Raw genomic sequence first — 72,089 nt, forward strand, 5'->3', positions numbered from 1 at the left:
TGTTGCACCTTCTCAGTGTTCTGCCAATGAATCGCAGTCTTTGGTTTGCTCTATCTACAATATTATCTATGTGATATTTCCAGTTTATGTTATTTGTAATTGTAATCCCTAAGTATTTAGTTGAATTTACAGCCCTCAGATTTGTGTGACTTTTCGCGTAATCGAAATGTAGTTGATGTATTTTAGTACTCATGTGAATAACTTCACACTTTTCCTTATTCGGGGCCAATTGCCACTTTTCGCACCATACAGATATGTTATATAAATCATTTTGCAATTCGTTTTGATCATCTGATGACTTTACAAGACGTTAAATAACAGCATCATCTGCAAACAATCTATGACAGCTACTCAGATTGTCTCCTACGTCGTTAATATAGATCAGGAACAACAGAGGGCCTATAACACTTTTTTGGGGAACGCCGGATATTATATCTGTTTTAATCGATGACTTTCCGTCTGTTACTACGAACTGTGGCCTTTCTGACAGGAAATCACGAATGCAGTCGCACAACAGAGGCGATACTCCGTGACGCTTGTGAGGAACGGTGTCGAAAGCCTTCTGGAAATCTGAAAATATGGAATCAATTTGACATCCCCTGTCGATAGCACTTATTACTTCATGAGTATAAAGAGCTAGCTGTGTTTCACAAGATCAATATTTTCTGAATCCGTGCTGACTATATGTCAATAAATCGTTTTCTTCGTGGTACTTCGCAATGTTCGAATACAGTATGTGTTCTAAAACCCTACTGCAAATCGGCGTTAGTGATATAGGCCTGTAATTCAGCGGATTACTCCTACTTCTCTTTTTGGATATTGGTGTGACTCGAGAAATTTTCCAGTCTTTAGCCTCTAGTCAAAACGTATCCCAGTAATTAGTTTAACTGCATTAAATTTCCTACAAGAAGGTTCTGTTCATTTTTTCTGTAGAGCTAATAGTTTGGGCATAGCTGACGAGAGAATACGAAAATCTTGCGCATGACATTTGAAAGCGTTGGAGTACCATTATACCCAGCGGTAGAGGCAGCTGGATCACCCTGTACAGATATTGAAGAGGAATGAAAAAGAAACTTACGGTACGGTCTGAGCAGCAGAAAGTAGTAGTTGATGTGATGCATCTTGAGGCATCGAGGTAGAGTCAATTTGATAATGAAGGGAAGTGCAGGGCGTAAAAATTGTGGAGGGAAACGAAGGCTTGACGACAGCACGCTGGTTTATGTGGATGCAAGCTGCAGTAGTTATAAAGAAATGAAGAGGCTTACACAGTTAGACTAGCAAGGGCAGCTCCATCAAGACAGTTTTCTCGAACTGAGGATCACTACAACAGCATTTACAAATAAATTTGCGCGGTGTTTGAGGCGTACCGTGACACTTAGGTACACTCTGCTGACGTAAAAGAAAAAAAAACCCGCCGTAAAGCACTTCGTCAAAATAACGTTCTCCGGCCGCTGCTGCGAAATGCTCCAGCGAAGCAAGAAGCTACAATGTGAAGCACGGGAGAGCCTTTCGTAGCGCCGTCGTCCTCGAGACGTTCTTTTTGAGCGCGGCGCCGGGGGACTGTGTCGGCGCTGTCGACAAACAGCTGGGCCTGTGTCCGCGCGGCTAACAGGCGCTTTGCGGCGCCGCCCTTTGATACCCCCGCCGCCCACCGCCCGCCGCCCACCTCCCAGTCGACGCCTGCGAGAGACAATGAATCCGACGCGACGCCTCCCGCCGGGGAAACTTGTAGTTCCGCCTTCTTTGCGATGGGCCGGCTGCAAGACCGTGCCTAATTGCCGCTACATGCGTTTGCAGCAATTACGGGCGCGTCTTTATACTAATTGTTCTGTGGTGTTACCACTATCGTCCGTTATGTTTTTGCCTATTGGCTCTGCTAGGAGGTCTACCAAATCTCAGAACTGATGTTGGTTAACTGGAAGGCAATTATCCCAGCCAAATAATGAGTTATATGGAAAAATAATTTAGGTGACACATATTGCGTCGCGATGGCGCGCTAGATGCGTGGTCGATCATGTGGAGCGACTGACAAATGCGTTTTCTGTCAGGAGTTCGTCCTGTTACTGCCTTTTTAATTATTTTTTATTAAACACTGACCTAACGAATTTTCCCTGGATATGTCTTACAATTTAAAACCTGATTCCTAAATCTCTGTCTTACCATTATATAATCTATCTGAAACCTTCCAGTATCTCCAGGCCTCTTTCACGTACACAACCTTCTTTCATGATTCTTGAACCAAATGTTAGCTCTGATTAAGTTATGCTCTGTGCAAAATTCTACCAGGCGGCTTCCTCTTTCATTTCTTATCCCCATTCCTTATTCACCTACTACGTTTCCTTCTCTTCATTTTCCTACTATCGAATTCCAGTCATCCTTGACTATTAAATTTTCGCTTCCCTTACTATCTGAATAATTTCTTTTATCTCATGATACATTTCATCAATCTCTTCGTCACCTGCAGAACTAGTTGGCACATGAACTTGTACTACTGTGGAAGGCGTGGGCTTCGTTTCTATCTTGGCCACAATAATGAGTTCACTATGCTGTTTGTAGTAGCTTAACCGCAATCCTATTTTTTTATTCATTATTAAACCTACTCTAGCATTATCCCTATTTGATTTTGTATTTACGAGTATAACACTGTATTCACCTGACCAGAAGTCTTGTTCCTCCTGCCATAGAACTTCACTAATTCGCACTATATTTAACTTTAACCTGTCCATTTCCCTTTTTAAATTTTTTAACCTACCTGCTCGATTAAGGGATCTGACATTCCACGCTTCGATCCGTAGAACGCCAGTTTTCTTTCTCCTGATAACGACGTCCTCTTGAGTAGTCCCCGCCCGGAGATCCGAATGGGGGACTATTTTACCTCCGGAATATTTTACCCAAGAGGACGCCATCATCATTTAACCATACAGTAAAGCTGCATGTCCTCAGGAAAAATTACGGCTGTAGTTTCCCCTTGCTTTCAGCCGTTCGCAGTACCAGCACAGCAAAGCCGTTTTGGTTAGCGTTACAAGGCGAGATCAGTCAATCATCCAGACTGTTGCCCCTGCAACTACTGAAAAGGCTGCTGCCCCTCTTCAGGAACCACCCGTTTGTCTGGCCTCCCAGCACATACCCCTCCGTTGTGGTTGCACCTACGGTACGGCTATCTGTATCGCCGAGGAACGCAAGCCTCCCCATCAACGGCAAGGTCCATGGTTCATGGGGGTTGATCCTAACAATAATACAAATAAAAAAATATGAAATCAAAGAAATATGAAACTACCTTCAACTCTGTTAACTGGCTAAACTCATTTGAGTCACGAATCCCAACAGTGCAAACCCCATTCTTTTTCAGAAGTCACCTACCTCACAGAGAATCTTCATGTCACAGCAATTACAGTAGGTAGCAACTACAGCCAGCTAAATAAAAAGATTCTTACTACTGTAGACTTTTACTACTAGGAGGCATCCTGTAAGCGAAAGAAAGATTTTATTAAAGAGCAAACAATGTTTTTAGAAAATTTTACCTTATTCATGTGACATCCGGTTCCAGAAATTACATAGTTGTCAATAATTCCACTGCCCAAACATGATCAACCAAACATCCATCATCATACATTTCCTTGCGTATTTTCATATAAACACATCGTTTCATCTCACTTTACAATGCATGTCCTACTAGCACACAGTCTCCACTAAGAATATCGTGTCCACACACTTCCCTATCCACTCGTTAACTGCTAGTCGGTCCAAGAACAGAGTCTCTTGTCCAGGGCGCAGAGCACTGTCAGCTATATTAGCGCAGTCTATAGCGCCGCCAACATACAAACAGGCTACTTACAGTCCTTTTAAGGAAGTATTGATGTTTCTGGCTTCCGGTAAGCTAGTTTTCGAGAAAAGAGAATCTACACGGTGACGTCAGTCCGTGGGTGAATGTGTGTAGATGAGGACCTACGTACGTAGTGCGAGTGTGTGTTTTATTCTACATAGCGCAACAAAGTTAAAGGGTCGTTTTTTCGAAACCCTGTACTTGTCTCCCAATGCGGCGCGTAAGTTTGAAATTTGGCTCAAAGGTGCCTACAACTTTCCTATTTAACGATGCAAAAGTGTGGCACCCTGTGACGTCACCCTCGGTCTTGTCAACGCTTCAAGAAGCAAGGTGTCGATGCAGGCGAAGAACAATGCCGCAGCTCAAAAGTTCACGTGAACTGTAAGGTGTGTTAATGACGTCACACTGGCACCAAATTTCACCACCATTCTGGCCAACGCCACCGTGGACGTGTCACACGACGAGAAGGTCGTCGCAGCCCCTCATACCCACATTTCGCTCCTCCTTTTGACGTCCCTGCGATGAAAGTCAGAACCGCGACACCCACCGTTGAAATCACGCGCATTTCTTAAGGGTGGCCGAGGGAAACGTTTCAGACACCCCGACGCTCAGAATCAACATAAAAAGGGCGTCAATGACACCACGTCTCACCTTGCGGGTGTTGATTCTCACACATTTCACGATCGAAAACGACAGTTGGCAGTGCGATGAGTGACAGGAACATGTCCTTGACACCCTTTCATGCTACTAAACCCTCAAACGTTTTAACCCTTCTCTAAGCATATTGCGGGTTGCATCCCCATTGAATGCGATCGCACGCCTTTGAATTGCAGCGCGGAGGCAATTTTAGTTCTTGGGCACAGGTTGGAACCATGAGGGACCGGTCAAAACCAGTCGACGAATTTTGAACGTGATTCGAAGCGGTGAAGAGTACTCATCCTTTTTCAACTCTCCTGTTTTCCGACCACCGGTGGCGTGACCACACGGGATTGCAAAAACATGTTTGTGAAATAAAAGGCAAAGGTCCCTCAAAGACTCCCCATTGCGTCAATACACTCGGTGCCACCCAGGCACCTTTGCTGAGCGCATTAGAAAGGTACCTGTCGGTAATTTCGAAACAAGTCAGCCTGACGGCTGCGCCAACGCCTGATGATTAGGCATCCCTTGCAACCCCCTTGGATGCGGGTTGCCTCTCTTCAAGCGCTAGAGCAGCTACCAGGCTGTTTTGATGTCGAAATCTCTGACAGGTGCCTACAATATGTGATCAAAAGTATCCGGACATCTAGCTGAAAATCATTTACAAGTTAGTGGCGCCCTCCAACAGTAATTCTGGAATTCAGTATGGTGTTGGCCCACCCTTAGCCTTGATGACAGCTTCCACTCTTGCAGGCATACATTCAATCAGGTGCTGGAAGGTTTCTTGGGGAATGGCAGCCCATTCTTCACGGAAGGCTGCACTGAGGAGAAATGTCGATGTCGGTCGGTGAGGCCTAGCACGAAGTCGGCGTTCCAAAACATCCCAAAGGTGTTCTATAGGATTCAGGTCAGGACTCTCTGCAGGCCAGTCCATTACAGGGATGTTATTGTCGTGTAAACACTCCGCCACAGGTCTTATATTATGAACAGGTCATCGATCGCCATCCCTGAATTGCTATTCAATTAGAAGGTGCTTAAAACATCAATGTAGGCTTGTGCTGTAACAGTGTCACGCAAAACAAGGGGGCCAAGCCCACTCCATGAGGAACACGACCACACCATAACACCACCGCCTCCGAATTCTGCTGCTGGCACTACACACGCTGGCAGATGACGTTCACCGAATATTCGCCATAGCCATACACAGCCATCGGATCGCCACAAAACGTTTTTCACTGTTCAATCGTCCAATGTTTACGTTCCTTACACCAAGCGAGGCGTCGTTTGGCACTTACCGGCATGATGTGTGGTTTATGAGCAGCCGCTCGACCATGAAATCCAAGTCTTCTCACCTCTCGCTTAACTGTCATAGTACTTGCAGTGGATCTTGATGCAGTTTGGAATTCCTGTGTGATGGTATGAATAGATGTCTGCCTAATACACATTAGGCAGACATCTGCCAATGTCGTCGGTCTTTGTCAGTTAACAGACGAGCTAGCCTGTACGATTTTGTGCCGTACGTGTCCTTTCACGTTTCCACTTCACTATCACATCAGAAACAGTGGACCTATTGATGTTTAGGAGTGTGTAAATCTCCCTACAGACGGATGACACAAGTGACGTGCAATTACCTGTCCACTTTCGAAGTGAGTGAGTTCCAAGGAGCGCCCCATTCTGCTCTCTCACGATGTCTGACTACTGAGGTCGCTGGAGTACCTGTCAGTAGGTGGCAGCACAATGCATCTAATATGAAAAACGTATGTTTTTTGGGAGTCCGGATACTTTTGATCGCATAGTGATGTAACGTGCTCGACAAAGGCAAGACGTAGCGGATCTAGGAGCCCTGTTAAGGGGCAGGTTTGAACGGATGGAAAGTAACTAAATCTCCGTACAACCCAGAATATTCACCTGCAACTGAGAGAAACGGTTCTGAAAGCCTTTATTGCTTGACTTACGTAGAGTGTCCCGGATCTTTGTTCTATCCAAAACTCTCAGCTATGTAAATTTCTAACATGAAGCACTTCTACTTTTTAACGTCCGCTGAAGTAAATTTCGAAAGCATCTGTACATATAAGCCCCTGCAATATCATGTAACTGTCCTTTCTGCTTGCCAATAACAGGGGTGATGGTTAAAGCCTGGAACCTACTCGCACTCTTCCAGTTTAGGGAAAAAGAGAGTAATAAAAACGCGATCGCTTGGTCAGTTTCAGTGTATATATGATCTAGAGTAGATAGCAGTCCAAAATTTTTATTGTAGTTTTATAGTGGGGAGACATTATTTGTAAAAGTCAAGGTAGTGGTGTCTTGTCACGCTCCGCTCGGCTCCCCCCCCCCCTCCCCCTCGGGCATGTGTGTGTGTGTGTGTGTGTGTGTGTGTGTGTGTGTGTGTGTGTGTGTGTGTGTGTGTGTGTGTGGTTCTTAGTGTAAGTTAAATTAAATAGTGTGTAAACTCAGAGACCTGTGAGTTGGGCAGTTTGGTCCCATAAGACCTTACCACAAATTTCCAAATTTTTTGAAGTTAGTGCCTAAGTTAACGAAATAACATCTCAGAAGAAGCTACTTTTATACCTTATATGAAAATAAAAAAGAAAAAACGTGATTACAGGTGGCTGCATAGGTTTTTCAGCCTCTGCGTGACTTGAAACTGCACACATTATTCTAGAGTAGTTGACATTCGTTGCGAAATTTTTGGTATGTACGAACCCATCGTGATAACCGAAGGTGTTTTGCATCACTAGTTTCACTTTTTTAAGAGCTGAGGGAAACAATCTTTTATGATGAGGACATTAGTGGTTGCCTGTCTGTGATCAGGAACCAACTGGTGCATAAAATTGACCAATAAATCCGAACATTTCAACTGCCAGACAGCATTTCACAAATATCTGAATGTTTTTCATGGTACAATGACTAAAAGATTAAGCTATTGCATTTTCTATTTCTTTGCTCGTTGGGTTCCAGAAAGATATCTCTGGGAACAAACTGAAGTCATGACTGTCTCTGGACCTCCCTTTTCGTTACGATATTGAAGGAGAAGGCCGCCTGTACAAAGTCGTGACCGGCTATGAGACGTGGCTTCTCTATGCTAATGCGGAGACAACCCAGCAGCCAACGGCGTTCGCTCACTCCTTCTCGCCAAATTTTTTTTTTTAAAAAGCATGTCAAACTCTGTCGGCCAGAAGATTATGGATAGCGTTTATTTTTACACTAAATGACTTTTGCTCGAGAATTAACGGAACATGGAACACAATAAAGTCTGAAGCACAAAAAAAGTTCAAATTGTGTGAAATATTATGAGACTTAACTGCTAAGATAATCAGTCCCTAAGCTTACATACTACTTAACCTAAATTATCCTAAGGACAAAGACACACATCCATGCCCGAGGGAGGACACTAACCTCCGCCGGGACCAGCTGCACAGTCCATGACTACAGGGCCTAGACCGGTAGGCTAATCCCGCGCGGCTCTGAAGCACACTGTGAGACATTGAGGATACTGTATAGCCACCCAAAACAACGTTAGCGTTCCCTAGACGTCCAGTGTGCTCGTTTTTGCATAGAATTTGGAAAAAGAATGTTTGGAAATTCAATGATACACACAGCCATTTACATTGTAGCTGTTCGGTTGGAATACATGGTTTATTCTGCAGTACTGGTCAGTTTGAAACATCAGTAGTTGAAAAGTGCACTTATAACATAAAGGAGAAACCAAGATAGAACAGAAGTCAAAAGCATAAACTCTAGAACGTATGACAGGACTAAGAGGTAGTTAAATGAGTACTGACAGTGGATGACGACACACAAGCACGCAGCAAAAATAACTTGTTAATGGAAAGTGAAACATAGAATATTTATCTACGGGTTTATTCCTTTATTGTAATTTCATTCCCCCATCTCGACAAGCGAGGATTCGCTGACAGCAATACATTTATCGCTATTCAGCGTACATTTTTAAAAATTTCTGAGACAGTTAAAAATTTTTAAGTTACGTAATATTTACATTTCCATAAAAACATTAAAATGTGGTTGTAAATTTCTGATGTTGAAATTATTATTGTCTTATAAAAATTGTTGACGGAAGCCTTTATAATGAGAACAAGCTGTTAACTGCACTATACTAAATGTGCTAAAACCTGCCGTTGGTAGAGTATTTTGGGAGTAGAATGGTTAAATGTTGGCGAGAGGCGTAGGGTGATAATGTAGTTAGTGGGTAGGTATGTGGTAATGTGTAGTCAGACAGCATTGGAATACATAGTATTTTGGACACGTCTAAGTAGGAGTGAGAAGGAGTCATAGTAACAGAGATGCAATAAAAGAACAGGTTGGGAAAGTATGAGGGAACATTGACGTGACAAATGCTAGGGGCGAGTGAGTTAGATCTAATAGGAGGAATAAATGTCAAGTCAGATTTCACTATTTGGGAGGGAAAGGCCGTTGTAGTTACGTTGGGAAGTGGTATGGAGTGTGTGTAAGTATAAGCTGAGTGGGATATTTTTGCGTGGGCTCAGCATCATATAAGAACTGGTAACGAAAACGGAGACGATAGAACTGTTGAAATCGAGATGTACAGAAACGCTCAGTGAGGTTGGGAGAGCAGGAAATTTGATGAATTTGAAAAGACTTGGAGTACAGGGGGGTAAGCGGACGTGCTAAACGAATCAGTGTGCAAGGGACTCAATGACGTGGAGGGGACGACAGAAACTGGTCGCCAGCGACATTGGCAGAGTAGTGTACGGGTTGTATCACGGTTTTGTACGTCGGTCATTCCATAAGTCATGGTCACTATGGTATATCTTGCGATAATGCGATAACATGGGAATTCCACGATGTGAGTTGGCCCAGCAAGGCAGTGTGTATCTGAATGCCAACATAAAATAAGTCACGGCAAAGTTTGAAATGAAACACACGTATTGGAACCCTATGTAAATTTATTGTGCACGAGTACAAATGAAAGAAAACGGAATCAAAATCAACTACTGTCCTTCAAAATAGTTTCCCAGCGCATCCACACAACGATGCAAGCGATGGGAAAGGCGCTGAATTACAGTGGCATTGTCTTCAATGTGCGACACTTATCGCGGAAGTGCAGTGAGGATCCGCCCTATTTGCAAAGTGCCCCCCGCGCAATGGTTTCTTGAATTGTATAAGGAGGCTGAAATCGAATTGACAGTGGTCTGGTGGTTGGGGTAGCTGGGGGAGGATTTTCCACTCTCACCGATGTACACAGTTACTGATGACGCCTGCAGTGTGCAATGTAGCGTTATCATGGAGTATCATCATCATTTTCTTAGGGCCTTTGTCCCGCTTCAACGCGGGGTCGACCTTGTTACTATGGATTTGGCAATGTTAGTCTCAGGGAATGGCCGGATGCCCTTCCTGCCTCCACCCCGCACCCCCCCCCCCTCCCCCGCCCCCCCCCCCCCCCAGGACGGAAATCAGTGTACCCCAGGTCTCTGTGACTAGTGTAAGCCATGAAATAGTGCGATCGTTTTCAATCGTTTTCAAATGTCTGCGAGTCGTGTAACTGAGGCGGGACGTGGGGACCGGTATTCACCTAGTGGGATGTGGAAAACCGCCTAAAAACGACATCCAGGCTGGCAGGCACACCGGCCGTCGTCGTTAATCCTCCGGGCGGATTCGATCTGGGGACGGCGCACCTACCCGAGTCCAGGAAGCAGCGCATTGGCACTCTCGGCTAACCTGGCGGGTTAGCGTTATCATCGAGTATGATTGCATTATTAGCGAACGTTTCTCCCATGTGTACTTCGCAGATGGTACAGAAAGTTGCGTTAGTATTGGGTATTGACAGTGTGCCCGATCGTAACGGGGCGACACTCCAGAACATCGTAGCGCCCATATGCCTGAATGAGCATGACACTGAGTAACATTTCTGCAAGCGAGGAAGGCAGTTTTCACGTATGCTCGCTGTTCCACTCTGCTTACACCCATCGCGGCCAAGGTCACAGTGAATGCTTCATGCGTTGGTACTCAGCCATCCTCGCATGCGGTCGCTGTCTGTCGGCTGATTTCGGTACTATTTGCAGCGGGTTTTCGAATGTATTTACTGTGATTACGCTGATGCTACATGTTCGCACTATGTTCCATAGTTGCCATGACTTATGGAATGACCCTCGTATAGAGGATGTTCATTTTAACTGAAGACATTGAAATATTTCGGTAGCTACACATTGGATCAAAAAAGGTTATAATTCCAAATCACGTCACCCCATAGCGCGCGTAGATGGCGTAGGGCAACGCTCAGATCAATAGCAACCCCAATTTTTTCTGCAGCTTACGATTCTACGGCAAAATCTACATACGTTTTATCCGAAGCATTTTCTTCGTTTCGTCACAGATGGGGCTGTGGTCGGAGGAACGGAAATGGGTACACAATCGTAATTTACAACATGGCTCTTGAATAGCCAATGGTACGTGGGACCCCACCTTCATGGTTCAAATGGCTCTGAGCGCTATGGGACTTAACATCTGAGGTCATCAGTCCCCTAGAACTTAGAAGTACTTAAAACCCTAGAACTTAGAAGTACTTAAACCTAAATAACCTAAGGACGTCACACACATCCATGCCCGAGGCAGGATTCGAACACTGAGCGAGGTGGCGCAGTGGTTAGACACTGGACTGGCATTCGGGAGGACGACGGTTCAATCCCGGGTCCGGCCATCCTGATTTAGGTTTTGCGTGATTTCCCTAAATCACTCCAGGCAAATGCCGGGATGGTTCCTCTGAAAGTGCACGGCCGACTTCCTTCCCCATTCTTCCCTAATCCGATGAGACCGATGACCACGCTGTCTGGTCTCCTTCCCCAAAACAACCAACCGGGATTCGAACCTGCAACCGTAGCGTTCGCGCGGTCCCAGACTGAAGCGCCTAGAACCGCTCGGCCACAACGGCCGGCCTACATTCATACTGCGAGGCTAGGACAGGCCAGTATTTCATAACTTCTAATAGGAAACCCCATTCCAACGTTGTGTTCCTCCGATATATCGAACAGGGGACTGACTACTCGACGCGCTAGTGTGGCCGTGGATCGAGACGAAAGCTACTCTGCTTTTCCAGTTAGAGAAAGTGTTAAAATGTAAAACGGCCAACATTAATACACTTAGTGATTTGCTTTTCAAATGACCGTACACAGGGTAGAAGCATATCTGCGGGGATGTCAGTACAGGCGTTCTTGACGCTGTCGATCAGGTCTACACGGCCTGCTGGAACTTCCCGGTACACCTTATCTTTCACAGAAAGAAATCCGGCCACCCAGTGGAAGAGTTAACAGGGCCACCTCTGCCGATCCACTGACCAGTGTAAATACGGTCTAATATCTCCCCTGCTTCAGCTGCATAATGCGCTGCGCAGCCGTCATGCTGAAACTGTTGTGGTTCGCAGGAGAACCAACACCGTGTTACTAGAGGAGGCCGAAATGCACGCGTTTTAGCTTACGCAGGCTGGCGTGAGGTCTGGAACAGGACCAGGAAATTAGAATTTAGAAAAACGGACGTAGCTGGTGGAATACTTAACTTTAATCCATTAATGATGAACGTCGCTCTTGACGGTACATGATTCACAATATCAATAGTAACTGAATATGGTGCCTTGCTAGGTCGTAGCAAATGACGTAGCTGAAGGCTATGTAAACTATCGTCTCGGCAAATGAGAGCGTAATTTGTCAGTGAACCATCGCTAGCAAAGTCGGTTGTACAACTGGGGCGAGTGCTAGAACGTCTTTCTAGACCTGCCGTGTGGTGGCGCTCGGTCTGCAATCACTTATAGTGGCGACACGCGGGTCCGACGTATACTACCGGACCGCGGCCGATTTAAAGGCTACCACCTAGCAAGTGTGGTGTCTGGCGGTGACACCACAGAAACCACATACGTTGTCGAAAGTTCAGGGCGACGTCCTGCTGTAGTACTGGTAGTTCCTGTTCCAAAAACGTTCGATATTTGCGCCTATTCAACGAGCCGTCGATAAAACATGGACCAATGACTTTGTTCCCCATGATGCCGCACCTCTGTTAACGGAGACCAAGGACGTTGATGGTCAGCTTGACATAACCAGTGGGCACTGTCTACACTCCATTAATGCATGTTATGCCGGTTAACGCTACCATGATTCGAGAATATATACTCGTCGGAAAAGAGGACCTCGGTGAAGAACGTGGGGGTCGTTTGCATTTCCTGACGTGCCCATTCACAAAACACTACCCGGTTATGGAAATCGGCGCCATGAAGTTCTTTATACAGTGACACGTGATATGGATGACACTTATAAAGATGCCGTATTGTGACAGTACTACCTACGGACATACCGGAATCGCGGTGTAGTTGCCGGGCGCTTTTCCGTTGGCTCTGGTGCACTACCGCTAATACAGCTACTTCATTAGCTTCTCCTCTAACACTTTTGGCTCATTTCCTTTTGCTGCTCTGTACGCTGTCATTAAGGTGTTCACAACATTGTAAAAGAATGAACGAGAGCGAGCTTTCTCTGGAAAACAGCAGCTTATAAACTTCTCGTACTTTCTCTGTAAATCAAGATCACTTCAGTTTTTTCTTCTGTGGTTGCAACATTCATCGTCCACTTGCACGTCTGTTCTCCAAATGTTAGGTAGGTGTGCAGGCAATAAACACTGCGTAAGTACAGCAGTGTTTAGAGCCTCTGTCTGTTCTACGTCTGCACGATACGTGGGACCTGGTCGGAGTGTACTGCCCGTTATGATACGTCGTAGTTCGCTACATGGCCACGGTGGCACGTCGAGTAACCCCGTTTCCGATACATCGCAGGAATACAACGCTGCGAATGGGGGTTTCCAATTAGAAGTTATGAAATAAAAAAACGGGAGTTCCTATGGAAGATTCCAAAGTTACCTCCGGTCACCCATGCACGGAATGCTATGGCGGGTCGAGTGTGGTATCGTTAGGTGCCTCCTCCGAGACAAATAATTTGAAATTATAACGTTTTCTGATCCGATGTGTGATATATTTCAATGTGTTCTATTAAACTGATCACCCTGTACGTGGAGAACGCTGCAGCAATATAATCCCTGTCTTCTGACAATATTAGTATTAGTCTATTGTGGGCTTTCTGTTAAACGGTTAGTGAAGGGATGTTTTCACATTATTCTACAGTCTAGGATTATTCCAAGGTATTTTAGGGTAAGTATTTTAGGGCATTAGTTCAACGGCTAGCATAATCATAAATGGTTAGGTAGAATTCATGGGAATGGAAGCTGGGCGTGATTCTTCGTGCAGTTATTGTATGCGTTTTTAATGGGTTTATACTGCGGAGCAAATGGTTGGACCAGGAGGTAATGTGGATAAGACTATATTAGAGGGACCATTGTAATTATAGGCTATCGGGTAGTGTTGTCGACATGCTGGAGGAGATGAAGAAGAGGAGGTAGTTTAAAGATACTGACGGTATAGAATGTACACAGGGGAAGGGAGAGGCTAAGGTGTAGGAGCACTCATACTTGGAAGCAATCTAGAATTTGGTAAACGCAAAATACAGGGTGATTCAAAAAAGATACGCAAATATTTTAACATGTTATTCTAAAAGTAAAACTAAAGAAGAAAGTTCAAATAAACGTAGGTCCGCAAATGTTTAGATACGGAGTTAAACTAACAAAAGATTTTGCCTGAAATTTAGCTTCTTCGCTAATATGAAGCCATCCCAAAACTGTACGAGGTTAAAGTAAAGCACGATTTCCATTTACTTTGTTGTTATTGGTCTGGTGAATCTAATAAAACCTGTGCCAGACGTGTTTCTGCAGTAGTTTTCCAGAACATACAGAGAAGCAAAGTAGTATTTTCGTAAAATTTTTAATTTATTAACTACTTGGGCCAATTTGTTTTTTTAAATTCCAGAAAATTGCACAAAGTTTCCAACAGAAGTAGTAAAGAATTTCATTTTGGAAAGTTATAGTAATAAAAATTTGAGAGGCATCCCTTTTTCATAAAAACTCTCCAAACTGCAGCAGTTCCTACGTGGTTTGACTTAAATACACTGCTGTTATTATGTTCTTTCACTGAACAATACAGAAAACTAGCTCGTTTCAAGGTTAGGAAATGACAGAAACAACTCACTAACGGTTGTGATCAATGACATAAACGTTTCTTCATTCTTAATGGAAAGTAAACGAATTTACTTGTATAATAATCTTTGCTTCTCTGGATTTCCTGAAAAACTACTTCAGACACACGTCTGGGACATGTTTTATTTGATTCACCAGACCAACAACAACAAAATAAATGGAAATCGTGCTCTACTTTAACCTTCATATTAGCGAAGTTGCTAAATTTCAGGCAAAATCTTTTATTAGCCGTAGCTCCTTAACTAAACATTTGCGGACCTACGTTTACATGAACTTTCTTCTTCAGTTTTACTTGTAGAATAACATATTAAAATATTTGCGTATCTTTTTTGAATCACCCTGTATATAGTAAGTATGCGAACAACAAATTACGGCAGCTTAAAAATATTCTCCATTCGCCCAACACTTGAAAACTTCTTGACATCGCCCACCATCTATAAATGTTCTTGACATTTTGCATGTTGTACAAAAAAGGCAAAAAGATGAGCATCCTGGAAGACTTTGAAATTTCGAAAATAGTCTATTTTAAGAGCTTAGGCCTGCTCAACGAAAACTGACCTGTAATAACCAGGGTTACTTCGAGGCTGTGATGCTATTTTTTAAATAAATGTGTATGCACACGTTGCTTTGGTTTATACAGTGATGATGTTTAGTTGTGCTTCCTTGTTTTCATCTTATATAATGGATCTAAGTCTACCATTACTCTGTAAACGCATTTCCTGTTTTCCTGTCTGGCGGCGTACGGTGTCGGTCACTTTGATTCATAGCTCTGTAGTAGGAGCCGTAAACGTGTGCCATAAGGACACTTTATTCACCTTGCCTATGTTGTAGACAAGTCCTGCTTTGTGTTAAGAACGAGTACGAGTAAACAAAGGAAACGCGTGACTTTTGTACGATTTTTTTTTTTATCACTCACATACTCTGTGAACCGAGGTATCTTAGACCTCAGTATTTGTTCCTTATCTCCAACGTCATTTACGTTGTTTCTTATGTTTGTTCCGCTTGCCGCTGATCTCCGTGAAACAAACTCTTATTTATTTCCATAGGTGGATATGTCCTGAAAATTTTATTGGATGACGTGCCGTTTTTGGTGATTTGGGGACGTTCTACATTCTTGCCAGTGCTCCTTGAGTGGTTTTACCCAACTATTGCCTTGGTTACACTGTTTTCACAACTTGGGTCGTGGTTTCCACTTGTTTTATTAACTGACAATGTAGCTTTATAGCTGATTCCTGGCTCGTAAATCTGTACTCAGGAAAATGTTTTCCTTCAGATGTCGGATGAGAGTGAAAAACGTTACAAATAAAATAAATAAAAACCATTTTGCAACCGAGACTGCCTATTCTTTCTTGAACAACAAGTGAATGTAGCGCAGGATCTGCACATAAATATAAATGACTAGACGGAAACCTCTAACATGATGATGGTCATGACCATAACAACTACACGCAGAATAGTGAACATCAACTGTACTTACCAAGCATTTGTGAGTTATTAATCACTGTCAGCACTCAGTTCCCTAACTTCATCGTTCCACCCACACTTACAGCTTGCAGGGAAAATTAAAACAATTAAATGAAGGAGGCAATATAAAGGGAATAAAAGCTTTCGATGTATGCAGACTGATACAGAAATCGGCTGCGTCATTATCAAATGAACTATTCCAAATTCATCTCAAGCTACGAACTTTCACGTCCTCTTTTCCCAGGCAAGCGCTTTACCGTTTCTTTCCCGCGCTTTTCCACATTTTTCGCCTAACTATGTAGATACTTAAATTTAATCTTAAAGAAATAATGAAATAAATATCAAAGCTATCCCTACTTGGCACCGCCACCTTTACCCTTCCACAAGAAAATGAGCTTTCCCTCTTCAGACTTTGCTCCTAACTGTTCCTAAATACAGGGCTATTACAAATGATTGAAGCGATTTCATAAATTCACTGTAGCTCCATTCATTGACATATGGTCACGACACATTACAGATACGTAGAAAAGCTCATAAAGTTTTGTTCGGCTGAAGCTGCACTTCAGGTTTCTGCCGCCAGAGCACTCGAGAGCGCAGTGAGACAAAATGGCGACAGGAGCCGAGAAAGCGTATGTCGTGCTTCAAATGCACTCACATCAGTCAGTCATAACAGTGCAACGACACTTCAGGACGAAGTTCAACAAAGATCCACCAACTGCTAACTCCATTCGGCGATGGTATGCGCAGTTTAAAGCTTCTGGATGCCTCTGTAAGGGGAAATCAACGGCTCGGCCTGCAGTGAGCGAAGAAACGGTTAAACACGTGCGGCCAAGTTTCATGCGTAGCCCGCAGAAGTCGACGAATAAAGCAAGCAGGGAGCTAAACGTACCACAGGATGGTGCTCCACCGCACTTCCATCATGATGTTCGGAATTTCTTAAACAGGGGATTGGAAAACCGATGGATCGATCGTGGTGGAGATCATGATCAGCAATTCATGTCATGGACTCCACGCTCTCCCGACTTAACCCCATGCGATTTCTGTCTGTGGGGTTATGTGAAAGAGTCAGTGTTTAAACCTCCTCTACCAAGAAACGTGCCAGAACTGCGAGCTCGCATCAACGATGCTTTCGAACTCATTGACGGGGACATGCTGCGCTGTGTGTGGGAGGAACTTGATTATCGGCTTGATGTCTGCCGAATCACTAAAGGGGCACATATCGAACATTTGTGAATGCCTAAAAAAACTTTTTGAGTTTTTGTATGTATGTGCAAAGCATTGTGAAAATATCTCAAATAATAAAGTTATTGTAGAGCTGTGAAATCGCTTCAATCATTTGTAATAACCCTGTATTTCCCCAAGGCGATAGGATCTCGAGTGCTGCAGTTTCTAATGATTACATGATTACGGTCAATAAATGTGTAGAAATAAATATACTCTAAAACATAATATTAAAAAAAGTTATTCAAAGGATAAACAAAAATAGGGTTAGTATATTACTTGTGCTACTCCAAGCAAAAGAATCTTTTTTCAAGAAATGATGCCGTATAAAAATTACTATAACAGGCTCATTCTGCATTGCTAATGTCTCAGTGAATGCAGGTTTCCCGAGTCAGACAATCTCTTTCCTTCCTCGCTGTTCACATTTCAGGACATTCTGTCTTCAATGTGATGCTGCACGAAACGTCAAACTGAACCTCGTACTGCGCAACTATGGTGGGGCTTAGTGAAAACAGTGCGTAAATAATTTGCTGTAGGTGTACAGTTCCCCAGCGTGCGTTCGAGGGCGCCGTGAGCGTTTCGCAGTTACCACCAGCCTCCACTTTCCCCCATTTTGCCGAAGACGTATTTGATGGTCACTCCCTTGAATCATGTAAGAGCTTGATATTTTGTGGGCAAGAACAAGGTATGACGTGGAGGTAACAAGCTAATATCTTTCGTGTCATTGGCAAACGCCGGACGCCGACACGCACGTGAAGCGATATTCATCGCTGTCCAGGAGGCGACAGTCAGGGGAAAGGGGGGAGCCCGTTAATCCGACAGCGCGGAGCCTGTGGGTACCTTGTCGCATATTTTTTACTGTTGCCTTGATACTACGTCGTGCGCACCGCGGTGGGCAAAGTGGTGGCGTTTCGTTTCCCACACTCGTGGCCAGTGGAGAATTAGGTACTTGGTTTCTGCCACATTTCGTGGCACAGCCCACAGACGACGGCATTAAAATTGTTTGCCTTCGGCGAGTGCGTTGCGGACAGATCCGAATTCACATAGCTGTATTCGAGAATGAATGTTGATATACAGCCAGCCGGTGTGGCCGAGCGGTTCTAGGCGCTTGAGTCTGGAACCGCGTGACCGCTGCGGTCGCAGGTTCGAGTCCTGCCTCGGGCATGGATGTGTGTGATGTCCTTAGGTTAGTTAGGTTTAAGTAGTTCTACGTTCTAGGGGACTGATGACCACAGATGTTAAGTCCCATAGTGCTCAGAGCCATTTGAACCATTTTTTTGTCGATATACATGAGAGCTGTGTATCGACGTGCGCCACCGACATCGTCGGGATGTGATTTACCGGGATCAGAATCTCCAATAGACAACTTTGAGGGAGGTTTGTTGACTGGTCCATCATTTTCAAATATTGCTCATATAGATGGTTCAAATGACTCTGAGCACTATGGGACTTAACATCTGAGGTCATCAGACCCCTAGACTTAGAAGTACTCAAACGTAACTAATCTAAGGAATCACACACATCCATTCCCGAGGCAGGATTCGAACCTGCGACCGTAGCAGCACCGCGGTTCTGGGATGAAGCACCTAGAACCGCTCGGCCACAGCGGCCGGCGCTCATATAGAGGGCAGCTGGGCGTGCCCGGACGTTAAGTAGTCCCAACCCTCCATCTAGCACGCGGAGGGTGAGAGTGTCATAACGTACATTAAATACCTGTCCCGCGGGTAGGAAATAACCGAAGACAGCCTGAAGTCTATGACCTGTCGCCGCCGTTAGAGGGAGCACCTTTGCAATGTGATTGAGTTTCGACGCCACGTGGAGGTTCACGTATTCACGTATTTCACACGTTATGGGTGGTTATAGTCTGTCGACTGAGCTACCCGAGCACGACTCACCATCCGCCCTCACAGCTTTACCATCAGGACCTCATCTCATACCCTCCAAACTTCACAGAAGTCGTCCCGCGAAATAGCGCTAGCACTCCTGGAAGAAAGGGTATTGGCATGGCTTTGCCACAGCCTGGGAGATGTTTCCAGAATGAAACTTTCACTCTGCAGCGGAGTGTGCGCTTATATGAAACGGGGTTAAAACTGTGTGCCGGACGGGAACTCAAACTCACACAGTTTTCATCTGTCAGGAAGTTTCGTATCAGCGCACACTCCGCTGCAAAGTGAAAGTTTCTTTCTCTAAATCTAGGCTGTCGGACGGTATGTCAACCACAATTCTCCCATCAGTAAATTAATCGCTGAGACACCCTTTTAGGTCTTTGTTAGAAGACATTCAAGTCACTGTTTCCGGCTGGTTGCGTAAAGAGGTGGCAGAACTTTACGAGACGGAATTTTGCGCCTACTTAAGTCCGCAGCTCGTGGTCTAGTGGCGAGCGTTACTGCTTGTGGATCACAGGGTCCTGCGTTCGATTCCCGGCCGGGCTGGGGATTTTCTGTGCCCGGGGACTGGGTGTTTGTGTTGTCATCGTCATCATTCGTGACAGTGGCTAGATTGGAAAGGGTAAAAAAATTGGACTGTGTAAAAATTGGGACTTTCTACGGGCGCTGATGACATCGCAATTGAGCCCCCTCCCCCCCCCCCCACCCCCCACAAACCAAACATCATCATCATCATCTTTTTAAGACTGGTGGTTGAGTCTGAATGGTGATTATGTAGAAAAATACAAAGATGTAGATGTAAGATTTTTACAGTACATTTTCCATAAACTATTTCGGTATTTTTTTATATTCTCTAGAAGTCTCATTTCTGAATCGCTTGTCGTAGAATACATTCTTTCATATCACTGCTGAGCGAAGTGGTTCGTATATTGTAATAAGCATTGATCGTGAAGTTGCAGCCGATTGATGGGGAGTAGTAGACTTGATTTACGAGTGCTTAGTCAGTTATTTATTGGAGAAATTGTCCGTATGGGAGCATATTTTTAGAGAGATTAATCAAATGAAAACAAACACTTAAATGTGGACGCGATGGGCCTTCAGTCAATCATCTAGAGTCAATATTCAGCGACAGAAATTTTGGCTCATTGCACCACGGCAAACGCAGAACAGTCTGCAAGCAGCACAGTATCCTCTGCCGTTGCTGAGTTGGGAATGAATGGAGACTGGCTAATCCTCCGGCTAATTTCAGCGGTGCTACTGTTCTGTTGCGGGGGGTGACGCGATCTGGGTCACCGACGCTTCGGTTGATCGCAGAACCCCGGGAACCTACCACACTAAATGAGTTTCAGTTCACTTAGGGGATGTGTGCCGCCCGCTAGCCGTTCTCTTCATGCCTCCGCTGAAACTCAAAACAACATTGTCTTTCCCGGTAGCTGTTGACAGTTGAAGATCACGATCACTAAACATGAAAGCCGTCGTATCACTGTTACACGAACATGTTTATGTTACAGTCTTCAGTCCTAAGACTGGTTTCATGCAGCTCTTCATGCTAGTATATCCTGTGAAAGCATACTGCAAGTTACTTCCTTCTGAATCTGCTCACAGTATTCATCTCTAGTTTTTCCTGTATCATTTTTACCCCCACAATCCGTTCCAATATTAAACTGACCCCTTGATGTCACAGAATACGTCCTATCAACCGATTCTTTCTTGTAGTCAGGTTGTCAAAAATTCTTGTCTCTCCACTCTGTTCCCTAGCTCCTAATTAGTTACGTTATCTACCCATCTAATCATCATCATTTCTCTGTAGCACCACATTTCAAAAGGTTCTACTCTTGTCTAAACTCTTTATCGTCCACATTTCACTTCCGTACATGGCTACACTTCATACAAATGCTTTCGGAAAGGAGTTCCTAAAAATCTATATTCGATGTTAGCAAATTTCTCTTCTTCATAAACGCTTTTCTTGTGATCGACAGTCTAAATTTGACATCCTCTCGGCCATCATCAGCTACTTCGCAGATCAAATAGCAAAACTCATCTATACATTAAATGTCTCGTCTCCTACTCTAATTCCCTCAGTATCACCGGGTTTCATTTGACTACATTCCATTATCGTTGTTTTGGTTTTGTTGATGTTCATTATATATCCACCTTCCAACACACCGTCCATTCCATTCAGCTGGTCTTCTAAGTCTTTTGCTGTCACTGACAGAATTACAATGTCATAGGAAAACGTCAGAATTTTTATCTCTTTACCTGAACATTAATTCCTACTCTAATTTTTTCGTTGGAGACCTTTACTGCTTGCTCAGTTTAGAGATGGAATTACATCGAGGATAGGCTACAGGTTTGTCTCATTCCCTTCTCAACCACTGCTTCCTTTTCATAGCCGGCCGAAGTGGCCGTGCGGTTAAAGGCGCTGCAGTCTGGAACCGCAAGACCGCTACGGTCGCAGGTTCGAATCCTGCCTCGGGCGTGGATGTTTGTGATGTCCTTAGGTTAGTTAGGTTTAACTAGTTCTAAGTTCTAGGGGACTAATGACCTCAGCAGTTGAGTCCCATAGTGATCAGAGCCAGCCTTTTCATACCTCTCGACTTTTATAACTGCCGTCTGGTTTCTGTACAAATTGTAAATAGCTTCATCGTCCCTGTAATTTACCCCTGCTGCATACAGAATTTGAAGGAGAGCATTCCAGCCAATGTTGTAGAAAGCTTTTTCTAAGTCTATAAATGCTGTAAACGTAGGTTTGCCTTTCCTTAACTTCGTGTCTAAGAGAAGTCTTAGGATTAGTATTGTCTGGCATGTTCCTGCAATTCTTCGGTATCCAAACTGATCTTCTCCGAGGTCGGATTCTACCAGTTTTTCCATTCTTCCGTAAAGAATTCGTGTTAGCATTTTGCAAACGTCTTCTAAGGTAGGTTGATCAAGACACAAAGGAATTAAAGACATTAATTGTCAATGGGCATTGGTTTATATAATTGGGGCAGGTTGGAAATTTGAACAGAACTGGGATTTGAACCTAGGCTCCCTGCTTACTAGGCAGATGAGCTGAGCACTACGCCATCGGACACAACGGTCATAACAACTATATGGACTACAAAGTTTTAAACATGGCTGCTTGATTCAGTGACCGTTTATAAATTAAAGTTGAAACAAATGAGCCCTCGGTCACAATTTTTAGCCTTATTAACCAGGTTTCAATACTTCTTAGAGTGTCTTCGTCAGAATTTAAATGTTTAAAGTGGCCTATAACATAACTACAAATTTATGGGAAAAGAAAATTTTTTATATTAAATTGTAAGTACTGACTAACGATACAAGACAGAGACGGTAATTACCTGTCACGTATAAAATAAATAACAGACCAGAAGGGGTTTAGTCCCAAAATTTTTATAAAGAATGTATGAAGGCGAGCCAGTATGGGCTGCTCATATCTGTGAAACCTTTGCTACCTGTGGCTCCGAAAGCCCATATCGATTATGTTTCAATGAATGGTTCGCACGCTGACACTTCTTAATGGTCCAGCACTGAAATCTGCAGAAATTTACGGAAGGGTTGCACTTCTGTCAGGTTGAACGATTCTCTTCAGTCGTCGTTGGTTCCGTTCTTTCAGGATCTATTTCCATCTATCATGTGGTTTATTATCACAACCAGTATTATATTTATAACTGTCGACAAGTAAACGACCAAACGCATGAAGTTTTTTGGAAGATGTATGCCTGTCACAATTTCCGAAATCCCTTATACCTACAATTGAAGAACTGCTTTGCACCTGGACGCTTCCATATGCGTACACAGGTTTTAAGGACGAGGAACAGGCTTGGGATGCCCAAGTCAAATATCGATAAATAAAGATGTAAATAACTTTAGACAATTGTGGAATGAGTTAAAATATGCCAAAATATGAGGGTAACGTACGATTAATTGTCGGAGGTGCTTTCGCCGTTACAAGTTGGAGGATCATATTTTTCATATATAACGGAAAACATGAATTAAAACGGCATCTATTACATCGAATAAATGGATTTTTCCCCTCATGCAGGAGGACTCTTCAGAGTTTCTGAGGGAAAACATAGCTAGTTGACATTTTGAAAAACTTCTCATTCTTTCCACAAATTAGATGCACGCTATGCGTAACGCAACATTTTTGGAAACATCGGTGCCTGAAAATGGCGATTTACGACTGAATGTATTTTAAAAGCATCTTCATGAGAAGCAATTTCTCGTTCGTTGTCAAATTTGAACAGGTTTGAAGTCACTTGACAAAGTCTTAACTTGCCTGTAGAAATAAAAGTCGCATAATATTTGTTGCAATAATAAAAGTTAGTAAACAGCGACATAATCTTGGAATTAAATAAGAATTTGTGCAAATGCACGCGTCTTTTCATCATAATAGCTTTAAAAGGTAATATGTGCGAAATAATATGAGTAGTGTAAAAAAATATATAAATTAAAAAGAAATGAGTGGGACACGGTCCATGGATCCATTGATTACCGAGCCTGAACGCTAATCGCACGACCAGCGCCAGCTCGTTAGGGGTTGCAACGCACCAGTACATCACGGACGCTTTAAACTTTTTTGTGATTTTCTCGAAATTGCCTAAGTAGTACACCTTACTAAATGCACACTATGTTATCCTGAAGGACTAATAAAAATGTTCAACGTCTGAAATAAACCCATGATCCGAACGTCGCGGCCGCCCATTATGAGTGCATTTTCTTTGTCTCACATCACTTGTAATAGTTTTGTCAAGCCTGGCTCGCCTAAGGATCTCAACAATTCTGAAGGAATGTCTACCCCGGAGCCCTTTTTTCGACTTAGATCTTAAACGTTATTCTCACAGTATCATATCTCCCATCCCATCTTCATTCACCTCTAATTTCGATTTCAGGCTGCCTTTCTGTGCTTAGTATTGGATTGCGTGGGACAGATCTAAATATTCATATAAATGTTCCTCTTTTTTCAAAGGTCTCTTTAACCTTTCTATAGGCCTCATGTATCTTTCCCATAGTGATGCGTTTCGTCCCTGTCCTTGTGTCACTGTTCCTTATCTATCGAAAACGCCGACGATTGAACGGGTGAACTCTTCAATATAGTTATTGAGGACCACCTGCTCTGCTAAAGAAAACATAGAATTGTACATGTTGAGTCCCAAGTCTCCTAGAGTCGCCTAATTGGAGAACTACTTTTTTCGCAGATTTACTACATTACTAGAAAACCCTGTATTGAGTATAGCCGCTTATGACTATTCCTCGCTTAACTGTGGGAATGAAATGAACAGAAAACCTAATGATAAAGCCCGTCTAACGTTTTTTCAATTAACGACCTTCTTTTCATTTTAAGTTTGTAGGGCAGCCACAATTTACAACCATATTTTCACCTTGCAGTGTAATCAGCGAAAAACTTTGAACTGCAAATTGCACAGCTTCTGAAGATGCTCTTGTTAAACTGAGATAAAAAGAGCAATAACAAATATTGATTACAACTTGTGGCTGTCTCACAAGCTTGATTTCAACAATAGCTGTTATCCCTGCAGATACTGCCTGTTCTCGCTAAACCATTAATTTGATGTCAACATGTATCTGTAGGAGATTATAGCACTTTTTAAAACCTGAATTTCGTTAAATAACCCTATGTTGAATGTACTCATAATTACTGTAGAAAATACGCAGATTTTCATAAAAATTTACACGCATTGGCCAGAACATTACGGCCACCTACCTAATAGACGGTATGTCCACCCTTGACATGGATAACAGGGGTGAAGCAGTGCGGCCTTGGTAGGTTATTGGAGGGAGTTGGCATCACACTTGCACACTCAAGTCACCCATTTTCCGTAAATACTGGCGGGGAAGCGGTGATCTCTGACGCCACGTCCAATGACGGCCCAGATGTGTACCATCGGGTTCAGATTTGTCGAGTACATCGATTAGAACTCGCCGCTGTGTTCCTCGAACCACTCCATCACACTCCTGTCTTGTGACGTGGCGCATTATCTTGTTGAAAAATACCACTGCCATCGGGGAAGACAATTATCATGAAGGGGTGTACGTGGTCTGCAACCACTGCACGACACCCCTTGGCCGTCATGGTGCCTTGCACGAGCTCCACTGGACCCATGGGTGCCCACATGAGTGTTCCCCAGAGCTTAATGGAGCCGCCGCCAGCTTGTCTCCGTCCCGCAGTACAGGTGTCAAGGAACTGCTCCCGCGGAAGACAACGGATTCACACTCTCTCATCGGCATGATGAAGAAGGTATCGGGATTCATTAGACCGTGCAACACTCTGCCACTGCGCTAACATCCACTGTCGATGATTACGTGCCCATTTCAGTCGTAGTTGCCGATGTCGTGGTGTTAAAATTGGGTCGTCAGCTGCGACTGCGGAGGCCCATCTTTGGGTGTGTTCGGTGCATTACGTGTTCAGACACGCTTGCTCTCCGTCCAGCATTAAAGTCAGATGTTAGTTCCGCCACAGTTCGCTGCCTGTCCTGCTTTACTAGTCTGCCCAGCCTACGACGGCTGACATCTGTACTGGGCGGTGACCACCCAACCGCACAATGCCTGGGCGTGGTTTCATTTTGGTTTCGCCACGTGTTGAAGACATTCACCACAGCACTCCTCGAACACCCGACAAGTCGTGCAGTATCCGAAATGACCTTGCCGAGACTCCGGACCACCACAATGAGCCCTCGGTCGAACGCAGATACCTCGCGCGCCCTACCCATTCTACACAGGGACAGTATGTTCGCTGACAGTACGTGCACAGTGCGGATGTGCGTTCACTCCTCGTCAGATGACCTGCTGTCGGGTCGAGGGGTTTATATCGATAGCAGGTCGAGGGTCATAATGCTCTCGCTGATAAGTGTGTTACCTACCTGTATTCTGTTGCGTATTTCATTGGAACGATGTATTTTAGAAAAAAATAAAATATCCATTCAATCTGAGGTGTACTTTACAGTTTCTAGTGACGTCTTTGATACCCTGTATGCTCGTATACAAGTCTAAATATCGTGAGAGAGATGCTTCATTGAGATGGTACATTACAAATTTAAAAAAAAAATCTCAATTGATTCTATTGTAACTCTGTACATGTTCTATCATCACGTAACGAATATCAGTTTAAAAAAAAGCTACCGTCACAGAATCGAATTCGTGCGGCGTTGATGTCTCAATGGAGGCCCTTCGATAGCCAGCTGAAGCCAGTATACTTTTACAAGACTAATGGCTGAATGTAAACATGTAAAGTGTTGTTCTCGTAGTAGTAGTAGTAGTAGTAGTAATAGTAGTTGTTGCTGTTTTAAGTTCGAAGACTGGTTTGTTACAACTCTCCACGCTAGCCTACCCTGTTATAAGAGGTCCGAGCAGATGTAATACAGATGTAATTTTATGTAAGAGGTCCGAGCAGATGTAATTTCGATGTATTGCTCATGCGCTGCCTGCGATATGCAAGGTATAAGAGAATCGCTGACCAGAGAGCAGTGTTGACTGTACGAACTGTGTAGCAGCAGCAGTAAGTTGTTCCCAGTGCGTGTGTCTGGTCTGGAGTCTGCTCTGGTCTGGTCTGGTGTATCATGTTGGCTGGGCAGGTCGCGGTGCAGCGATGCGGAGCCTGAGTATTATTGTATAAGGTAAAAAAAGCAGCCTCGCGCATATCTAGTAATATTATGTAAACTCCCATCCATATCTTTTAAAAATGTCCTAATAATAACAAACATTCATTTCAATTTAAAGAATTTAATATTTTTTTCAATGCATGATCATTCCGATTTTGCAAAAGAAAAATCATTTGCTTCCTTTCATAAATAACAAATGTATAGGCCAGCATTGCACAGAGCTGCGCCCGAAAAGAGCTACTGTAAGAGCAGATAGTTGCCGACTTTATCGAGGTGAGAATTTTTGCTTTTTATTCAGAATGATCTTACAGGGCCATGACGCGGCACTGCTGTCGTCCAAATTTTACCAGGTTACTGAATTTATTTTTATTACGAGGTTTAGGAATTTTTCTGTTTCGAGGTTATATTAAATGGCAAACAAATTTTGTGTGGAGGTTAAATGTGAATGAATTTCTGTAGGGAGGTTACAAATGTGAAAGGAATGAACTTTGTGGGGACGTTACACTAAAATTGGAATCATTAACCAAATAATATTTAATTATACATATTTTTTGTGGAGAGGTTACACTTGGCGACATCCGGCCAGGATCGTATTTCTTTGCGAAGTAGTCATATATCTGCTCTTATTTACTTAAATGTAGTTTGCATCTGGCGCAACGCATTTACTAATTTGTCACTCTTTCTTTCACAGATCATCGGCAATTTATTGCTCTTTGTTGTAATTGTGTTTGTTCCACTTTTGCTTTGTCTTTGTTTCATTTTTGTGCTTAATTTTGATTTGTGAACAATGCCGTGAAAAACTGTTAACAGTACATCGCGATGTGCAATGAGTGAAACATCCGATTCGAATAATTTGACCGATAATACTAGCGACACTCAGTGTCTTAATGATAATCCTCCATTTACAGACAATCAGTGCGTACCAACCACTAGTAATGATCATAATGCTAATGAGGAGCAAACAAATCCAATTGTGTCCTCTGTTAATTTAACGACAATTGATGATGTGGCACGTTCTGTTACAATGAACGCTGCCCAGTTTAACACACCTAATTTGCAAAATTTACACAGTGAACAGATAATTATTTCTAACGAAGGTGAACAATGTACTCAAAATATGTCAGTTTTGTTTGATTCCGATTTAGTGACCAATAGTGCACATCTGATTAGCAAACCTTTTCAAGAATCAGAGAATGATCAAATGGTTACACAAAACGTGACACATACAGATACATCATCACACAGCACAGAGAATACAGCAACTAATTTTGGCATGGATCGAGTTATAGCATTAATGCTACAAATTAATGAAAATGTCAAGCAACAAATTAATGAAAGTCTTAAACAGTCGAATGATAAACAAGACAACAATCACAAACAACTTAGTGAAAATCTCAAACAACAAATTAATGAAATTAATGAAAAACTAGACAATTCCAAACAACTTAATGAACAGAACAAACAACTTAGTGAACAGATTACAGCCGTTGCCGCGCAATGTCATGATACTAAAGAACAATTACCGAGGAAATTAAGGCTTGTGCTAGGAGTAGTAGTGAAGAAATTAGATCTGTGGCACAAGAATTAAATAATACACACACAGCCACAACTAAATTACTTAGAGATGAAATTAGTGCAGTCGCTAAACAATGCTCTGAAAACGCAACACAGTTACGCGACGAGTTTAAATTAATGTCAGCAGAACTTTCGCGCACACTGAATGCAAAAGTAGACGCGAAATTTGACCAACAAAACAGCCAAATTTACGAACGTTTTAATCACCACTTACAAAACAGTGAAACGTGTTACCGTAAACTTATACAGGAACAGAATAAAGTAAAGCAACAAGTCATGGAAACAATTACTGCACAGAGACAGGATGATAAGCGTAAATTGTTTACGAAAGCAAAAACATACGTAGACAACAATATTGCTACAGTATCAGGCGAAATTAATACTATCAAACAGTTGTACACCGAATTACATGATGAAATCTCTGACCTTAAAAGAAAAACATACACACACACAGTAGGCTTTCAGACAGTGACCGACAGACTTGAACAATTAGAACTAATACAGGATCCCGATGCCATCAAAGCAGACGTTAAAAAGTTGAACAAAACTACACGTAAAATACAAGAACAAATTAATGCTTGCGATACTAAAAACGATGATCACGTGAAAGCACTGACTGAAAAATATGATGAATTGGCCAGTCGTGTTGACGTTATCGAAAGTAATAATGACACCAAATCAGACGATACGTCACCTGTTTCGTTTACGCAAACACCCGAATTCCAAAATTTACAGCAGACGATCAGTGAGATAGGTTCGTCCAGTAATACATTACGTAGAAAATTGTCATCTTTACAGCACAAAGTGACGGAGATGAAAAATATTTCAGCCTTTAACACATCACAGCATACGCCACTTTGCGAACCTTTGTCAGACTTAACACAGCCAGTATAATTTAGGTAATTTACAAAGAGTACGTGAGTTAGATTCCGAACAGTCACAGACAAATAGATTCTCATACAATCCTGAACCTGTTCAGACATACAGAGACGATAATTTTGATTATAAGCAATTTTTATCTGTAAAAAAATCTGAGGTATTTAATAATGACAGAACACAGATTCACGCTTTGGACTGGATACGACAATTTGCTTTTGTATTTTCATTAGTTTGGCCTGTAATGCAGAAGCTAAAATTTATTTGCAGCGCGTAATTGACCTCAGGGGATTCATTACGCTTCGATGAATATGTGCCGTAGCGTGCACAGGGCCCCGAGGCATAGTAGTGCTATTTCATCTTTAGTTTTCTGCACTGCTGCCTTCTCTTTTACTATCCTTTATATCTATCAAAACAGCTCTTCAACTATCGATCTATCTAGGATTAAGAATGAATAATGAAAACCTGATATGACAAGTTTTACCGAAAGTGATAGTTTCATTAGACACTCCCGAAATGACAAGAACTACCAGCGTAATTTTAATAACAGGCAAAATTTTAATCATCAGTATGTACAAAATTCTCAGCAATCTCAGACATATTTTGGTAACAATAGACGTTTTTCCCAACAACAGCAACAAAACCAGCCGGTTAGCATACCTAACCAACAATGTAATGTACAAGGTCAACCAAGCTTTAATGTTTCGCCGCCTACACGTATAGCGTCGGCTCCACCAAATAGTACCGCACAGTAACAAAGAAATAACTACGTACAGAAAACACACCATTTCAACTCGTATCGCAATGCACCGTATAGAAATGACTATCATGACAGACGTAAAAGTAACGAGCACAATTTTCAGCGTACGTTTAATAACAGTCGGTCTTATCAGCAGCAAAATCATCCGCAACAACATATTATCATGAATGAACCAGACAGTAGATATCATCCCGAACGTAATACGTCAGGAAGAAATAACAGAACAGTACAAATAGTGGAAATGCCACAGCATCCTCCCGCAAATGATAGCACGTCAGATAGAATTTGACTAGATACAGTACAGGTTGCATCTTCCAGCAACGAAAGCAATACTTTTGACACAGAGAATCTTGTTCACGAAAATGTTATTACTTTTGGCGACATCCGAGACACTCTTTTGCAGGAAAGACCAGTTATTCAAAAAACCATTTCCCACCCTGTCATTGAGGTAAAGATTGGATCATCCAAATTTTCAGCAGTAATCGATTCTGGATCACCTATGTCTGTTATAAATGAGGAAACTTTCAACGAATGTAACAAAGAGAATACCTATCCTACATTACCATTAGGCAAAACTAAAGTAAAAGGAGCAGTATCTGGTAAATGAGTAGATGTAAAATTACAGACACATTTATCATTTTGTATTGCAGGTCATACATTTCACTCAAATTTTTGGATTGTTCCCTTATTGACAACAGACGTTATTTTAGGTACGAATTTTCTGGTACAACACGACGCAATTATTGACTTTCAAAACTCCTATTTAATGTTAAAGGATGAAAATGTACAACGGGCATTAGAATTTCAGCACTCTTAATCTGCATAAGAACAAACAATTAATCGTACAGAGGTCATTTCCGCATCACGTAACATAGACTGTCATTCCACATTGTTCACAGATACGTACGTGCACAACTATAACAGTCCAGACGAAGCCGACTATGACGTTATGCAAATGATTTCTGATAAAGTTAAACAGAGCAGTGCAAATACAGACGACGAACGCACGCAACTACGCAAAATTCGTTTACCTTGTACCTGTTAAATTGAGACACATGGTCGCTGTAGACATTGTTGGTCCGATTACCAGAACTAATAGAGGTTTTTGCTACATCTTTGTCGCTGTTGAACTCACTTCAAAATTTGTTACCTTCACTGTGTTACGCAAAGCTACTGCTAAATCCGTTTCGAAAGCATTTGTAAAACATTTTTTATTTCATGTAGGGCATATATTGAAAGTAATTTCCGACAGTGGACCACAATTGCGATCTGCTATATGGACACGTATGTTACGAACAAGAAATATTTCTCCGATCTATATATCCAAGTATCATGCCTCTTCGAACCCTTGTGGGCCGGCCGGAGTGGCCGTGCGGTTCTGGGCGCTACAGTTTGGAACCGAGCGACCGCTACGGTCGCAGGTTCGAATCCTGCCTCGGGCATGGATGTGTGTGATGTCCTTAGGTTAGTTAGGTTTAATTAGTTCTAAGTTCTAGGCGACTGATGACCTCAGACGTTAAGTCGCGTAGTGCTCAGAGCCATTTGAGCCCTTGTGAACGATTAATGAAAGAAATTGGTAAACTGCCATAAAAGACATATTGATTGGGACACACAAATACTCTCATTCCAGGATGTAATTAATTCCATACCAAACGAATCTACTATGCTCTCTCCGACTGTTATACTGAAAAATGTTGAACCACCTAACAAAATTAAAGAATTAGTAAACTTCCCTAAATGTCGTCGCCTACGTCACCATGAAATAATTAACATTGCGCTGAACAACATCAAACGTGCCGCAGAGCGCCGGAGAAGACAGCAAAAACAGGTTTGTACACGCCGTGACTTTCACATTGGACAGAAGATATTACTACGTACACACCATTTATCTAACAGAGGAAAGAATAGATGTAGTAAATTTGAGCTTCTATATGCAGGTCCATACAGAATTCGCAGCATTCGTCACCCCAATGTAGTACACGTCGAAACTCTGAGAACCAGAAAAAGTAAAGGCAATCACCATGTCTCCAATATTAAACCTTTTATTGAATGAACATACTTTATGATTTGTCACACTGTAATGCCTTTTCTTGATTTTTATATGACCAATGATGCAATTATTTATGTGAACACTTACTGATGATTATTATATTTTTTCTTGGCAAGTGCCCGGCAAGGTAAGGTTAGAGGTCGCTTTTCTTGTCGTTACACATCAGACCGTGCACATTTTTCCAGATAAACTTACATATTTTATGAACAATTATGCAATTCTATCTAGTGACATATTAATTTATCAAATTCTTTCTCCATTAAAGTCTTCAACTTTCGCCTCTATCAACTACACAACATAAAAGCTGAACACAAAGAAAGTCATTTCTTGTCGTTATATATCAGACCGTGCACATTTTCCATTTTTCATGTATGTATGATTGTTTTCCTGTTTGTTTGTATGCACTAGAAACCTTTAAGATATAACAAACACCAGTTGACTTTGACATTTTTGCCTTATGATATCTCAACATCATCACTACTTTACACTTTTTTTGCTACTACATTATGATACTCTGGGTACATTTTTGCACCTACACACTGTCTATGTTTTTGACATATTACGTTTTCTGTCATGCTATGCTGTATGCTTAATTATATCACTAGAAACCAGGTTTTATTTAATGGGTATATGATTTAAATGCAAGACATTAATCATTGTTCATCATTTTCAGAAAGCAATAACGTGTAAATGAAATAAATGAAACAAACCACAATGGATTACCATGAAATGGGAATTTCATCTTCGGAATGAACGAAAGAAGATGCAATACCTCGTCACGAAGAGTAAATGGATCAGAATTAACAAACATTAACATGAATATACTATACACATCGTATGATAGCAGTCTTAACTAATTATTTTTCTTTCAGAATACGAGGCGATTGATGCAGGCTGTCAGACAGAACTACACATCTTAGTTTTAGTGATGAAATATGCTAGAAATAAGGAACTCTATACTATGAATAGCTGTATGAAGTAAATGGTAATATGAATAATGAATAATGAAGTGTCTTTTTGCAGATGATAATGAGTGATGATGAATAGTGATGAAGAATATGGTAATATGAATAATGAAGTTTTTCTTTGCAGGTGATGGTAATAATGAAGTTATGGTGATATGAATAATGAAGTTTTTGTTTACAGGTGATGATAGTGATAAATTTTATATGGCCACTAAACGCATCACTTTAAGTTTTTCTTTCCAGATGAGGATAATGATGAAGTGTATATATTTACTGTTAGTTAAGAAATGCTATGTAGTTATTTAAGTATTTGTTGCAGTTCGTTTTGACAGTATGTCTTACGTCGCATGGTATAATGACTGAAGGTTTTGGAAATGACAGCTAGAGTACATATATATTGAATACACATTTCATTACCTGTTAATTCGAAGTTCACTACTTTTCAGCATAATATGCGTTTCTTCTTTCAGCTCAATAATCCATTTTGTATTTTTTCTAGGAGAAGCTATTCACGAAATTAATATGCTATAAGCATTTAGTCATTAAACCTGTTCTAGTACTTGCATTTTTTTTACCCATTTGTGTGTGTCATTCATGAATGTGATCACATATACTCTACTTGTTTCATAACCTTGCTACAGCTGAATCATGACGAATGACGTTACCTATCCTCAGTTGCAGCAATAAGTCAAAAGCAAATACTTTCATGCTCCAGCAATTAATTATCGATCCCAACGCAATGCATTTCTAGCACAAAAAATAAAAAAATGTAGACCTTGAGCAATAGTTACAGTGTGTTACATTTTCAATATTTCCTATGTCACTTGAATGATGAGTTCTAAGTAATATTGAATGATGTTTTGTAATAATGCATAAATACTATGCCAATAATTTCTGTAAATAATATTTTTGTTATACTCTATAAATGCTATGCCAATAATTAACTCTCATTTTGAATGATAACTTCTGAACAATACTGAATAAGGTTTTATAAAAATATAAGAATACTTTGTAACTGGCCAATGAGTGCCAATAATTATTTTAAATATGTTGTATGTCACTTGAATGACGAAAAATGTTTTGTACTATTCAATACTTGCTATATGTTTAGTAACTGGCCAATGAATGCCACTGTTTCTTATTTTAATTTTGTATTATGTCACCTATATGCTATTATATATGAATACTAGTAGCTTGATGCTACACTCATTAGCTCCTGTATTGAAGGATGACTTCTGATGGTTTGTAACTGGCCAAAGAGTGCCAATGATTACTATAACTAGATGAATTATGTACATGGTATGCCATTAATTAACTCTTGCTTTGAATGATCACTTTTAAATAATGTATAAAAATGGTTTGTAACTGGCCAATGAGTGCCAATATTTACTGTCATCAGATGACTTATGAATAATATTCTGTAATACTCCATACATAGTACAGAAATATTTAGTAACTAGGCAATGAGTGCCACCAATTACTCAAATCGGTTGATAGACTAGTGTAATTCTCAATGATGACTGGCATAAGACTTAATGTCCTTCATCTTCTGACCTAATTACCAGAAATTACTGCAATATACGTTGGTCCTATCTATCCTTATGATCATGGAGCACTGCACTAATTGTACGTTGCTGAAAGAGTGTGGTGTTGACACATCATGGTGTCCACTACCTTGAACAATGGAGATATTATGGTTCCACTGTTTGGTCGTACCTAATGTACTACCAAAATGATAACATTGAATATTCATACGACATTTCAGTGTCTTGGCTACACTGATTAATGCTTCAGGGAAGAGAACTTCAGATTGTCTCACTTGGTGTTGTGCTTCTGTAGAAAGATATGGACTTTCAGTGCAGCTACGTGCAACCTACTGTGCTACAACCATGATGCAATCCTTCCCTTTCCTATCCTAGTTCTTGTAAAATGGTAAAAAAGTACTACAGTGCGTATGCACTTTATGTCATTTGTTAATATGTTTTGTACTCATTGTGTATACATTTTGTCATTGCTAGATATGTTCTGTACTACAGTGCGTATGCACTTTATGTCATTTGTTAATATGTTTTGTACTCATTGCGTACACATTTTGTGATTTCTTGATAAGTTCTGTACTCAGTGCATGTGCACTCTATTTCATTTCATGTTCTGCACTTATATGTATATACTCTGTGACTGTAAACTTAGTTAGTTAAGAAAAATTTGTTGCTCATGGCAAGTCCAATTGACTCACCATCGCTGCCAAATTTTTGCCTCCCCCCGCCCCCCCCCCCCCCCCAGTGGAGGGTTATGTAAGGGGTCTGAGCAGATGTAATTTTATGTAAGAGGTCCGAGCAGATGTAATTTCGATGTATTGCTCATGCGCTGCCTGCGATATGCAAGGTATAAGAGAATCGCTGACCAGAGAGCAGTGTTGACTGTACGAACTGTGTAGCAGCAGCAGTAAGTTGTTCCCAGTGCGTGTGTCTGGTCTGGAGTCTGCTCTAGTCTGGTGTATCATGTTGGCTGGGCAGGTCGCGGTGCAGCGATGCGGAGCCTGAGTATTATTGTATAAGGTAAAAAAAGCAGCCTCGCGCATATCTAGTAATATTATGTAAACTCCCATCCATATCTTTTAAAAATGTCCTAATAATAACAAACATTCATTTCAATTTAAAGAATTTAATATTTTTTTCAATGCATGATCATTCCGATTGTTGCAAAAGAAAAATCATTTGCTTCCTTTCATAAATAACAAATGTATAGGCCAGCATTGCACAGAGCTGTGCCCGAAAAGAGCAATTGTAAGAGCAGACAGTTGCCGACTTTATCGAGGTGAGAATTTTTGCTTTTTATTCAGAATGATCTTACAGGGCCATGACGCAGCACTGCTGTCGTCCAAATTTTACCAGGTTACTGAATTTATTTTTATTACGAGGTTTAGGAATTTTTCTGTTTCGAGCTTATATTAAATGAGAAAAGAATTTTGTGGGTACATTAAATGGGAACCAGTTTTGTTCTGAGGTTACACTAAAATTAGAATCATAATCTTATTATTATATATATACAATTTTTTGTGGGGTGGTTACACTGTGTAGGCCTGTTCATTTCTGCGTTGATAGTGCAGCCTACGTCCATTTGGAACTGCTTGCTGTAGTCAAGGCTTTGTCTCCCAGTACAATATTCACTTCCGACACTCACCTTCAGGACTAAACCGATGATTCTTTGATAACTCAGGACACGTCACATGCACCGAATCATTTTTTGAGAACGATTTACTACCTCCTCGTTAGTAATCCAATCTACCAGTATTCGTCTGTAGCGCCATGTTTCAAACGCATTATATTCTCTTCTTGTCTGAAATTTTTGTCGTCTACATTCCACCTCCATGCAAGGCGACTCTCTACAAATACCTTCAGAAAAGACATCCTAACGTTTAAATTTATATTTCGTGTTTAAAAATTTCTGTTTTTCAGAAACCCAATGCATTTTTTGCTGTTGACAGTTAAACTTCATATCCTCGTTGCTTCAGCGTTCATCAATTAATTTATAGCGCAAGTAGTACAATTCACTTACTACTTTTAGTGTCTCACTTCTTAATCAAGTTCCTTCAGCATCGCCTGTTTTAATTCGACGGCATTCCATTGTTCTTGCTTTACTTTTGTTGGGTTTCATCTTACAGCCTCTTTTCAAAGTACTGTCCATTCCGTTCAATTGATCTTCCAAGTCCTTCGCCGTCTTCTGTAATGTCAGCAACAAACGGCAAATTTCAGTTCCCTTACCAAATTTCTCCTTGGCTTACTTTACCGATCCTTACATGCACAGACTAAATAACACCTGAGAGAGTCTACAGCGTTGTTTCTCTCCTTTCTCAACTGCTGCTTTCATTTATGTTCTCCGACCCTTGTAACGGCAGTTTGGTTTCTGTACAAGTTAAAGTTCACCTTTCACGTCTTGCATTTTAAGAACTTTAAAGCGAGTATTCCATTGGAACAAAGCGTTACGTTTGTGTTATCGATAAAGCGACAGAAAAGAGACAATGAAGCCATTGCTGTCACATACACTCTTCCTGTTGAACAGCACCAGTCTACTGAATGATCACCAACAACAGCGTCATTTACTGCGTGTTTAAGAGGCACTCGGAGATGATTCGCTAGCTTCGAAAAAGAAGAGTACAGATTCTAACTCTGATATGGCAGTATTAATGCTCTTAATGCCTCTGCTTCCTGCAGGTGCAGTAGGAATTGCACGAACTGAATTAACAACGATGGATCGGAGAGCATTATCCTTGTGGGTCCTCTTCTATAGCTATGGTTGCTCTGTTTAGCAAGTTACCTAACGCGTTAGCGGGATTGTTGCGTGGTAGTATATTGTTAATAGATTGTACTGAGGAAGGACAGTTCCCACTTTTTTTCTTTTTTTTTAATTTCAGAACCAGTACTGGACATTTGTGTCAGTTGTTGGGCCCCAGTGTAGGCGGGCGGTGGGGGCAAGCTTTGTCTGAGGCCACGCAGCAGGAACTGTCTTTTTATGAATTCCGGGAGCTAATTAGTCGAAACTGTCTGAGCGCCAGCGCTCGATAAGATCTACTTGGTGAGTTTGCCTAACCTTACCCTTAGAAACATATATTAACAGAATCAAAGGTAGCGCTGGAAGTTACCATTATAGCTAGGTTTGCTTGAGGAAGATGTGATACTCGTCTTCCAAACACGTTTCACTTTTTATTTCAAAGAACACCTACTAAAATAAAAACAATCTTCAAAACTATCATTAAATTAATTTAAGGCCACACACACTATGTGATCAAAAGTATCCGGCCACCTGGCTGAAAATGACTTACAAGTTCGTGATGCCCTCCATCAGTAATGCTGGAATTCAATATGGCGTTGGTCCACCCTTAGCCTTGATGACAGCTTCTACTCTCGCAGGCATATGTTCAGTCAGGTGCTGGAAGGTTTCTTGGGGAACGGCAGCCCATTCTTCACGGAGTGCTGCACTGAGGAGAGGTATCGATGTCGGTCGGTGAGGCCTGGCACGAAGTCGGCGTTCCAAAACATCCGAAAGGTGTTCTGTAGGATTCAGGTCAGGACTCTGTACAGGCCAGTCCATTACAGGGATGTTATTGTCGAGTAATCACTCCGCCATTGGCCGTGCTTCAGCTCTTTAACAGGGGGAAGCAAGAAGGTGTTTTAAACATCAGTGTAGGCCTGTGCTGTGATAGTGCCATGCAAAACAACAAGAAGTGCAAGCCCCCTCTATGAAAAACACGACCACACCATAACACCACTGCCTCGGCATTTTACTGTTGGCACTACACACGCTGACAGATGACGTTCACCGGGCATTTGCCATACCCATACCCTGCCAACGGATCGCCACATTGTGTACCGTGATTCGTCACTCCACACAATGTTTTTCCACTGTTCAGTTGTCCAATGTTTAGCTCCTTACACCAAGCGAGGCGACGTTTGGCATTTCCCGGCGTTATGTGTGTCTTATTAGCAGCCGTTCGACCATGAAATCCAAGTTTTCTCCCCTCCTACCTAACTGTCACAGTACTTGCAATGGGTCCTGATGCAGTCTGAAATTCCTGTGAGATGGTCTGCATAGATGTTTGCCTATTACACATTACGACCCTCTTCAACTGTCGGCTGTCTCTGTCAGTCAACAGACGAGGCCGGCCTGTACGCTTTTGTGCTGTGCGTGTCCCTTCACGTTTCCACTTCACTATCACATCGGAAACAGTGGACTTACGGATGTTTAGGAATGTGGAGATCTCGCGTACAGACGTGTGACGCAAGTAGTACCCAATCGCCTTACCACGTTCGAAATCTGTGAGTTCCGCGGAGCGTCCCATTCTGCTCTCTCAAGATGTACCTGGCAGTAGGTGGCAGCACAATGCACCTAATATGAAAAACGATAAAATTTATATACCTCCTGTACTCCCTCAGCAATTATATAACGCAATTACAAAAATTTAAGAGAAGCCACAGTCATGAAACAAATTTCATAAAACAAATTTATAAATCCCGCATTATCCACGCATGTAAAATACTGCTGTGACGTGAACAGCGTTAAGCGTCGAAGTAAAAAAATTCTTTTTACGTAGACAACGACCGTCGTCATTTATCAAAACAGTTAATAAAACTTATATCTTGCTCCATCACTGAGCTCTGATTAAATACAGCAAACCAATAAAACTGGAACCATCGCTCTCATAAACATAAGACAGCTAACTTGCTTAGGCCAGCCACTCCAACAATTTTCTGAAGCATGACCAGAGACTTTCGGGGTAAAAAATAAGGTCACACAGTACTTCTACACATGCGCTGACGTAAACCAGGGTTCACGACCCCGAACAGATGACCATCGGCACGTTGCATCTCTCGATGGCAGACGGCGCCGTTCACGATACAGAGCTAGAAAAAACAAAAAAGTCCAGAGGGCTCCATCGGAGAGGACTCCGTCGACGGTCAACACAGGTTCAAAACTGGTGGGGAAAGACAGCTATTGTCGTCACGCCAAAACAGACGGCAGGCAGCTTCGTTTACGAGGCGCCACAGTCACACTGCCCTCGGCACGCCAGTTCGAATGCATCGCAGCAGTAGAGACTTTTGAGTCAATACATAAACGATAATATATTTATATTATTTTGTCCCACGTATTGTAATAGTAAAATTGTAATTGTTACCTCGAAAAAATAAAGCTGCGACAGAGAGCCTCGGTGACATTTTCACAGCTCAGTATAGCATTTTTTTTTCCTCCCAAAGATGTGTAATTTACCATCCCTAAGATCACCTCGTCGTGGTTTTGGAAATGAATGGCATTAAAATGTGAAAGACGAAGCAGTCACTGCGTCTCAAGTCCGGAGAATACGGGAGTTAAAATCGAATAACCCAAAGAAGCTGTATTCATGACTATTTCCTACATAGAAAGAAGTGGAGGATTATCGTGGTAAACACTATCGACCTGGACAGTTTCCTTCGAGCTTCGACATCCTCCAGTTACCTGGTCAAGAGATTTCGGTTGTATGGTGCTCTGACGGTTTGCCCATTACGAGACTAATGTGTTAGCACCACGCCATGGCAATCTCCAAAAGCGCTCGGTACCATCTTGCCCTATTATTGTAGGGTCTTCGTATTTTTCAGCAATTGTGAACAATTTTCTTCTGTCAGACTTCTTTGACCAGCCGGGTGCGTCTGGAGCCCCAAGCAATGCATCACGTGATGGTGTGTTGCTGCTCCTACGCTACCTTCAACTCAGCGTGGATTGTAGCAGCGTTTTTCCGCTTCAAGTGCAGAAAGCGGGTTACTGCATCGTACCCTACACTGAGGTGACATAAGTCATGGGGTAGCGAATGCACACACACACACACACACACACACACACACACACACACACACATATATATATATATATATAGAGCTAGACGCATGGAACATTCCGTTTCTGAAAGCGTTAGGGAATCCAATATTCCGATATCCACAACATGAAGAACGTGACAAGGATACCAAGTTTCAGGCATTACCCTTCACTACGGACAAAGCAGTGGCGTACGGCCTTAACGACCGAGAGCAGCGGCGTTTACGTAGAGTTGTCAGTGCCAACAGACAAGCAACACTACGTGAAATAACCTTAGAAATCGATGTGGGACGTACGAAAAACGTTTCTGCTACGACAGTGCTGCGAAATTTGGCGTTTATGGGGTGTGGCAGCAAACGACGGACGCGAGTGCCTTAGCTAACAGCACGACACCGCCTGCAGCACCTCTCCTGGGCTCGTGATCATATCGGCTGGACCCTAGACGACTGGGTAACCGCCATCTGGTCAGATGATTCCGTCTATGGTAGGTGAGTATGTGGCGGTGACCCTATGAAGCCATGGACCCAAGTTCTCGACAAGGCACTGTGCAAGATAGTGGTGGCTGCGTAATGGAGTGGACTGTGTTTACATGAAGTGGACTGCATTCTCCGATCCAACTGAAGCGACTGTTGACTGGAAATTGTTGAAGACTATTGGTAGCCATTAACGGACTTCATCACCCCAAACAACGACGGAATTTTTGTGATTGACAATAAGGCGTATCATCGAGCCACAGCTGTTCGCGATTCGTTTGGTAGACAATTCTAGCGTCTGATTTGATCACACACCGAACATTTAAGGAACATAATCGAGAGGTCAGTCCGTGCACAAAATCCTGCACCGGCAACACTTTCGCAATTGTTGTGGCGTAACAAGACAGCTACGCCACACTGAAGTAGCCGAAAGGCACGCGTAATCTCACGTAGGCTAGATAGAGGTCTGAAACAGGATTCGTAATGAATGTGATAATGAAAAGAACGTAGCTACTAGAACACTTAACTTTTATATCGTCCTTTGGTATACAGCATTCTTGATGATACAAGTGAGACTCTATCTTGAGGTACATGCAATGTTACAAATGGCGCCTTGCTAGGTCGTAGCCATGGACTTAGCCGAAGGCTATTCTAACTGTCTCTCGGCAAATGAGAGAAAGGCTTCGTCAGTGTAGTCGCTAGCAAAGTCGTCGTACAACTGGGGCGAGTGCTAGTCCGTATCTCGAGACCTGCCTTGTGGTGGCGCTCGGTCTGCGATCCTGACAGTGGCGACACGCGGGTCCGACATGTACTAATGGACGGCGGCCGATTTAAGCTACCACCTAGCAAGTGTGGTGTCTGGCGGTGACACCACAGCAATTAACCCTTTGTGCGTCACATTTAGAAAAAAATTGGGGAAAATTTTTTTTGTGATGAATATTTACTGTATATGTTGTACGTATGCCATACCCATTGCAAAAGTTCTTTTGAAGCTATTGCTTAATAAATAAAATAATGATTCCAAATGGCATCATTAGAAATTACGTAATAATTACTCAAACAATGCGTACATAACTGTATTGTAAACATGCCGTATTTCTTTCCTTTGTCCTTGAGGAACTACGTAAAGTTGGTTCCATAACCAAGAATTTCAGTATACACAGAACAAAACTAAACACAGCAGTTATTGTTCACTCAAAATTGCAGTAGCGCAACTCACGACACTTCTCTGTTCTGCACTTCAAACGGCGGGTCATGAAAGCAAACGCCACTGTGATCTGTTGGCCAAACTTGGAACTACGTGAAGCAATGCCAAACAGTATCATCGATGCATTGGGAAGCTCAAAAAAGCCAGGAATACTTAATGATGTCATTTGGAATCGCAGACGCAGAAAGGGTTAAGAACAGATATAGATGAAGCATGGCTCCATATTTCTGCAAGAGACTTCCAACGACTTTTTGAATGTATGCTACGTCGCGTTTATCATGTTCCCTTGCTCGTCCTCGTGGTGTCTAGTAAACCCGCTTACTGGGTTCGCCAGACAAACATTCCAACAAATCGTATTAATGAGTTCTATTACAAAAATTAAGTGATAATAGTTAACTTTGACAATTACACAGAAGTGTCGCAAGCCAAGGGCGACATACAAAATAAGCAATCTTCTTCAGTATAAAAAATTCCAAGTCTGTGCTACATAGAGATTGCAACCATAGTAACCAGTGTCGATGTTGCTAAAGAACTCGCGAATCTTGAAGTTACTATTCAAGTGGGGCGTCGCCAGTCGGTCGCGGCGCTTATGTCCTCTCCACATAGCGGCCGTTGCTGTCGCGTTCTCGTCCTGGAGGGAGGTCCGTTCAGTGTGCAATTGGCTGACCTCTCCTCACAGTCATCTCTTATCTATCGTTCCCGACTGGCGTGCTGGCGCTTGGCTTCACGCCGTAGCAGAGTTGCTGCACTACACGGGGCAAAAGGAGGCCCAACACAGTATTAGGAGGTATCCTATGACTTTTGTCGCCTTAGTGTACAACAGGCAGTCTGATTCACATACTTCCTTACGCTCGGAGACCGCCTCGTCACTTGACGCGACAGCAACGCTCCTAGTGCTTAAAAGCGAAACGTTGTCATGGACACACTGCCACGAATGGTACCATTTTCCTGACACGCCACGCTAGAAAATTATGCCTCAACAAACTTTCTATTTCGAGAGTAAGTTCAATTTACGTTCACCCCATCTATTGATGTTTATGCTTATTAACATGTCGTTTCTTCACTTGCGACAATTTACGACAGCTGTCTTAAAAACTTCCGTTGCAAAATTTTGCAACGCCATTAATAAAGAAACTTCGTTCACGACATTTAAATAAATGTAAACATCTGATGACGGAATGTGTAGCGCATCATTATGACACAATCACTACGACACATCTTCCGGAAGACGAAAACCGAATTTCGGAAACCGCTCTTGGCTGTCACGTTTACATGTGATGGCCTGAAGCTGATTTGCTAGTGCAGTTAAATATGGCGCCTGGAAAACAGGTGTTACAGTTTGTGATTTAGTGAGCACAATCGCTATTTAGCTTCAATTAGAATAGGAGTAAACAGCTTCCGTCTAATATTTCTGCTTATCCTTCACTGTACACCGGCCGTTGTGGCCGAGCGGTTCTAGGCGCTTCATTCTGGAACCGCGCGACCGCTACGGTCGCAGGTTCGAATCCTGCCTCGGGGATGGATGTGTGTGGTGTCCTTGGGTTAGTTAGGTTTAAGTAGTTCTAAGTTCTACGGGAACTGATGACTTCAGATATTAAGTCCCATAGCGCTCAGAGCCAGCCTTCACCGTACAAAAAGACACTCTGTCCATATTCGCCGAAAATTTGTAAAAACAACACGAAACCTGAAAGCTCAAGCACGTTTCAAAACTGGTTGCGTTTACGTGGGAGCGAAAATCGATTGCGGAATTGGGAAACCGGCAACCAGAAGCGGATTTTCAGAATAGATTTCGAAGTAAATCATAATTAATTGAAACTCACAGCTGCCGACAGATGTTGTTGATATACTTCGATGGGGACAGCTGAAAATGTGTGCCCCGACCGGGACTCGAACCTGGGATCTCCTGCTTACATGGCAGACGCTCTATCAATCTGAGCCACCGAAGTGTATCAACACCACTTGTCGGCAGCTGTTCAGAGAAACTGCACGGTCATCAATAGTATCTGTTCTTTCGAGAACAGTTACTATCTTCATATATAGATTTTGAAGTGTCTACATGACCACCCAGAAGCGGTATTGGGAAATCGGTTTACGAAATCCGGTTGTGGGGGCCCCATGTAAACCGGGTGCTTGTCAAGTATTTAATAGCTGTCGAAGTTTTACATCTAATGCGCATTCTACTATCGATCAGAATTTCGTTTCTCTCTTGTCTTAAAAAGACTATTGTCTTTCTCTTCCTCTAGCTTCCACATGCAAGGTCCTCATATTTTGCTAGCGTAATTTTATGAATAATAATAACGAAGTGCTTAAAACGCATTGTTTTATTTAGTAGAGTTGGATGTAAAACCGCATTCAACTAATATAAACTCTTATGTATTTTTCAGCCTGTTACATTGGTTGGAATACGGTTGGTCTGGCGAAGCAACGATGGCGCGCTATCACCACGCCATTGTGTTGAAATTGCTACATACGTCACTGAAGCTTGCATTCTACATTTTTTAATGAAGTTCAGTTGTCTTTGCTATTTTCATGCAAAGCTGACTTTTTGCATTAACGATAACAATTAGACGGTCAGATGTCACCAAGTTGACTGTTTCCCAAACACGATATTTGGCTATAAAACTCTCAATATTGCGACGAGGAAAGATGTTTTATGGCACTAAAGACAATCTTGCACCATACTATTGAATTTATCGTTCTTTTCTTGATGGATATACAACATGAAATATAGCATTACAGATGGCCGGCATCTTGCAGTGTCATCTTGGAAACGTGTGCTTCTATAAAAGCAACTAGTCGCAGCTAATTCATTATAAATTACCTCCAGTTTCAACAGTTGCAGTGTTCTAATACTATGACAACGAATAAGAACTATCTATTAATGTTAATACGAGAAGTGATAGAAAAACAAAAGATGGAAATGAGGTAGGCCATTCCAGTCAACAATGAATTGGGGGTAATATGAACTGAATTTTTCGTCATTGCTTGACAGAACATGTTAATAATGTTGAAAAGGAAAACACTTCCTAATGTTCTCAAAATTATATTTATGTGTTCAGGGACCGGTTTTTGGCTTCTCAGGTCATTTTCAGGTGAAAACTGAATGTCGCAAACACAGATGAAAATGATGTGCGATGTACACAGGTATTATTCGGACGGAAGATACAGAAGTGACAGTTTACGTAGGAAAATATTACAATAATTAGATTAAGTAAAAAATGTGGTGGTAAACGAAGTTTTTATGTAGAGATACATAAAACAAATGATGAGAAATAAAATGAAGTTACAGTTTGAATTTAGTATTTGTAACAAAAATTTAATTTAACAAAGGAGAAAAAGAAAATTGAAGCTGATTGTTTAATATTTGGCAGGCATTCTGTGCCATGTGTTTGTTGATTTTCAGCATTTGCAGTAGGGTCATCTTTCTGCTTGCTTTTTGACAGAACGTAAAACTTCACGTTCTGCATCATACGAATGGTTTTCTGCTAAAAGATGATCAGCAAAGGTCGAATCTTTCTTCGTTAATAGCCAGCATCTCTGATATTCACGTAGCCTAAGTTCCACAGTCTGCTGCCTGTCCAATACACACCTTTACACACTGCTTGCAAGTGATTTTATATACACCACTCTATGTCAAGTGTTGCAGTTTGTCGTTAACACTGAATAAAAATTTTGATGTGTTACTAATATAAAATTGAAGTTTTAGTTGCGAGATTTAACGTTTTTGAAAGAGTGTCTGAAATGTTTCTGAAATATGGTATTTTGCATCAGGCTTTGGAACTATTGAGTAGCTGTTGTTCAGTGTACTGAAGTGGTGTTATTTAATTTATTTTTTTCCGCAGAGTATTATCCACCACAGAAGTGCAATAGCCACTGCTGGAGGCAGTTTGTTCGACCGTTTGTAGTTCTGTTTGAAAGGCTGATTTGGATAATGGAACAGATATGAGGCGATGCACCATTGACTGGAAAGCTGCATATTTGTGACTGTGTGGATACTGGGAACTTACAGGGATTACTGTATCAGTAGCTGTGGTTTTTCTGTAAGTGCTAAATTTGTGTTTTCTTGTACTAGTATCTACACTCCTGGAAATGGAAAAAAGAACATATTGACACCGGTGTGTCATACCCACCATACTTGCTCCGGACACTGCGAGAGGGCTGTACAAGCAATGATCACACGCACGGCACAGCGGCCACACCAGGAACCGCGGTGTTGGCCGTCGAATGGCGCTAGCTGCGCAGCATTTGTGCACCGCCGCCGTCAGTGTCAGCCAGTTTGCCGTGGTATACGGAGCTCCATCGCAGTCTTTAACACTGGTAGCATGCCGCGACAGCGTCGACATGAACCGTATGTGCAGTTGACGGACTTTGAGCGAGGGCGTATAGTGGGCATGCGGGAGGCCGGGTGGACGTACCGCCGAATTGCTCAACACGTGGGGCGTGAGGTCTCCACAGTACATCGATGTTGTCGCCAGTGGTCGGCGGAAGGTGCACGTGCCCGCCGACCTGGGACCGGACCGCAGCGACGCACGGATGCACGCCAAGACCGTAGGATCCTACGCAGTGCCGTAGGGGACCGCACCGCCACTTCCCAGCAAATTAGGGACACTGTTGCTCCTGGGGTATCGGCGAGGACCATTCGCAACCGTCTCCATGAAGCTGGGCTACGGTCCCGCACACCGTTAGGCCGTCTTCCGCTCACGCCCCAACATCGTGCAGCCCGCCTCCAGTGGTGTCGCGACAGGCGTGAATGGAGGGACGAATGGAGACGTGTCGTCTTCAGCGATGACAGTCGCTTCTGCCTTGGTGCCAGTAATGGTCGTATGCGTGTTTGGCGCCGTGCAGGTGAGCGCCACAATCAGGACTGCATACGACCGAGGCACACAGGGCCAACACCCGGCATCATGGTGTGGGGAGCGATCTCCTACACTGGCCGTACACCACTGGTGATCGTCGAGGGGACACTGAATAGTGCACGGTACATCCAAACCGTCATCGAACCCATCGTTCTACCATTCCTAGACCGGCAAGGGAACTTGCTGTTCCAACAGGACAATGCACGTCCGCATGTATCCCGTGCCACCCAACGTGCTCTAGAAGGTGTAAGTCAACTACCCTGGCCAGCAAGATCTCCGGATCTGTCCCCCATTGAGCATGTTTGGGACTGGATGAAGCGTCGTCTCACGCGGTCTGCACGTCCAGCACGAACGCTGGTCCAACTGAGGCGCCAGGTGGAAATGGCATGGCAAGCCGTTCCACCGGACTACATCCAGCATCTCTACGATCGTCTCCATGGGAGAATAGCAGCCTGCATTGCTGCGAAAGGTGGATATACACTGTACTAGTGCCGACATTGTGCATGCTCTGTTGCCTGTGTCTATGTGCCTGTGGTTCTGTCAGTGTGATCATGTGATGTATCTGACCCCAGGAATGTGTCAATAAAGTTTCCCCTTCCTGGGACAATGAATTCACGGTGTTCTTATTTCAATTTCCAGGAGTGTATATTACCGTCCAAGAAATGTATAGAAGAGCCTCCCATCTCTATTGTAAATTGAATTTTCTTATGTTGTGAGTTTAAATACCGTAGTAATGTATCCAACTGTCACCCGAAGTCACCTGAGAAGCCAAAAGCCGTTTTGTGAATAAATGAATGTAATTTCACAGAACATCAAAAATGGTTCAAATGGCTCTGAGCACAATGGGACATAACTTCTGAGGTCATCAGTCCCCTAGAACTTAGAACTACTTAAATCTAACTAACCTAAGGACATCACACACATCCATGCCGGAGGCAGGATTCGAACCTGCGACCTTAGCGGTCGCGCGGTTCCAGACTGAAGCGCCTAAGAACCGCTCGGCCACAGCGGCCGGCTACAGAACATCAGGAATTGTTTTCCTTTCTAATATTAATTAGGAGTAACTTTGCGATTTTTAACTACAGGTAGCTTATTCGAGTGTTCGAAATTTAGTGTGTTAATACCCACAATCACATTAGCAAACATGTCCAAAAGTACCTGCGATGACTGATCGCATAGGCATGGGTTGTTTCTATAACAGTCTCTGTCCCAAGAATTTCTTTCGCGAGCCGGATTGAAACTTATCACGGGCTCTGGCGGAGTATTAAGGCAGTGTGGCGCGAAGATACCGATGTGTAACAAGTCTACAGTCATGTAGCTAAAAAAAAGTAAATAAATAAATAAATAAAAACAAAAACAAAAAAACGAGGTGACAATTAAAACATCAGGCTTACCACACGTGAACTAACAGAGGTAGAATAATTTGTTTCGTGCTCAATCCGTAGCCGCAAGTCCCCGGCGCCAGCTGCCGCTTCCGGCGACAGATGGCAGGCGTGTCCAAGCGGTGGCCTATTACCGGCCATCTCCGGTGGTTGTTACCGCAGCATCGGCACACCGCGCCGGAAAGTCTGCCACTTGATGCGTTTGTATCAGCGAGGGGGTGGGGGGCCAGTGTTGATCTGCGGCCTGTCGCCCATTACGCTGTGATGCGTTACTGCCGGCGTATAATTTGGGCGGATAAATCAGCAAGCACACGGGATGTAGCGCCCGTGATGAGCCGTGAGGTCTCGCGCAGTGCCCGACAATTAAGCCGCGGTGGTGTTGAGGCTGGGGGAGCCAAATCCTACAGCAGGGAGCAATTAACATCGTTGTAACGAGTGCCAAGAAATGAAGGGTCAATATGTCAGTGAGTGGCTGGCCACTCGAGAGCAGAAGACTGCTACCATCATGTCGAGTACTTTACTAGCCCTTCCTCTGTGCGAACACCTGTCCGACACTAATGCCTTCCAGGCTGTTTGCGTCCAACTAAATAAGATAGAGAATGCATGTTACAGTGTCATTTCTTGACGGTTGGTAAGTAAGGAGCGGATTTAATAGATGGGCAATTTCAGCAAGGTTGTGCGCTCTTTCCCATATAAGAGGAGCAAGTCATCGTCTTTATTATTTTACACTGCCACATACAGCTACAAGTCCACACTATCGGCCAACAAATATTTGAACGGGAAAATAATGTTGCAATAACAAATTAAAGTGTTGACGAGACCCGGCTCCGAGCGAGCTGCTTGAGAGATTTTCATTGATTATTTTTATTTTAATGTAGCCCATGACTGGAAGGTTGGTTAGAACACCAGATTGCGTATTGGAGATGTTACATTGTCGCCTTCCTTCTACCTTGCCTTGTCTGTTATAAAGGGATTACACTATCTGATCGAAAGTATCCGGTCACCTATCGGTGGACATCAGAATGGGGTGTGTCCAACTTTTGTCTCCATGACAGCTTCATTTCTGCTGGGGACACTTTCAATGGTTTGTCTGAATGTTCGTTTCCTTAAGAGGCAAAACCAGAGATGGCAGTGATATTAAACGTTCTAACTCATCCAGAGGTATTCCATTGGTATCAGGCCGGGACTCTGGACAGACCACTCCATTTCAGAAACGTTATTGTCCACAGACCATTGCCTCACGGATGCTGTCTTACGGCTTGGTGTACTGTCATGTTGATACAAGCAGTTAACGTCTCCGAACAGTTCCTCTACTGTAATATTACACAATACTCTAAAATGTGTTCATATACTGTTTTATTAAGCGCAAAAAGGGGAACAAACCCTAAACACGAAAATTAACCCTATTTCGCAATACCACCTCCTCCTTACTTCACTGATTTCACTACACATGATGGCAGTTAACAGTCTCCAAGCATTCGCCGGACCCAAGCCCTTCCATCGGAATACCCCAGGATACAGCATGATTCTTCACTCCACATCATTTTTTTCCAGTCAGCCACTGTCCAGTGTCGTTGCTCCTTGCACCACATCAAGCGTCACTTAACACTGATTACAGAAACGTGTGGCTATCAGTAGCTGCTCTACTATTTTACCCCATCCTTTTTAACTCTCTACGCACAACCATAGGACCAGCTGGACTCCTGGTCACAGACACATCATCGACGACAAAGGCGGCTTTAGAAAGCTTGAAACGTCTCAGGTGATAAGCCGGCCGCTGTGGACGAGCGGTTCTAGGCGCTTCAATCCGGAACCGCGCTGCTGCTACGGTCGCAGCTTCGAATCCTCCCTCGGGCATGGATTTGTGTGATGTCCTTAGGTTAGTTAGGTTTAAGTAGTTCTAAGTCTAGGAGACTGATGACCTCAGATGTTAAGTCCCATAGTGGTTAGAGCCATTTGAACCGTTTTTTCTCAGTTGATAAACAATGGGTAGTCCACATTTGAAGCCAGTCTGCTGTTACAGTTTCTCTGCTGACAACACAATTCTCCCCACATCTTTTTATATTGACGGGTCCGCCTCTCATGTCATCTAGTAGTCATTTCTGCATTACCGAGCCCGGACACAGCTCGAAGGTTGACAATCGTGGCGGCCAGTAGCATGCTCTAAGTACTCTGAGATAAGCACAATCAGTGCGGAATGCTAAGTGTTGTTGTGGATACATTACAGTGCTTTTCCGTTATTTCTAGATAGTGTCTTTACTATTGTTGTTACAAATATCGTCTTATGTTAGTTCTCACTCCATTCGTGTCTTCCGCGATCTAAAACTTCAGTGAATATCTGTGTGGTGTTGACATTTTCGTGTTTACTTCCGCCCAACGTCGGGAAGTTGGCTGCGCAATTCATTAGAAAAATGTTCAAATGTGTGTGAAATCTTATGGGACTTAACTGCTGAGGCCATCAGTCCCTAAGCTTACACACTACTTAAACTAAATTATCCTAAGGAGAAACACACACATCCATGCCCAAGGGAGGAATCGAACCTCCGCCGGGACCAGTCGCACAGACAATTCATTAGAAGACACAATACAGTACAATATTGCAGTGCCTGTGTTATTCCGGATTACGATGCAATGTTGCTTCCGACATGAATGCGTATCCAAAGAAACGGGCACTGCGGCAACTACATCCACTATGAAATACATGAAAAGTATTCCCCGTCGCGAATATAGGCAACCATCAGCCGTGGAACTGACGAACGACACTGAAAATTTGTACCACACTGGGGCTCGAACCTAGATTTCCCACTTATCGGTAGCGGTCGCCTTCGCCTTGGCTATCTAAGCACCACCCACAGCCAGACCCAAACTTACGTATGTCGTCGTCCTATGTCATACCTGTAATCATGCATCCCGTTAATGTTATTCGCATACAGGGGAAACATTTTATTTGCAAGAGCCAGGCCCGATATCAGCCTCTAAATACAGCATTGGAGTGCCTGTTCAAATGGTTCAAATGGCTCTGAGCACTATGGGACTCAACATCTTAGGTCATAAGTCCCCTAGAACTTAGAACTACTTAAACCTAACTAACCTAAGGACTTCACACACACCCATGCCCGAGGCAGGATTCGAACCTGCGACCGTAGCAGATTGGAGTGCCTGTGCTGTGAAGAAGTAAGGTGCAGTGTTCCTTCAGACATGCACGCACTTGAAGAAATACGATGCAGTGTTCCTTTGGGCATGCACACATGTGAAGAAGTACCAAGCACGACTTTGCAGTGCCTGTGTTTGAAGAAGTAATCTTACTTCTTCACTACACAGGCACTGCAATGTCGTGCTTATACGCGGGACTCCTCCTGAATCGACCTGTATATTCCCTAACGAAATACCACTGCAATTTGTGAAGAATAGTGACGTCCATACCTACAACATTTGACGCAAAATGACCTTTATTACCCTCTGTTAAAGCTGCCAGTGACTCAGAAAGGAATTCACTCTACAGAAACAAAAATTTTCGGTTACTTCCCGAAAAACATAAAATGTATGACGTGCAGCAAAATCATTTCTACTGGGCAGCTCTTATTCCATGGACGAATTTCTATTTAAAACTGGTAGCTTGTAGAAAAAGTATAGTTACATGAGTAGGACTAAAAAACAGCGTTCATTAATCTTAACACTAATCACCAATACATATCATGTTAACTGACTCGTTCCACATCACTTCGATAAAACAATCGGTAATGATCTGAGGAACATGTAACTAATTTTGGATCATTTCACACACACACACACACACACACACACACACACACACACACACACACACACACACACACACCTATTGGGCGGAAGAATATTTATATGGCTTTTGGGCTTTATTATGTAAAAAAATTACTACTTATTTCAGACACTTCTGCTATGAGTCAGACATTTTATTTCCGTGACTAGATTGCCAGAGAGTTTAATAGCTGCATACGTTTCCCTTCTTTCTGTGCCAAAGCTAGATTCTTTAAAGGGGAATGCAATTTCTTTTTCTTTTTAATGCTGTCTTTGTAAATCTCTCTATTACTCTCAAATTTAGACTGTTAATAACGAATTTCATAGGTGAATAAATATACTGTGAGGCTGTGGTTAATATTCCCAGCTACTTAAATAGATGCATGGAAGATATACGTGTGTGAAAACCACACATAAACCTAATTACTTTTTTTTGTGCAACGAATAGTCTTTGCCCAAGCCAGGAGTTGCCTTGAAGATTATTCAGTAAAATCGAAAGAAATTCGCTGAATACGAACAACTTGGCATCATCTGTATTAAGTATGAATCTCCCGCTTATCGCGAGCTGTTGCCTTATGCGTGCGATAAGCGGGAGACCCGGGTTCGAGTTCCGGTCCGGCACAAATTTTCGTACATCACTAACAGGCAGAACATCTCTGCCTAATACAGCTTACTCCAATTTTTTCGCATTCAGCGAATGTATTTCGACCTAATTTCGAACAGTTGTCCATTATCATCAATGTGAATACCCATAAAACATCGCTGAACGAAAATGCTAACTTACTGACTACTATATTCTCAAACTCGGCATTTTTATGGCAAAATCTGGCGAACCTAAATGTTTTAGCACCGTGAGTACATCACAGGTGATTGTGTATTGTTGGTATTTGTCATGTTATTGGCAGAGAACGTTATGACTTAGACTACATCTACATCTACATTTACATTTATACTCCGCAAGTCATCCCGACCTGGTACGGATCCCACACTGACGAGCAATACTCAAGTATAGGTCGAACGAGTGTTTTGAAAGCCACCTCCTTTGTTGATGGACTACACTTTCTAAGGACTCTCCCAATGAATCTCAACCTGGCACCCGCCTTACCAACAATTAATTTTATATGATAATTCCACTTCAAATCGTTCCGTACACATATTCCCAGATATTTTACAGAAGTAACTGCTACCAGTGTTTGTTCCGCTATCATATAATCATACAATAAAGGATTCTTCTTTCTATGTATTCGCAACATATTACATTTGTCTATGTTAAGGGTCAGTTGCCACTCCCTGCACCAAGTGCCTATCCGCTGCAGATCTTCCTGCATTTCGCTGCAATTTTCTAAGGCTGCAACTTCTCTGTATACTACAGCATCATCCGCGAAAAGCCGCATGGAACTTCCGACACTATCTACTAGGTCATTTATATATATTGTGAAAAGCAATGGTCCCATAACACTCCCCTGTGGCACGCCAGAGGTTACTTTAACGTCTGTAGACGTCTCTCTATTGAGAACGACATGCTGTGTTCTGTTTGATAAAAACTCTTCAATCCAGCCACACAGCTGGTCTGATATTCCGCAGGCTCTTACTTTGTTTATCAGGCGACAGTGCGGAACTGTATCGAACGCCTTCCGGAAGTCAAGGAAAATGGCATCTACCTGGGAGCCTGTATCTAATATTTTCTGGATCTCATGAACAAAAAAAGCGAGTTGGGTCTCACACGATCGCTGTTTCCGGAATCCATGTTGATTCCTATAGAGCAGATGCTGGGTTTCCAGAAATGACATGATACGCGAGCAAAAAACATGTTCTAAAATTCTACAACAAATAGATGTCAGAGATATAGGCCAGTAGTTTTGCGCATCTGCTCCACGACCCTTCTTGATAACTGGAACTATCTGTGCTCTTTTCCAATCATTTGGACCTTCCGTTCCTCTAGAGACTTGCAGTACACGGCTGTTAGAAGGGGGACAAGTTCTTTCGCGTACTCTGTGTAGAATCGAATTGGTATCCCGTCAGGTCCAGTGGAATTTCTTCTGTTGAGTGATTTCAGTTGCTTTTCTAATCCTTGGACACTTATTTCGATGTCAGCCATTTTTTCGTTTGTGCGAGGATTTAGGGAAGGAACTGCATTGCGGTATTCCTCTGTGAAACTGCTTTGGAAAAAGGTGTTTAGTATTTCAGCTTTACGCGTGTCATCCTCTGTTTCAATGCCATTATCATCCCAGAGTGTCTGGATACGCTGTTTCGATCCACTTACTGATTTAACGTAAGACCAGAACTTCCTAGAATTTTCTGTCAAGTCGGTACATAGAGTTTTACTTTAGAATTCACTGAACGCTTCACGCATAGCCCTCCTTACGCTAACTTTGACATCGTTTAGCTTCTGTTTGTCTGAGAGGTTTTGGCTGCGTTTAAATTTGCAGTGAAACTCTCTTTGCTTTCGCAGTATTTTCCTAACTTTGTTGTTGAACCACGGTGGTTTTTACCCGTCCCTCACAGTTTTACTCTGCACGTACCTGTCTAAAACGCATTTTACGATTGCCTTAAACTTTTTCCATAAACACTCAACATTGTCAGTGTCGGAACAGAAATTTTCGTTTTGATCTGTTAGGTAGTCAGAAATCTGCCTTCTATTACTCTTGCTAAAGAGATAAACCATCCTCCCTTTTTTTATATTCCTGTTTACTTCCATATTCAGGGATGCTGCAACGGCCTTATGATCATTGATTCCCTGTTCTGCGCTTACGGAGTCGAAAAGTTCGGGTCTGTTTGTTATCAGCAGGTCCAAGATGTTATCTCCACAGTCGGTTCTCTGTTTAATTGCTCGAGGTAATTTTCGGATAGTGCACTCAGTATAATGTCACTCGATGCTGGTAAATTGAAATATCTACCTAAGACTATAACATGCTGAGGAAAGTTATGTGAAACGTATTCCATATTTTCTCTCAGTTGTTCTGCCACTAATGCTTCTGAGTCGGGAGGTCTGTAAAAGGAGCCAATTATTAACCTAGCTCGGTTGTTGAGTATAACCTCCACCCATAATAATTCACAGGAAGTATCCACTTCTATTTTACTACAGGATAAACTACTACTAACAGCGACAAACACGCCACCACCGGTTGCATGCAATCTATCCTTTCTAAACACCGTCTGTGCGTTTGTAAAAATTTCGGCAGGATTTATCTCTGGCTTCAGCCAGCTTTCCGTACGTATAACGATTTCAGCTTCGGTGCTTTCTATCATCGCTTGAAGTTCCGGTACTTTACCAACGCAGCTTCGACAGTTCACAATTACAATACCGATTGCTGCTTGGCCCCAGCATGTCCTGACTTTGCCCCGAACCCTTTGAGGCTGTTGCCCTTTCTGTACTTGCCCGAGGCCATCTAACTTAAAAAACCGCTCAGTCCACGCCACACAACCCCTGCTACCCGTGTAGCCGCCTGCTGTGTGTAGCGGAAACCGAAACCCCACCACCCTATGGCGCAAGTCGAGGAATCTGCAGCCCACACGGTCGCAGAACCGTCTCAGCCTCTGATTCAGACCCTCCACTCGGCTCTGTACCAAAGGGCCGCAGTCAGTCCTGTCGACGATGCTGCAGATGGTGAGCTCTGTTTTCATCCCGCTAGCGAGACTGGCAGTCTTTACCAATCAGATAGCCGCCAGAAGCCAGAGAGGATTTCCTCCGATCCATAGCGACACACATCGTTGGTGCCGACATGAGCGACCACCCGTGGAAAAACTCTGCCGTAAAATATTAATGACGGCGCGAACCAAAAAAGGCTGGGAACCACAGCATGAACGTTTTACCAATGCGATTGATTCCAATACTGCTTCCAGGGCTCTCGAGTATATTGCCAGATCTGATGGACGAAATATCGTGGACCTTTGACGATGGGATCCATCAGTAGAGCCGAGAACCATTGGAGCAGCATGTAAGCTGGTAAGCCTCAGATCACAGATTCAGATTTTGTTTGATCCTCTGTTCTTGGTAATGAACTGGAACTGTATCTGCTCAGATATAGCTCGAATAAAATAAGTTCATGATAGAGATTTCAGGTTTAATAAGATTTCAGGTTTAATAAGATGGCAACTTCCTATAAACGTTCAAAAATGTAAAACTGTATGTTTCACAAAACGCAGAATCTAGTACCGTAAATCCTATGAGTATAAAATCAACTGTAGGGATACGAAACGAACGATCACAGAGGCTGAGTTGTAGCAAACTTCGGCTTGTTGGTAGAATACTAGGGAAATGCAAACAGCTCACACACGAGAATGCTTACAAACTACTCGAGCGACGTATCCTAGAATATTGCCCAAGTGTTTGGGACCCGCACCAATCAGGACTGACAGAGGATATTGATCGTAAATAGAGAAGGGTAGCACGAATGGTCACGGGTTAGCTTGACCCTTGGGAGAGTGTCACAGAGATACTGTTGAAACTGAACTGACTCTTGAAGATAGACGCGAGCTTTCCATAGAAAGCCAACTTACAAAGTTTCAAGAACCTGCATTAAATGATGAATCTAAGAATATGCTACAACCCCCTACGTATATATCGCGCGGGGAGCGGAGGACAAGGTTAGACTCATTAAAGCACACACAGAGGCATTTAAACATTCATTATTCCCGAGCTTCATACATGAATGAAGCATAAAGAAGCCCTAATGCTTAGCACAATGAGAAGCACCCTCTGCCACGCTCTTCACAGTCGTATTGCAGAGAGTGGATATAGATGCATATGTAGTTTTGTCAGCGTGCAGCCAGCCACGCTTGATAAGGCTCTGCACATTGCGAGGTGTGATCAAAAAGTAGCGGGAATTTTTGTTTTTCTTCAAGAATCTCTATTTATTCATAAATACCCTTCTGGTACAATACGCTTGCCCCAGCGCGTTTTCCAATCTTGGAAGCACTTTTGGAACTCAATTTTCATTGTGGTGTTCAGCCTCTTCAGTGATTCTGTTTTTACCTCATCAGCGGTGGCAAAACGACGCCCCTTCATGGTTCTCTTCAGCCTTGGGGAATAGAAGGAAGGCTCAAATGGCTCTGAGCACTATGGGACTTAACTTCTGAGGTCATCAGTCCCCTAGAACTTAGATCTACTTAAGCCTAACTAACCTAAGGACATCACACACATCCATACCCGAGGCAGGATTCGAACTTGCGACCGTATCGGTCGCGCGGTTGCAGACTGTAGCGCCTAGAACCGCTCGGCCACTCCGGCCGGCTATAGAAGGAAGTTTCAGGGTGGGAGGGGGGGGGGGAGGATGGCATGTCCGGCGAATACGGTGGCTGCCAAAAAATCACTGCCCGCAAATCGTGGTCGTGCGGTAGCGTTCTCGCGTCCCACGCCCGGGTCCCCGGGTTCGATTCCCGGCGGGGTCAGGGATTTTCTCTGCCTCGTGATGACTGGGTGTTATGTGCTGTCCTTAGGTTAGTTAGGTTTAACTAGTTCTAAGTTCTAGGGGACTGATGACCATAGATGGTAAGTCCCATAGTGCTCAGAGCCACTTGAACCATTTGAAAAAATCACTAACAAGCATCGAGGTATGAGCGGTAGCATTATCGTGATGCAGTTTCTACAATTGATTTTGCCACAGTTCTCGTCGGTTTCTTCGGACTGCTTCACGCAAACGGCGCATAACTTCCAGGTAGTGTTCCTTATTGAGTATACGACCATAAGGCAGGAACTCAGATTACAATGGGATAGTGCATTATAAGAAAACTGTGAGAAGAACCTTCACATGTGATCGAACTTGTCGGATTTTTTTCGTTCTTGGTTTTTCGGGCATTTTCCATTGGGACGATTAGACCTTGGTTTCCACGTCATAGCCGTATACCCATGTTCCGACATCTGTTATAGCCTTCTTTAGAAGTTATGGATCATTGTCGAATTCATTTGGCAATTTCTGGGCAATGCCCATGCGATGTCGGTTTTGGTCGAAATTCAGCAATTTCAGAACAAACTTTGCTGCTGCACATTTCATGCCTAAAACATTCGAAAAATTGCTTGCCATTATCCAGAGGATACGTCGACATCATCAGCAACCACTCTAATGTTGGTTGGGCTATTTTCCAGAACTATTTTCTTTACTCCTTTCACATTGTCGTCAGTAATTGATGTGCTAGGGTGTCCAAATCGGTCGTCGTCTTCAACGTCTTCTCGACCGTCGTTGCCGGCCGCGGTGGTCTCGCGGTTCTAGGCGCGCAGTCCGGAACCGCGCGACTGCTACGGTCGCAGGTTCGAATCCTGCCTCGGGCATGGATGTGTGTGATGTCCTTAGGTTAGTTAGGTTTAAGTAGTTCTAAGTTCTAGGGGACTGATGACCACAGCTGTTAAGTCCCATAGTGCTCAGAGCCATTTGAACCATCGACCGTCGTTGAAGTGTTTATACCACTCTTGTCTTATTCATAGCAGGTTTACCAAAAGCCACAATCAACGTTTCATAAGCGTCGCTGGACTTTAGCGCATTTTTCAAACAAAATCTTGTACAAATTCTTGGATCCATCCTTTTCGAAAATAAAAATTCGCCAAACGCTTGAAAACGTGTATAGCCTTTTTGACTGTGAGCAATAAACTAAATATTCAAATCAGCTGAAAATACCAAGATACATCAGAAACATGCATACTAACAAGGAAAAAAATCTGAAAATCGGATGTATAAAGCCTGCGACATTGAAAAACTCCCGTTAATTTTTTATCATATCTGTGACCATAACAGAGAGAACACAGCGAACACACAGAACTCGTGAAAGAATTACCGTTGGCTGGCGGATGGGCCTACTATTAAACTCACTGAAATGTCGATCACATAGTTATTTTAATCGAAATTTATTATCCATTACACATGCAAGAGCCTTTAATGTAAGGTTTTCTTGTTTGAAAGATGTAAGGAGATGCACACAGTAAAGCGGGGTCCCGTGTGACGCTGACCTTCGTTCCGATCGCATCTCTGCTAACCGAATAAACTGGCATGATAATTTTTCTCCAATAAGGAGATCCTACGTGTAGTGTGCATACTTTAAAGTGGCAGGCGATCATAAACGTAAATAAACAAAGATTCGGCGCGGGGGGAGGAGCGGTTCTGGAGAACAAACCCTGGCACCCTCTCTCAGGGCAGGCAATGTTTTGTGCTTCTGGAAAAAGCAGAAATAATACATCGTGATGACTATGGTCCATCCTTTCTGAGGTCATGGCAGGCGCAGTATTGGGATGGCAACAAAACCCAAGTTGAACAGGTATCAATGAACTACAGCTGCTCTAATCACATAAGCACGACCAAAACACTCACTCATTTCATAACTGGTAGCAGCAATGAGGATGGGAAAAGGCAACAAATAAATAAACATAGTAGTGTCCATCGAGGCTCTCGGTACCTGAACGAAAATATGAAGATGACCAATGAGTCACCGATAGTAAAAAACACAGCGCTTCATGAGGCAAAGCAATGAAGAGGAACAACCAGTTCCGTCTCAAAATGTATGTAGACTACCGGGAGATATGCTGCGCTCCATTCCGTATCACAGCGTATGGAACTAGACGGCTTGTTGGGGACAGATGTAATACTCTGCCAGCCTGGAAACGGCACCGAATACACACGCTAGTTACGCAGCGCTCTGTACCTCTCGCGGCCGAACACTAACAAGCCAGTGGCTGCTGACCTATGGAGCTGATCGTCGCGCGGCTTAAGATTAGCAGCATACCGTCACTGTTTTACCACGGACTTATGAGGACTTGTGTGCTTTCGGCTCTTGACGACTTTCGCCATTCAAACGGTTTTCGCTTTGCACGTAATTTACTACGTGAATCCTATCGCTCGTGAACCAAGTGCTACGTGTTAATACAGCTGGGCTGCAGGGAACACTTTAACAGACTTAAGTACTTCATTAGAAGCACTCAAATGGAAACGAGACAGACGGACAAAAGTAAGTAAACTGCTTATTATTTCAGAAGTAATGTAATCACTATAACCGTTTCTACTTTTATACCATTGTGAGACAAGACAGTGAATGCCTTAGCGGAAAAATATTTGCAGTTGCCTATGGAACTATGATTGCAGCCAGGTGTGCAACTCTCCGTCCGAAGCAAATCAGCGGCCACAATGTCTTCCTTCAAGCCTCCCAAAGTATGGAAATCACGTGGTAAGAGATCGGGACTGTGTGGAGAACCTGTAAGGGCGTCCCAGCTCATCTTCTGCAACGTATCCGAAACAAACTTGGCAACATGCGGGCGGGCATTATCCTCCAACAGAAAGATACCGCCCGTTAACACTCCTGGGCGTTTCTACTTCATGGCGCGCTTCAGTTTTTACGACGTGTCCCCGTACCGATATGCGCTAGTTCTGGCGCCGTGTTACATAAAGTCAATGAGCATCGGGTCCTTGCAATCACAGAAAAAGGTCATCATGAGTTTCCAGGAGCTGGCGTGCCTGTTGTTTCGACTACGCTGCAGAACTTCCGCTGGAAAGCCCTTACACATCCTATGTACAGTTCTGATCTCTCCCCATGCGATTTCCATATTTTTGGAACCCTGAGGAAAGATGTTCGTGACTGTCGATTTCCTTCGGATGAAGAGCTGTACGCCTGTGTACCGCAAACATTTTTACGTGAAGGTGTTGTTCATCTTGTCTCATGTTTGGATAAGTATATAAAAAGTTACGGTGATCACCTTTTTAAATAGTAAATAGTTTATTTTTCCACTTGTCTCATTTTTATTTGACTGCCCCTTACAGTATCACATCCTGAAAGTAAACTCATGTCCCTTCCATTTAACTGGAAGCAGATGCAAAAGAACAGGATCTTGATCTCCAGATTTATTTATTTATTTTGCACCATTCTTGTTGTTTGCCACGGTGCAAATATCGATTCATATACGTCAACACGTTCGATCCTGCCATTTTAGCGCTCCTGTCAAAATTACGTTTACACACCTCACTCTTGAAAATATTGACTGAAGATATGGAAGCAGCAGAAAACGCACGGAGTATTGTACAAGCGTGATGAAATATCCTTGGTGGATTCCACAATTGCAAGTAAAATGTACAGGATCATTCTATTTTCTCAGTTTGTTAAAAATTTATAATTACATAGTTACAGTATGATGAACCTGTAATTTAATGGCCAGCCGGTGTGGCCGAGCGGTTCTAGGCCCTTCAATCTGGACCCGATCGATCACTACGGTCACAGGTTCGAATCCTGTCTCGGACATGGATGTGTGTGATGTCCTTAGGTTAGTTAGGTTTAAGTAGTTCTAAGTTCTAGGGGACTGATGACCTCAGATGTTAAGTCCCATAGTGCTCAGAACCATTTGAACCATTTTTTTGTAATTTAATGTGCTACGCTTGCATGGGTTTTTGTTTCAAATTGCTAAGTTGCTGACACGTTGGAAACTGACAGTATCATCTTTTCTCAGCGTACAGCATAATTTGTAAAGGATGAGCGTCTACTTCAAGGCGCACCGTGATGCAATGTTAAGGAAAATACAAACTGTCTGTGGCTGAAACAACACACTTTCGAATCACTATTACTTTGCAGTAGTTTGTTTCATTTCATTTGTATGCCTAACTAACCGTGCTACAATAACAAAAGGCATAAACTACACACTCAGCAATATAAACAGTAAATTGTAATGCGTATCTTTTTCACTTAGTATCTTAATAACGATGTAAAATGTAAAACGAAATTATTAAATTTCACTCATCTACATAATTTTTTATTTTGTCAATCTATGTAAACGGAAATAATTCGAAATTTAATACTCCATCACATCACTGTAACGTAGGTTAAATATGTGGCATTTGAATCAAGTAGTATTGTCATAAACATGCAAAATAATTCACAATATAGTTGCAAATACGGAAGTTTTTCACCACTGCAGAAGACGAATATTATGTGATCAAACGCAGATCATGTTACGATACTTAAGTTCTCTCGTTAACCTCGTCTCGTTAAATCTATATCGATCTGTTAGCGTTAGGTGAAAAATTGAAGCAGACTTAGTGCCCATTACGTTTACAAAATCTCAGAAAATGGATTTGTAGATTCGAAACGCACTGGGCAGTATTAATAAAAGAAAAATATTCTAACTGAAGATGGAATATTATTAATAAAGTGTGTACCTGTTTTAAAATAGTTTTCAGATTTCACAACAAGTGGTACTAATTACACTTGTTATCCGTTGTTAAGTTCCACCTTTCTCACGACTGATACTGAAATGATACGTCTGTTTAAGTGCCACGGCATGATCCGAGTACGGCTTATGGACATAATTTTTCTTTTCTAGCATATGCTGCTCCATGACACTATTGGTCAGAGCAATAAATGCTTGTTAAGTGTGGAATTATGCCTCTTTTTAAGGACGAGTAGACAAAAGAACGGAAGGGATGAGAAGAAACGGACGTGTGCATCGCGTACCCCTCTCAAGAAACACAAAGCAAAATCATGAAATTTGCCGACATGTGTGAAACAGAAAACGCCATTGAAATGCAATCTGCAGAGTAAAAATTGTCTGTCGTTACACGTCCTGTACTGATGTCGAATGCTTCTGTAGAGTGCCAATTTTCGACGTGGGGACGAATGAAGGGAGAGAGGCGCCTGTGCTATTGTGAACAAAGCTACGGACGTGGGCTGGCAGTATACAGCTCGCCTGTCAGGAGTGTGCTTTACAGAACGTCATATTAATCAACTTGACAGGTAGCTCCAACGTGAAACTGACGTGTAATTTGATAATCGTCACAGAAAACAACTGGAAAAAAAACGTGCTGCCATAAAAACGTTCTCCTGATTTTTCGAGCTAATCTGTGGGCCATCGCTTCTCAGGATGCAGCAGGTGTAACGGAATTACAGTAGAACACTTCTCATGATCGGGTTCAGAATCACGTAGAATTTTTTAAAGGGCATCATATTCGCCGTTGACTAGAAATAATTTATATTGCAGTATACATGTCGCAGAATTTTAAAGTCTGACAGGTGTTGAAACAAAATGTAAGTGATATATTATTTTTTACCATTTTGTAATGTACTACTGTATACATACATACATACATCTACATCTACATCTACATTTATACTCCGCAAGCCACCCAACGGTGTGTGGCGGAGGGCACTTTACGTGCCACTGTCATTACCTCCCTTTCCTGTTCCAGTCGCGTATGGTTCGCGGGAAGAACGACTGTCTGAAAGCCTCCGTGCGCGCTCTAATCTCTCTAATTTTACATTCGTGATCTCCTCGGGAGGTATAAGTAGGGGGAAGCAATGTACTGCTGTCTACATTCTGGCTTTAGGAAACATAAAGGTACTAGGATAGGCAATTCTGACGTTGTGGTTGATAAAGGAAGCAAGATTAAAAAAGAAATCAACCTGAAAAAAGCTTTTGGCAATGTGAAATGGTTAAAGATGTTCGAAATTATGAGGAAAATAGGGATAAACAATAGGCAGAGACGGGTAATACACAACATGTACAAGAGTCAAGAGGGAATAATGAGAATCGGAGACCAAAAACGAGGTTTCCCGACTAAAAGAGGTGTAAGACAGGGATGTAGTCTTTCACCCCTACTGTTCAATCTACACATTGAAGATGCAATGATGGAAAGGTTCAGGAGTGGAATTAAAAATCAGGGTGAAAGGATATCAACGATACGATTCGCTGATGACATTGCTATCCTGTTGGGTACCCATGATCGTCAAAGATTTACCTTCGTTCGCAAGCTGTATTCCCACGTTGTTAAGGTATTTTTAAATCCAACGTCACATTCGAATCTAATCCCTGTTCAGGTCCTCAATTTTCCACTCAGTAAACAGCTGAAGACAGCACAGAACGCATTGAAAAGTTTAAGTAGTTCTAAGTTCTAGGGGACTGATGACCTCAGAAGTTAAGTCCCATAGTGTTCAGAGCCATTTGGACCACTTTTGAAGCAACTGTCTGATGACTCAACAGGTGACCTATCACCCTGGCCCTTCTTCTTGTCATTGTTTACCACATACACATTTTCTCTCCGATTCTGTGAGAACCTCATTCCTTCCCTTATCAGTCATCTAATTTTCAACGTTCGTCTGTAGCACCTCATCTCAAATGCTTTGATCCTCTGCTGTTCTGGTTTACCCACAGGCCGTGTTTCACTACCATAGGAAGCTGTGCTCCAAACGGACATTCTCAGAAATTTCTTCCTCAAATTATAGCCTACATTTAATACTATTAGACTTCTCATGGCCAGGAATTCCCGTTTTGCCAGAGCTAGTCTCCTTTTGATGTCCTCCTTGTTCCGTCCGTCATTGGTTATTTTGCTGCCAATGTAGCAGAATTTATTAACTTCATCTACTTCGTGATAATCAGTCCTGATGCTAAGTTTCTCACTGTTTTCATTTGTGCTACTCCTCGTTACCTTCATCTTTCTTCGATTTAGTTTCAGTCCATATATGTACTCATTAGACTGTTCATTCCAGTCAGCAGATCGTGTACTTCACTTACTCTGTTGGGTTGAGATCAGCCCTACAGTAGAAAATGAATAGCGATTGTTCAGTGGTAGCAGAATACTTCATCAGACCAAGATCTATCATTCCATGTTCTCTTCATAGTACTATATGAAAGATACAGTATGCGGTGCGGGAATTCCACATTTAAAACGCGCACCACATAGTAGCCGTTACTCATTGTCGTGCAGCGCCGAGCGCATTTGAAAGGGCGGAACCTAACGTCTTATTAAAAGTTAGTTTATTAACGATCATGCAGTGGACGAGAGAGGAGCTCACGTTCGCCGTGGCGATTTACTTTTCCAATAGACTTTCGATCATCGCAACCCAGTGTGCATCAGGAAACAGATTAATATCGCGCCTGCAAGTCGTGTTCCTCATAGAAAATCGATTTTTACGTTGGTAGCTACGTTTATGGATGGTGGTGGTGTGCAGAAGAAGAAACCAGGACCTTCAAGAACCACCAAGACACCAGAGAACGTCGAGAAAGTAAGGCTATCGATTTTGAATTCCCCGAAGCGATTTGCCCGCAAACATTCAGATGATCGTACAAAATGGTTCAAATGGCTTTGAGCACTATGGGACTTAACATCTTAGGTCATCAGTCCCCTAGAACTTAGAACTACTTAAACCTAACTAACCTAAGGACATCACACACATCCATGCCCGAGGCAGGAATCGAACCTGCGACCGTAGCAGCAGCACGGTTCCGGACTGAAGCGCCTAGAACCTCTCGGCCACAGCGGCTGGCCTTATCGTACAGTGAGACGAATTCTTCATGAAGACTTGACATAAAAACTGTCAGTGGTGCACACCCTTAATCCACACAATTTTGTTTCAGAAAAAAATTACTACGAAGCCTTGTTTGCAAACCTGCCATATAACGAACGCCCTTGTATTCTTCACCGACGAGGTACATTTTCGTTTGCCTGGATGCGTGAATAAACAAAACATGGAAATTGGATTGACACGAACACCCGACAAAACATGGTTCAAATGGCTCTGAGCACTATGGGACTTAACATCTGAGGTCATCAGTCCCCTAGAACTTAGAACTACTTAAACCCAACTAACCTAAGGACATCACACACATCCATGCCCGAGGCAGGATTCGAACCTGTGACCGTAGCGTATGCGCGGTTCCAGACTGAAGCTCCTCAAACCGCTCGGCTACTGCGGTCGGCGAACACCCATCAACTTCATGAATATTCCCTGCATACAGAATGTGTGAGTATTTGGTGTGCGTTATTCAAAATTGGCATTATTGCCTTATGTTTTTTCGAAGAGACCGATAGTGCAGTTACGGTTATTTCTGAGCTTTATGTCCAGATAACTGAGGAGCTTTATCTTCCCGAACTTTAAGAAATGAGCGTGACGGATGTCTGGTTCCAACAAGAAGGCACCACGACCCATACGTTGCGAACGTCAAGGACTCTGTGCCGTGAACCTTTCCCCGAGCGTCTCATCTCTTTGAGGGGAGATATTCAGTGGCCAGCACGCTCGCCAGATTTAGTCCCCTGCCACTTTTTTCTCATGGGGCTATCTATCTTCGGTCCTTGGTGTACAACAATCGTCCACGGACCCTGTGCGAGCTCAGGAACAATATTCTTTCTGCTATTGCCAACACAGATAACGACATGATGGACAAAGTGGACCTAAACTTCCGATTTCCACTCTCCAGTTGCATTGAGCAGAATGGAGGCCACCTTCAGGATGTTGTTGTTGTTGTCTTCAGTCCAGAGACTGATTTGATACAGCTCTCCATGCTACTCTATCCTGTGCAAGCTTCATCATCTCCCAGTACCTACTGCAACCTACATCCTTCTGAATCTGTTTAGTGTATTCATCTCTTGGTCTCCCTCTACGACTTTTACCCTCCGCGCTGCCCTCCAATACTAAACTGGTGTTCCCTTGATGCCTCAGAATATGTCCTACCAACTGATCCCTTCTTCTAGTCAAGTTGTGCCACAAACTCTTCTCCCCAATTCTGTTCAATACTTCCTCATTAGTTATGTGATCTATCGATCTAGCCATCAGCATTCTTCTGTAGCACCACATTTCGAAAGCTTCTATTCTCTTTTTGTCTAAGCCATTTATCGTCCACGTTTCACTGCCATACATGGCTACACTCCATACAAATACTTAAGTCTATACTCGATGTTAACAAATTTCTCTTCTTCAGAAACGCTTTCCTTGCCTCTGCCAGTCTACATTTTATATCCTCTCTGCTTCGACCATCATCAGTTTTTTTGCTCCCCAAATAGCAAAGCTGCTTTACTACTTGAAGTGTCTCATTTCCTAATCTAAATCCCTCAGCATCACCCGACTTAATTCGACTACATTCCATTATCCTCGTTTTGCTTTTGTTGATGTTCATCTTATATCCTTCTTTCAATACGCTGTCCATTCCTTTCAGCTGCTCTTCCAGGTCCTTTGCTGTCTCTGACAGAATTAAAATGTCACCGGCGAACCTCAGAGTTTTAATTTCTTCTCCATGGATTTTAATTCCTACTCCGAATTTTTCTTTTGTTTCCTTTACTGCTTGCTCAATATCAGATTGAATAACATCGGGGATAGGCTACAACCTTGTCTCACTCCCTTCCCAACCACTGCTTCACTTTCATGCCCCTCTTCTCTTATAATTGCCATCTGGTTTCTGTACAAATTGTAAATAGCCTTTCGCTTCCTGTATTTTACCCCTGCCGCCTTCAGAATTTGAAACAGAGTATTTCAGTCAAGATTGTCGAAAGCTTTCTCTAAGTCTACAAATGCTAAAAACGTAGGTTTGCCTTTCCTTAATCTATTTTCTAAGATAAGTCGTAGGGTCAGTATTGACTCACGTGTTCCAACATTTCTACGGAATCCAAACTGATCTTCCCCGAGGTCGGCTTCTAGCAGTTTTTCCATTCGTCTGTAAATAATTCGTGTTAGTATTTTGCAGCTGTGACTTACTAAACTGATAGTTCGGTAGTTTCACATCTGTCAACCACTGCTTTCTTTGGGATTGGAATTATTATATTCTTCTTGAAGTCTGAGGGCATTTCGCCTGTCTCATACATCTTGCTGACCAGATGGTAGAGTTTTGCCAGGGCTGGCTCTCCCAAGGCTATCTGTAGATCTAATGGAATGCTGTCTACTCTCGGGGCCTTGTTTCGACTTAGGTCTTTCAGTGTTCTGTCAAGCTCTTCACGCAGTATCATATCTCCCATTTCATCTTCATCTGTATCCTCTTCCATTTACATAATATTGTCCTCAAGAACATCGCCCTTGTATAGACCCTCTATATACTCCTTCCACCTTTCTGCTTTCCCTTCTTTGCTTGGAACTGGGTTATATCATTTTCAAAACTTGAATAAAACTTTAAACGCACCTCTGTGTAAAGGAAAGGGAATTAAATTGAGATCCCCCAACACTTTCTCTTGTATGATTTTCTAAAACAAGGAAGCTACCGCACCACAACCTGTAAACCGCCTACGTCTGTAGTGGCTTGTGGAATTTTTCATTGTAGGGGTTGGTTAAATAGTATTTCGATAAAGTTGTTGTACTGGAAGCGACTTTCTTCGCGACCAGTACTCATGGCTGTTATTAAAATAATCTTACAACACGCACTGCTGTAGCAGTTTCTAAAAAAAGTCTAGAAGGGATTGCTGCAGCCAAGCACCTGTAATATATGCATTCCGCACTACTCCGAAATGTCCATTGTGGCCACTCATTACCACTGTTCTGTATTTTCTGGATTAGCATGTCACTGCACCTTATTCACAAGACAGAGTATAAAGCGAATGTCGTAACTAACAAGTATATTAAAAACCTAACGACACAGTAAGGGCTTATTACTAAGTATGAATTTCTTGAAGGGATATGAACGGTATCTAGTTTCCTGCTCATAACCACCACCTTCCCTTGCCTTTTGGCATCAGTCACACAAGTTTTCTTTTTCCAGATATCAGGTTTCAGCAACGTGTGAGAGGCCTATACGGGCACATCCTGATATTACTGGAATGACAAAGTAACGAAACTATGGTTTCAATACTTACGATTTCGTCATCCATGCCAACCTCCCAAAAACTATATTATGTCGCAGGCAATATCACATTGCGGAATGATACAGAGGTGGTTTATTTAAACTTTTAATTTTTTTAATCTTCTGACTGATTTGATGCGGTACGCCACAAATTCCATTCCTGTGCCGAACTTTTCATCTCATAATAGCACTTGCAACCAATGTGCTCAAATAATCAATAGCAAATAATAATTAATAGTTAAATTTCTTACAGCTTAAGATACAGCGATACTTCTCTTACAAAATTTCGCAAGAGACGGAAAGTGATGGTGGAAAGGTGATTGCAGAAGGTGAGAGGGAAGGAAGGAAAGGAGGCAGGTCGAAAAGGAGAGGTGGGTATGGCAAGAAGAGGGAGGGAAGAGGTGGGAAGAATGGGCAGAGGGTGGGGAGGAGAGGGAGATGTATGAGGTGGGAAGATGGAAATTTAGTGAGGGACCTGGGAGACTGTGGGGTGACAAAAATATCAATGACTTGATTTTCACCGCTAATGGACCAGAGCGTTCTACTAATTTGTGTCCATATACTAAGGTTTGTGCTAGTGACTACATACGTACTAATGGATTTGGTTCATGTTGTTGAAAATATGTAATTCCATATCAAGGACGCAATAAAGCAAGATAATCACCCAACAACGTACGGAGTCGCAGCTACTCGTCATGGTCTGCAGAAGATGGCAATTAACTTCATCACATTGCATGTCTGCTCAGCCACCGCCAAAGCGGGCGAGCGGACGGTTTCAGAAGGTAGATGAGATTGAGAATTTCTTTTTCTTCTTCTTTTTTCGTTGCTGCAGTAGCCAATTGAGCAGCGTCACGATGCGTGTAAAGTGCCGCTATTATCTGTTCAGAGTTTTTACGAGTTTCTAAAGATAAATTATAAACTGTAAGAAAGATGCAACGTCTTCTAGTGGCGTTTCCTGCGGCGTATAAAAGTGTCGCTGTTCTAGGTACGAAACTGTTTCTGTGAGAGTCGTAAACAGCATTCTTACCTGAAGATGGTGACCAGATGGATCGCTGAAATATTGTATCTCGATGAATCTATGATTCGGCTGCAGACCCGCAAGAATATCAAGATCATTCCCAAACCGAACATTCAGTACGATTTCTGAAAGATAAACCCGCTTCGTATTCTTATCTTCCCTTCCCTATATATTTTATATTGAAGTTTCTTGCTCTCTTCTGCCAGGATGTATCCCGGTCGGACCACGCATTTTTCGCTGTCTTTAAGCTAGCATTCGCTTCTCAGTGATGTGTTTATTTGCCAGGAGCGAAACGTGTTTCCGATTCCGCGTTAAATTGTAAGTCGCCTTTTCCGAATGGTTAACTGTCTAGGGAGATGCAAGCGATCTGACGTCCAACTGAAATTCTTGCCCCAGGACTTTGTGTCGCAGGCAATTACTGTTACCAGAAAGTGCGAGGGCGACCTGAAGTTATGCCTTCGAATTATTTATGTGACAATTCTTCAGATTTTTGAATAAAACGAACAGTAATAGCATCCTACATCTTTATGCCTCGTGTCTACGTATTTATTTCTCAACTTACTCTCCCTGGCGACGCACGCATTTCTCCCAACGAGAGACTTGTTTGTTGATACCGTCACTGTAGAATGGCTCTGAGCACTATGGGACTTAACATCTGTGGTCATCAGTCCCCTAGAACTTAGAACTACTTAAACCTAACTAACCTAAGGACATCACACACATCCATGCCCGAGGCAGGACTCGAACCTGCGACCGTAGCAGCCGCGCGGTTCCGGACTGCGCGCCTAGAACCGCTAGACCACCGCGGCCGGCCACTGTAGAATGTTTTACTTTGCTGCCAGAGCCACAACCTCACCTTTGCTTGCACCGCTTCATCACTATCAAAGTGAAGTGCTCGGAGGTGTTGTTTAGGTTTTGGAAGCAGATGAAAATCGGATGGGGTCAAGTCGGTAATTGTAAGGAGGCTGGTCGTTCACCATGAACCGAAGACGTCGATTTGTTGCAGATGTCGCAGCGCTCAGCTGTGGTCTGGAATTGTAATGCTGCAAGGGAGAGTGCTCCATGTATCGACGAAGTCTTCTGCGGCTAGAAACTCGACTTCAGCAAGCTGTTACTCAGGCCCCTATATATTTACGTTAAACTTCTCCATGTTACACGCTACAAATCGGAGCCCTGCAGCGGCAGAGAATTGCAACTTGTGTCAGCGAAGCGAGAAAACTGATCGAGTAACAGAACTGTCTTCCTCATCGTTCCAGTTATTCCCACTCTCCATGTTAATCTCGGCCATTCACGCTTCCTCCTTCCTGGCGCCTACCTTTCCAGGATTACTTTTTGCCATTGTCCCTGCTCCATTCGCCGTACGTGGCCGTACCGTTGAAATTCAGTTCTTTTCGCGACTGGTTGTTCCATACCCATTATCTCCATAATTTCCTCATTTTTTCTCTGCTCTGTCCTGGCTATCCATCCATTTCTATTGTCTGTACTTTGTTTCTCTGATGCCCGCCCAAGGTCCATCCTTCTCCACCGTACCTTAGTATACTTTCCACCACTCTTTGCAGAATCCTGTCCTTTGTTTTTTTAAAAATATTTTCCGCCTCCACAGAACTCCATTTAGCATTTTAATTGCTCATCTTGCCTGCTGGATGGATAATCGATCCTAAATATTTAAATTGCTTTACAGTTTTAATACTTCCTTTCGGCAATACTGTATCCCTTCCATCTACTCCTCCTCCTACTACTAGACATTCCGTTTTGCTCGTATTTATTCTAAGTCCGCCTCGTTCAAATAATTCCATTAATATTTTTATCAGAAATCTGAAATCCTCTTGAATTTGTGCTATCAGTACTTGATCATCGCCAAATATTAATGAGCAGATAGTACCATACTGGAAAAGGATTGCCATACCTCCGCATGGCTGATTCCACCGTTCCAATATATAACACATATACATTTTAAACAGTGCCGTCGACATACTGCGGCCCTATCTAAGTCCATGTTTGGAATGTTTCACTCAACTTTCTCCGTACTTTAACTGCTGCGTAAGATTCGTGGTATATTCCCCGAATTAGGGATATTTGTTTTGCTTCTACATTTACATACTCCACCGCTTCCCATAGTGCGTTGATGGGAACAGAATGACACGCTTTTTCTGAATTCACGAATATTTGGTGTTCTTGCTGGCCCTTAGAAGACCCTCTTCAGTTATTTGTCCGAGGCTGAAGATATATATATATAGGGTGTTACAAAAAGGTACGGCCAAACTTTCAGCAAACATTCCTCACACACAAAGAAAGAAAATATGTTATGTGGACATGTGTCCGGAAACGCTTACTTTCCATGTTAGAGCTCATTTTATTACTTCTCTTCAAATCACATTAATCATGGAATGGAAACACACAGCAACAGAACCTACCAGCTTGACTTCAAACACTTTGTTACAGGAAATGTTCAAAATGTCCTCCGTTAGCGAGGATACATGCATCCACCCTCCGTCGCATGGAATCCCTGATGCGCTGATGCAGCCCTGGAGACTGGCGTATCACAGCCGTCCACAATACGA

Source organism: Schistocerca serialis, chromosome 5 (genome assembly GCF_023864345.2).
Source record: "Schistocerca serialis cubense isolate TAMUIC-IGC-003099 chromosome 5, iqSchSeri2.2, whole genome shotgun sequence".
Taxonomy (NCBI): Eukaryota; Metazoa; Arthropoda; class Insecta; order Orthoptera; family Acrididae; genus Schistocerca; species Schistocerca serialis.